The sequence below is a fragment of the Camelus dromedarius genome, chromosome 22 (assembly GCF_036321535.1).
Source record: "Camelus dromedarius isolate mCamDro1 chromosome 22, mCamDro1.pat, whole genome shotgun sequence".
Classification (NCBI taxonomy): domain Eukaryota; kingdom Metazoa; phylum Chordata; class Mammalia; order Artiodactyla; family Camelidae; genus Camelus; species Camelus dromedarius.
The window spans coordinates 1443590-1515678 of record NC_087457.1 but is presented as its reverse complement, the minus strand read 5'-3'; positions in this window follow the sequence as shown (position 1 = coordinate 1515678).

Below are 72089 nucleotides of genomic sequence, written 5' to 3'. Positions count from 1 at the left end.
AAAACTGTGCTAATGTCAATCCTAAGCAGACTACATAATGCAGAGGGACTCGTGAATGAATGTGAGGACAGGGGAACAGAAATCCCTCGATCAGAAGAAGACACAGAAAAGCAAGTGCAAACCAACGCTAACATCACTGTTGAATCCTGTGGTAAGACAAGGCAGGTAAGAATAGGACTCATAGGATTCCCAAATGGAAAAGCAAGTGATAAAATAATAAATTCTGAAAAGGAATTTGTAGAAAAATCACAATGAAACTTGCTGAAAGCCAAGAAAGTAACATCTATACGAATTCAGGAAGTACACAGCGTCCAAAAGAGGTGGAATACCAATAGACCAACAAGCAGCTGTAGAATTCAAATAAACAAATTTCATGATCATCCCAGTGATGCAAAATGCACCTCGAGGAAAGCAACTTAGTCACAACAGAACCTCCAGAGGGGTTTCAGCTGATATCTCGGCAGAAATTTTGCAGCACGGGGAGGAGTGCCAGGACATAGACCATACCCTGAATGAGAAAAAGCTGCAATCTAGGGTAGCCTATGCCAAATGACCGCCGTTTATAACAACGGCAGGGCTAGGGAATTTCACTGACAGGCAAACCTTAAAAGAATTCAGCAGTTTGAGACTGATCCTAAAACAAAAATTGAGAATCCTACCCTGAGTAGGAAAGTAGCAAGATGAAATGGAATTAACAAAACCATTATTGCAAATGCAAGAAGAGCCTGAGTTGCAAGGAAGTAAGAAGAAGAAGGCAAGGAGGACATCAAAATCCTAAAGATGGGAGAGGGTAGCAGGAAATCATAGGTGATTTTAAGCACTATCTTAAGAGATTCAGCTTACATGACTGTCTGTCTGAAGCAAAACGAGAGATGCATGGCCTAATATGTTTGCAAAACAAACAATCAGACAAACAAACAAACAACAAAAGGTTACAGTTGGCTGAAATATACCAAACAAACATGATTATTCAACACAAAATACTCAAAGTGATGTCAAGGATCATTCAGCACACATCGTCATATTATCGCTGTTAGCATGTATTCAATACCCTTGTATTCAGCAAACAGACACGTGCATTACTATTCATAGATACTGATCCAGAAGTGCATATCGTGAGCCAACCCAAATGACGGTTTTGAATAAGAGTGGATCATAGAACTGGATATAGACTTACAAGTCTTCCGACAGGAGGAACGAATGCCTAATTCTACCCTACGTAGAGAAGAAATGGCATAAGCCTATAACAAAGACAAGTAGCTCTGCAAAACTGTACTAAGGGCAAAAGAGACAGACAGGAAAGTGCACATTGGGATTGGTTTCATTTCTAGGAATTTCAGCCCCCATGAAACAAATGGATCCATGTTCTGAGAGTGTGGGTGTTTCAGCAGAAAGCAACAGACGGATATGTAATCTGGGTGAATGGATATTACACAAACATGAGTTTCCTTGAGTGGGTCTCTGTGTACTGTGAACTGTTAGAAAGTTTAAGTAGGTGTGAATCCAAAAACTGATCATGGTCACTCTTCCCTCCGTTTGTACTGTGTATACACATATGAACAAAAGGAAAGAGGGAAGAGAAAAGGACCATGGGACCCTTCTGGATAGAATCATATTTCCCTTAGGAAACTCTCGTCTAATGCAGCATCACCCCCAACACTGACTTGATGCATCAACCACTGGGGATGAGAGTTACCGGTTGGATTCCAGGTGGAATGTTGCTGTGTACCACGAGGCTTGTTGCGGCTGGTGGATCCAAGGTAACTGGGCAGAATTCTGTGGGTGGATCAGTTTGATGGTGGGTCTGCTGCCCTATGTGGAGATTGGCTTAGGTCTTTTGTTCGGGAAGCTGAGTAAGTTCGAGATACTGCTGCTGCCCAAAGACCTGAGTTCACGGGTCATTTTCCAGAATCTGAAAGGGCAGACAGTGGAAGATCTGCCTGTCATCAGCTTACTGGTTAGGCTCCGAGGTATTTTCAGACATGCCCAGTCCTGTTTACATCGACTTTATGGGAGACACGAAGAGAAGCTGGCAGAAAAACTGGCTGCATGGATTGAGGAGATGTGCGAACACATTGATGAAAGTTGTTCAGCTACAGTGGAGATTATCGGCATGGAGACATCTCTAGAGCATACCAGGCTTGAAAGACATTCATGAGACCTACTGAACCTCGGTGATACTGGAAGAAACATACGGAGAGTCAATGTGCCCTTGAGAAAGTTACTCGATTCTCTGCTCCAAGAACGGGTCCAAGATTCCTGACGTCTAAAAGAGAAGAGATGGCAGAGATGATAAAAGCGCTCATGTTCTTGGAAGAGGTCGTGAGAATCCACACATCCCAAGGGGCATTTACGAATCATTCAGACCGAAATGCACCAAGCGCAGGTAAGCCTATTCCCACGTTTGTGCCTAGCTATCAATCACATGCTCTTCCCTCCACTCCACTCAGGCATCCATTTCAAAGGATCAGAACCTGAGCTGCAATGAATCCAGTAGGAGGAGAGCAAGCCCCTACTAGAATCAGAGTTCCTCCTCCTTCACACTCGGTGAACAACAGTGAACTCCTTAAAGGTCAAATACTCTCGACTGAAATAGATAGGAATTGAATACTTAGCTCACACCAAGAAATGATGACCTTCCCTTAGATTAAGGAAATGCTGCGGTTATGTAATCTTTGGGCTGAAAGGAGTGTGGGAAGTGAGGGGAATCTTTGAATGAACTTGAATATGATTTAGGCCTCAGTTTTTCAAGACAGTACAGGAAAATATTAGAAGTCAGATAGTGAACTGAACTGTAAAAGTCGCCAAACACATTAAAGACACAGGTTATGTGGACAGTCATTCACTTCCGTCAAGCCCCGGGTGCACTATATCTTGGAGGTGCAGACTTGGTTGTGTTAAATTCTTTTACCCAACATGATCGGATGATTAAGCCTTCTCAGCACTGATAGAAGAGCACCTGGTTCTCAATAGCCTAGCATAGCTGCAGCAGGTTTCTCATAGTTAAATGCCTCTAGGTGCTTTTGGAATCAAGCCTAAATGTATATATTCTGTTTAGATATTCTTGTATATTCCTAGAGAGGAATGTTACCCCATGAAATGCCAACATTGCCTAGTATGTGTCATTGGGAGTAAAGGGCACCAGGTGCACAAGGGAAACCCAGAATGGGGTTTATTTCATGGTTCCAATAGGTATTTCATTCTTCCTTTTGTTGTTGGAGGCTTCAAGAGAAAAGAGTTGGCATGTCCCCTTCAAACTTTTAGGACTGCTATTTTACATTGAGACTGTCTGTTTTTCCTTAGAGCTGACAAAATCTTACAGAAATTGTCAAGTCTGTCTTCCAGGTTGTTTTGGTAAATTTCAAAAACTAAATTCACTTTCATATAAATCCCAAAACATGTAAATTGATACTGTTATCTTTCTTAAAGACTGCAACTGCCTTGTCAACAAAAGATCTTAGCTGGAGTCTTCGGAAAAACACTCCGACGATGGCTGTGAAAAAACGGAGCGAAACAAATATCCAATTTCTGTGAATTATTTGTGAAAATTGTTGATTTTTCGATGCCCAGTACGAAGAGAACCAGTGCAAACTGCTCTCACTAGCTACCATACACAAAACATTTTAAAAACACACTCACGCCGTCCTTGGAATGGACACTTTCCGAAGAGTGGTCTGTTACTTCCAAAGACAGGATGAGGCCTCAGAAAAACCGGAAGCAGGAAAAGGCAAAGTAGAGAATGGAAACCAGTGCAGGTTCTGACCTCTGGTAATGGAGCATCAAAGGTGAAACTCTGTTTTCCTTGGAAGCACACTCTCAAGTTGGCAGCAGGCACAGAATTGAAGGTGATGCGCTGAGTGTAAGAAGAGTGCACAGCAGATGCTTGGCTGACAGAACTCAAAGAAATCAGCTCAAAATATCCCCACATTTGAATCTGAGGCCAAGATCCGAGCTGCCAAATCTGAGCTGGCAGAGGCAGCGGAAAAAGAGGGATAGGGCTAGTTATGATGGCTCTCGTTCAACTCAGGGATCTAGAGTGCGTTGTGGGATTTGGTGGGTACTTTCAATAGAGCAAAGAGAACTGTGACATCAGTGACACAGCAACCGCACTGGCGCGTGAGGTTGAGTTTATCGATATGTTCTATGGCCACATCCACTGCATCTGCAGGACCAGGGTCCAATTTGACATTTTGCAAATAGATCACGTGTGGGGCCCTAATCAGAGGTATCATGCATCTCGACTGAGTGTTCCTGGGGGCGTTGGGTTTGAAATCAGTATTAAAAGATTTAGGATCTGCTACATTAATAACCTGGATTGGGATTACACTCTGGTTTGAGGCAGAGGATGCGGAACAGCTCTGTGGTTGCCTTCGTGAACCCATTACTCAAGAATGAGAGAACTAGGAAGAGTGGTCAAAGTCCACAGCATGAGAATATGAAGCATTACTTACAGCATTATCACCCAAATGCAGATGCTACATTTTGGACGGCACTGACAGGGTACTGCACCGAGGACACATAGGTCTGTCTGTGGGATCATCCCAGCAGGCCCTGAAATATGACATCCATACATATGCTTCCACTGGTGTTTCTGTAAACAGAGAAGCTCTGGGAAGTACTGGTAACATTGGGACATTACCGTGGCAGGAGAAAGAACAATCTCACTCAACGTTGGCTGTTTTGGAGATACTTAAAAATGACATACAGAAGAATGCAGAGCAGAAAACCTATCGAAGCTTCATTTCCACTAGAGGAAGTGCCCGGTGCACTTTCAGAATTGTGAGATTATTGTAAAATAAATGACGTTCTAATAACTGAAAGAGTATGGTGTGTTCATCACAACAAAGGCAACACCAGGATTTAGAGATATAGTAGACAACACACACAGGAACAAGGCATGGCATCAAGGTCTAGGGAAAATTGTCCTCACATAAATACCATGGAATTGAGTACACAAAAGAGTCTAAAGTTTGCACTTAACCAAGCCCTATAAGTCTATATTAGATACATGATAGTACCTGACCTGTAGAGTAAAAGAAGTATAGTAAAAGAAACAGGAAGTACCATTTTCAGTTCCAAAGAGATTGAAGGCCCAAAAAATAAGCTTTCAAACAACTAGACGGCAAAACGATACCAGAGCAAGCTCTGAAAATGGAGGTGAGGGAAACACTGATGAACCACTGTGCCTCAGAATCACAAAAGGCAGAATACCAGAAAAGGGGAAGAGAAACTCTAAACAAGAACACAATAGTATCAGAAAACTCAATGGATGAGATAAAAACTGTGCTAATGTCAATCCTAAGCAGACTACATAATGCAGAGGGACTCGTGAATGAATGTGAGGACAGGGGAACAGAAATCCCTCGATCAGAAGAAGACACAGAAAAGCAAGTGCAAACCAACGCTAACATCACTGTTGAATCCTGGGTTAAGACAAGGCAGGTAAGAATAAGACTCATAGGATTCCCAAATGGAAAAGCAAGTGATAAAATAATAAATTCTGAAAAGGAATTTGTAGAAAAATCACAATGAAACTTGCTGAAAGCCAAGAAAGTAACATCTATACGAATTCAGGAAGTACACAGCGTCCAAAAGAGGTGGAATACCAATAGACCAACAAGCAGCTGTAGAATTCAAATAAACAAATTTCATGATCATCCCAGTGATGCAAAATGCACCTCGAGGAAAGCAACTTAGTCACAACAGAACCTCCAGAGGGGTTTCAGCTGATATCTCGGCAGAAATTTTGCAGCACGGGGAGGAGTGCCAGGACATAGACCATACCCTGAATGAGAAAAAGCTGCAATCTAGGGTAGCCTATGCCAAATGACCGCCGTTTATAACAACGGCAGGGCTAGGGAATTTCACTGACAGGCAAACCTTAAAGGAATTCAGCAGTTTGAGACTGATCCTAAAACAAAAATTGAGAATCCTACCCTGAGTAGGAAAGTAGCAAGATGAAATGGAATTAACAAAACCATTATTGCAAATGCAAGAAGAGCCTGAGTTGCACGGAAGTAAGAAGAAAAAGGCAAGGAGGACATCAAAATCCTAAAGATGGGAGAGGGTAGCAGGAAATCATAGGTGATTTTAAGCACTATCTTAAGAGATTCAGCTTACATGACTGTCTGTCTGAAGCAAAACGAGAGATGCATGGCCTAATATGTTTGCAAAACAAACAATCAGACAAACAAACAAACAACAAAAGGTTACAGTTGGCTGAAATATACCAAACAAACATGATTATTCAACACAAAATACTCAAAGTGATGTCAAGGATCATTCAGCACACATCGTCATATTATCGCTGTTAGCATGTATTCAATACCACTGTATTCAGCAAACAGACACGTGCATTACTATTCATAGATACTGATCCAGAAGTGCATATCGTGAGCCAACCCAAATGACGGTTTTGAATAAGAGTGGATCATAGAACTGTACATAGACTTACAAGTCTTCCGACAGGAGGAACAAATGCCTAATTCTACCCTACGTAGAGAAGAAATGGCATAAGCCTATAACAAAGACAAGTAGCTCTGCAAAACTGTACTAAGGGCAAAAGAGACAGACAGGAAAGTGCACATTGGGATTGGTTTCATTTCTAGGAATTTCAGCCCCCATGAAACAAATGGATCCATGTTCTGAGAGTGTGGGTGTTTCAGCAGAAAGCAACAGACGGATATGTAATCTGGGTGAATGGATATTACACAAACATGAGTTTCCTTGAGTGGGTCTCTGTGTACTGTGAACTGTTAGAAAGTTTAAATAGGTGTGAATCCATAAACTGATCATGGTCACTCTTCCCTCCGTTTGTACTGTGTATACACATATGAACAAAAGGAAAGAGGGAAGAGAAAAGGACCATGGGACCCTTCTGGATAGAATCATATTTCCCTTAGGAGACTCTCGTCTAATGCAGCATCACCCCCAACACTGACTTGATGCATCAACCACTGGGGATGACAGTTACCAGTTGGAATCCAGGTGGAATGTTGCTGTGTACCACGAGGCTTGTTGCGGCTGGTGGATCCAAGGTAACTGGGCAGAATTCTGTGGGTGGATCAGTTTGATGGTGGGTCTGCGGCCCTATGTGGAGATTGGCTTAAGTCTTTTGTTCGGGAAGCTGAGTAAGTTCGAGATACTGCTGCTGCCCAAAGACCTGAGTTCACGGGTCATTTTCCAGAATCTGAAAGGGCAGACAGTGGAAGATCTGCCTGTCATCAGCTTACTGGTTAGGCTCCGAGGTATTTTCAGACATGCCCAGTCCTGTTTACATCGACTTTATGGGAGACACGAAGAGAAGCTGGCAGAAAAACTGGCTGCATGGATTGAGGAGATGTGCGAACACATTGATGAAAGTTGTTCAGCTACAGTGGAGATTATCGGCATGGAGACATCTCTAGAGCATACCAGGCTTGAAAGACATTCATGAGACCTACTGAACCTCGGTGATACTGGAAGAAACATACGGAGAGTCAATGTGCCCTTGAGAAATTTACTCGATTCTCTGCTCCAAGAACGGGTCCAAGATTCCTGACGTCTAATAGAGAAGAGATGGCAGAGATGATAAAAGCGCTCATGTTCTTGGAAGAGGTCGTGAGAATCCACACATCCCAAGGGGCATTTATGAATCATTCAGACCGAAATGCACCAAGCCCAGGTAAGCCTATTCCCACGTTTGTGCCTAGCTATCAATCACATGCTCTTCCCTCCACTCCACTCAGGCATCCATTTCAAAGGATCAGAACCTGAGCTGCAATGAATCCAGTAGGAGGAGAGCAAGCCCCTACTAGAATCAGAGTTCCCCCTCTTTCACACTCGGTGAACAACAGTGAACTCCTTAAAGGTCAAATACTCTCGACTGAAATAGATAGGAATTGAATACTTAGCTCACACCAAGAAATGATGACCTTCCCTTAGATTAAGGAAATGCTGGGGTTATGTAATCTTTGGGCTGAAAGGAGTGTGGGAAGTGAGGGGAATCTTTGAATGAACTTGAATATGATTTAGGCCTCAGTTTTTCAAGACAGTACAGGAAAATATTAGAAGTCAGATAGTGAACTGAACTGTAAAAGTCGCCAAACACATTAAAGACACTGGTTATGTGGACAGTCATTCACTTCCGTCAAGCCCCGGGTGCACTATATCTTGGAGGTGCAGACTTGGTTGTGTTAAATTCTTTTACCCAACATGATCGGATGATTAAGCCTTCTCAGCACTGATAGAAGAGCACCTGGTTCTCAATAGCCTAGCATAACTGCAGCAGGTTTCTCATAGTTAAATGCCTCTAGGTGCTTTTGGAATCAAGCCTAAATGTATATATTCTGATTAGATATTCTTGTATATTCCTAGAGAGGAATGTTACCCCATGAAATGCCAACATTGCCTAGTATGTGTCATTGGGAGTAAAGGGCACCAGGTGCACAAGGGAAACCCAGAATGGGGTTTATTTCATGGTTCCAATAGGTATTTCATTCTTCCTTTTGTTCTTGGAGGCTTCAAGAGAAAAGAGTTGACATGTCCCCTTCAAACTTTTAGGACTGCTATTTTACATTGAGACTGTCTGATTTTCCTTAGAGCTGACAAAATCTTACAGAAATTGTCAAGTCTGTCTTCCAGGTTGTTTTGGTAAATTTCAAAAACTAAATTCACTTTCATATAAATCCCAAAACATGTAAATTGATACTGTTAACTTTCTTAAAGACTGCAACTGCCTTGTCAACAAAAGGTCATAGCTGGAGTCTTCGGAAAAACCCTCCGACGATGGCTGTGAAAAAACGGAGCGAAACAAATATCCAATTTCTGTGAATTATTTGTGAAAAGTGTTGAATTTTCGATGCCCAGTACGAAGAGAACCAGTGCAAACTGCTCTCACTAGCTACCATACACAAAACATTGTAAAAACTCACTCACCCAGCCCTTGGAATGGACACTTTCCGAAGAGTGGTCTGTTACTTCCAAAGACAGGATGAGGCCTCAGAAAAACTGGAAGCAGGAAAAGGCAAAGTAGAGAATGGAAACCAGTGCAGGATCTGACCTCTGGTAATGGAGCATCAAAGGTGAAACTCTGTTATCCTTGGAAGCACACTCTCAAGTTGGCAGCAGGCACAGAATTGAAGGTGATGCGCTGAGTGTAAGAAGAGTGCACAGCAGATGCTTGGCTGACAGAACTCAAAGAAATCAGCTCAAAATATCCCCACATTTGAATCTGAGGCCAAGATCCGAGCTGCCAAATCTGAGCTAGCAGAGGCAGCGGAAAAAGAGGGATAGGGCTACGTATGATGGCTCTCGTTCAACTCAGGGATCTAGAGTGCGTTGTGGGTTTTGGTGGGTACTTTCAATAGAGCAAAGAGAACTGTGACATCAGTGAGACAGCAACCGCACTGGCGCGTGAGGTTGAGTTTATCGATATGTTCTATGGCCACATCCACTGCATCTGCAGGACCAGGGTCCAATTTGATCTTTTGCAAATAGAGCACGTGTGGGGCTCAATCAGAGGTATCATGCATCTGGACTGAGTGTTCCTGGGGGCGTTGGGTTTGAAATCAGTATTAAAAGATTTAGGATCTGCTACATTCATAACCCGGATTGGGATTACACTCTGGTTTGAGGCAGAGGATGCGGAACAGCTCTGTGGTTGCCTTCGTGAACCCATTACTCAAGAATGAGAGAACTAGGAAGAGTGGTCAAAGTCCACAGCATGAGAATATGAAGCATTACTTACAGCATTATCACCCAAATGCAGATGCTACATTTTGGACGGCACTGACAGAGTACTGCACCGAGGACAAATAGGTCTGTCTGTGGGATCATCCCAGCAGGCCCTGAAATATGACATCCATACATATGCTTCCACTGGTGTTTCTGTAAACAGAGAAGCTCTGGGAAGTACTGGTAACATTGGGACATTCCCGTGGCAGGAGAAAGAACAATCTAACTCAACGTTGGCTGTTTTGGAGACACTTAAAAATGACATACAGAAGAATGCAGAGCAGAAAACCTATCGAAGCTTCATTTCCACTAGAGAAAGTGCCCGGTGCACTTTCAGAATTGTGAGATTATTGTAAAATAAATGACGTTCTAATAACTGAAAGTGTATGGTGTGTTCATCACAACAAAGGCAACACCAGGATTTAGAGATATAGTAGACAACACACACAGGAACAAGGCATGGCATCTAGGTCTAGGGAAAATTGTCCTCACAGAAATACCATGGAATTGAGTACACAAAAGAGTCTAAGGTTTGCACTTAACCAAGCCCTATAAGTCTATATTAGATACATGATAGTACCTGACCTGTAGAGTAAATGAAGTATAGTAAAAGAAACAGGAAGTACCATTTTCAGTTCCAAAGAGATTGAAGGCCCAAAAAATAAGCTTTCAAACCACTAGACGGCAAAACGATACCAGAGCAAGCTCTGAAAATGGAGGTGAGGGAAACACTGATGAACCACTGTGCCTCAGAATCACAAAAGGCAGAATACCAGAAAAGGGGAAGAGAAACTCTAAACAAGAACACAATAGTATCAGAAAACTCAATGGATGAGATAAAAACTGTGCTAATGTCAATCCTAAGCAGACTACATAATGCAGAGGGACTCGTGAATGAATGTGAGGACAGGGGAACAGAAATCCCTCGATCAGAAGATGACACAGAAAAGCAAGTGCAAACCAACGCTAACATCACTGTTGAATCCTGGGTTAAGACAAGGCAGGTAAGAATAGGACTCATAGGATTCCCAAATGGAAAAGCAAGTGATAAAATAATAAATTCTGAAAAGGAATTTGTAGAAAAATCACAATGAAACTTGCTGAAAGCCAAGAAAGTAACATCTATACGAATTCAGGAAGTACACAGCGTCCAAAAGAGGTGGAATACCAATAGACCAACAAGCAACTGTAGAATTCAAATAAACAAATTTCATGATCATCCCAGTGATGCAAAATGCACCTCGAGGAAAGCAACTTAGTCACAACAGAACCTCCAGAGGGGTTTCAGCTGATATCTCGGCAGAAATTTTGCAGCACGGGGAGGAGTGCCAGGACATAGACCATACCCTGAATGAGAAAAAGCTGCAATCTAGGGTAGCCTATGCCAAATGACCGCCGTTTATAACAACGGCAGGGCTAGGGAATTTCACTGACAGGCAAACCTTAAAAGAATTCAGCAGTTTGAGACTGATCCTAAAACAAAAATTGAGAATCCTACCCTGAGTAGGAAAGTAGCAAGATGAAATGGAATTAACAAAACCATTATTGCAAATGCAAGAAGAGCCTGAGTTGCAAAGAAGTAAGAAGAAGAAGGCAAGGAGGACATCAAAATCCTAAAGATGGGAGAGGGTAGCAGGAAATCATAGGTGATTTTAAGCACTATCTTAAGAGATTCAGCTTACATGACTGTCTGTCTGAAGCAAAACGAGAGATGCATGGCCTAATATGTTTGCAAAACAAACAATCAGACAAACAAACAAACAACAAAAGGTTACAGTTGGCTGAAATATACCAAACAAACATGATTATTCAACACAAAATACTCAAAGTGATGTCAAGGATCATTCAGCACACATCGTCATATTATCGCTGTTAGCATGTATTCAATACCCTTGTATTCAGCAAACAGACACGTGCATTACTATTCATAGATACTGATCCAGAAGTGCATATCGTGAGCCAACCCTAATGACGGTTATGAATAAGAGTGGATCATAGAACTGGATATAGACTTACAAGTCTTCCGACAGGAGGAACGAATGCCTAATTCTACCCTACGTAGAGAAGAAATGGCATAAGCCTATAACAAAGACAAGTAGCTCTGCAAAACTGTACTAAGGGCAAAAGAGACAGACAGGAAAGTGCACATTGGGATTGGTTTCATTTCTAGGAATTTCAGCCCCCATGAAACAAATGGATCCATGTTCTGAGAGTGTGGGTGTTTCAGCAGAAAGCAACAGACGGATATGTAATCTGGGTGAATGGATATTACACAAACATGAGTTTCCTTGAGTGGGTCTCTGTGTACTGTGAACTGTTAGAAAGTTTAAATAGGTGTGAATTCATAAACTGATCATGGTCACTCTTCCCTCCGTTTGTACTGTGTATACACATATGAACAAAAGGAAAGAGGGAAGAGAAAAGGACCATGGGACCCTTCTGGATAGAATCATATTTCCCTTAAGAGACTCTCGTCTAATGTAGCATCACCCCCAAAACTGACTTGATGCATCAACCACTGGGGATGACAGTTACCGGTTGGATTCCAGGTGGAATGTTGCTGTGTATCACGAGGCTTGTTGCGGCTGGTGGATCCAAGGTAACTGGGCAGAATTCTGTGGGTGGATCAATTTGATGGTGGGTCTGCTGCCCTATGTGGAGATTGGCTTAGGTCTTTTGTTCGGGAAGCTGAGTAAGTTCGAGATACTGCTGCTGCATAAAGACCTGAGTTCACGGGTCATTTTCCAGAATCTGAAAGTGCAGATAGTGGAAGATCTGCCTGTCATCAGCTTACTGGTTAGGCTCCGAGGTATTTTCAGACATGCCCAGTCCTGTTTACATCGACTTTATGGGAGACACGAAGAGAAGCTGGCAGAAAAACTGGCTGCATGGATTGAGGAGATGTGCGAACACATTGATGAAAGTTGTTCAGCTACAGTGGAGATTATCGGCATGGAGACATCTCTAGAGCATACCAGGCTTGAAAGACATTCATGAGACCTACTGAACCTCGGTGATACTGGAAGACACATACGGAGAGTCAATGTGCCCTTGAGAATGTTACTCGATTCTCTGCTCCAAGAACGGGTCCAAGATTCCTGACGTCTAAAAGAGAAGAGATGGCAGAGATGATAAAAGCGCTCATGTTCTTGGAAGAGGTCGTGAGAATCCACACATCCCAAGGGGCATTTACGAATCATTCAGACCGAAATGCACCAAGCGCAGGTAAGCCTATTCCCAAGTTTGTGCCTAGCTATCAATCACATGCTCTTCCCTCCACTCCACTCAGGCATCCATTTCAAAGGATCAGAACCTGAGCTGCAATGAATCCAGTAGGAGGAGAGCAAGCCCCTACTAGAATCAGAGTTCCCCCTCCTTCACACTCGGTGAACAACAGTGAACTCCTTAAAGGTCAAATACTCTCGACTGAAATAGATAGGAATTGAATACTTAGCTCACACAAAGAAATGATGACCTTCCCTTAGATTAAGGAAATGCTGGGGTTATATATTCTTTGGGCTGAAAGGAGTGTGGGAAGTGAGGGGAATCTTTGAATGAACTTGAATATGTATTAGGCCTCAGTTTTTCAAGACAGTACAGGAAAATATTAGAAGTCAGATAGTGAACTGAACTGTAAAAGTCGCCAAACACATTAAAGACACAGGTTATGTGGACAGTCATTCACTTCCGTCAAGCCCCGGGTGCACTATATCCTGGAGGTGCAGACTTGGTTGTGTTAAATTCTTTTACCCAACATGATCGGATGATTAAGCCTTCTCAGCACTGATAGAAAAGCACCTGGTTCTCAATAGCCTAGCATAGCTGCAGCAGGTTTCTCATAGTTAAATGCCTCTAGGTGCTTTTGGAATCAAGCCTAAATGTATATATTCTGTTTAGATTTTCTTGTATATTCCTAGAGAGGAATGTTACCCCATGAAATGCCAACATTGCCTAGTATGTGTCATTGGGAGTAAAGGGCACCAGGTGCACAAGGGAAACCCAGAATGGGGTTTATTTCATGGTTCCAATAGGTATTTCATTCTTCCTTTTGTTGTTGGAGGCTTCAAGAGTAAAGAGTTGGCATGTCCCCTTCAAACTTTTGGACTGCTATTTTACATTGAGACTGTCTGTATATCCTTAGAGCTGACAAAATCTTACGGAAACTGTCAAGTCTGTCTTCTAGGTTGATTTGGTAAATTTCAAAAACTAAATTCACTTTCATATAAATCCCAAAACATGTAAATTGATACTGTTATCTTTCTTAAAGACTGCAACTGCCTTGTCAACAAAAGGTCATAGCTGGAGTCTTCGGAAAAACCCTCCGATGATGGCTGTGAAAAAACGGAGCGAAACAAATATCCAATTTCTGTGAATTATTTGTGAAAAGTGTTGATTTTTCGATGCCCAGTACGAAGAGAACCAGTGCAAACTGCTCTCACTAGCTACCATACACAAAACATTGTAAAAACTCACTCACCCAGCCCTTGGAATGGACACTTTCCGAAGAGTGGTCTGTTACATCCAAAGACAGGATGAGGCCTCAGAAAAACCGGAAGCAGGAAAAGGCAAAGTAGAGAATGGAAACCAGTGCAGGATCTGACCTCTGGTAATGGAGCATCAAAGGTGAAACTCTGTTATCCTTGGAAGCACACTCTCAAGTTGGCAGCAGGCACAGAATTGAAGGTGATGCGCTGAGTGTAAGAAGAGTGCACAGCAGATGCTTGGCTGACAGAACTCAAAGAAATCAGCTCAAAATATCCCCACATTTGAATCTGAGGCCAAGATCCGAGCTGCCAAATCTGAGCTAGCAGAGGCAGCGGAAAAAGAGGGATAGGGCTACGTATGATGGCTCTCGTTCAACTCAGGGATCTAGAGTGCGTTGTGGGTTTTGGTGGGTACTTTCAATAGAGCAAAGAGAACTGTGACATCAGTGAGACAGCAACCGCACTGGCGCGTGAGGTTGAGTTTATCGATATGTTCTATGGCCACATCCACTGCATCTGCAGGACCAGGGTCCAATTTGATCTTTTGCAAATAGAGCACGTGTGGGGCTCAATCAGAGGTATCATGCATCTGGACTGAGTGTTCCTGGGGGCGTTGGGTTTGAAATCAGTATTAAAAGATTTAGGATCTGCTACATTCATAACCCGGATTGGGATTACACTCTGGTTTGAGGCAGAGGATGCGGAACAGCTCTGTGGTTGCCTTCGTGAACCCATTACTCAAGAATGAGAGAACTAGGAAGAGTGGTCAAAGTCCACAGCATGAGAATATGAAGCATTACTTACAGCATTATCACCCAAATGCAGATGCTACATTTTGGACGGCACTGACAGAGTACTGCACCGAGGACAAATAGGTCTGTCTGTGGGATCATCCCAGCAGGCCCTGAAATATGACATCCATACATATGCTTCCACTGGTGTTTCTGTAAACAGAGAAGCTCTGGGAAGTACTGGTAACATTGGGACATTCCCGTGGCAGGAGAAAGAACAATCTAACTCAACGTTGGCTGTTTTGGAGACACTTAAAAATGACATACAGAAGAATGCAGAGCAGAAAACCTATCGAAGCTTCATTTCCACTAGAGAAAGTGCCCGGTGCACTTTCAGAATTGTGAGATTATTGTAAAATAAATGACGTTCTAATAACTGAAAGTGTATGGTGTGTTCATCACAACAAAGGCAACACCAGGATTTAGAGATATAGTAGACAACACACACAGGAACAAGGCATGGCATCTAGGTCTAGGGAAAATTGTCCTCACAGAAATACCATGGAATTGAGTACACAAAAGAGTCTAAGGTTTGCACTTAAACAAGCCCTATAAGTCTATATTAGATACATGATAGTACCTGACCTGTAGAGTAAATGAAGTATAGTAAAAGAAACAGGAAGTACCATTTTCAGTTCCAAAGAGATTGAAGGCCCAAAAAATAAGCTTTCAAACCACTAGACGGCAAAACGATACCAGAGCAAGCTCTGAAAATGGAGGTGAGGGAAACACTGATGAACCACTGTGCCTCAGAATCACAAAAGGCAGAATACCAGAAAAGGGGAAGAGAAACTCTAAACAAGAACACAATAGTATCAGAAAACTCAATGGATGAGATAAAAACTGTGCTAATGTCAATCCTAAGCAGACTACATAATGCAGAGGGACTCGTGAATGAATGTGAGGACAGGGGAACAGAAATCCCTCGATCAGAAGATGACACAGAAAAGCAAGTGCAAACCAACGCTAACATCACTGTTGAATCCTGGGTTAAGACAAGGCAGGTAAGAATAGGACTCATAGGATTCCCAAATGGAAAAGCAAGTGATAAAATAATAAATTCTGAAAAGGAATTTGTAGAAAAATCACAATGAAACTTGCTGAAAGCCAAGAAAGTAACATCTATACGAATTCAGGAAGTACACAGCGTCCAAAAGAGGTGGAATACCAATAGACCAACAAGCAACTGTAGAATTCAAATAAACAAATTTCATGATCATCCCAGTGATGCAAAATGCACCTCGAGGAAAGCAACTTAGTCACAACAGAACCTCCAGAGGGGTTTCAGCTGATATCTCGGCAGAAATTTTGCAGCACGGGGAGGAGTGCCAGGACATAGACCATACCCTGAATGAGAAAAAGCTGCAATCTAGGGTAGCCTATGCCAAATGACCGCCGTTTATAACAACGGCAGGGCTAGGGAATTTCACTGACAGGCAAACCTTAAAAGAATTCAGCAGTTTGAGACTGATCCTAAAACAAAAATTGAGAATCCTACCCTGAGTAGGAAAGTAGCAAGATGAAATGGAATTAACAAAACCATTATTGCAAATGCAAGAAGAGCCTGAGTTGCAAAGAAGTAAGAAGAAGAAGGCAAGGAGGACATCAAAATCCTAAAGATGGGAGAGGGTAGCAGGAAATCATAGGTGATTTTAAGCACTATCTTAAGAGATTCAGCTTACATGACTGTCTGTCTGAAGCAAAACGAGAGATGCATGGCCTAATATGTTTGCAAAACAAACAATCAGACAAACAAACAAACAACAAAAGGTTACAGTTGGCTGAAATATACCAAACAAACATGATTATTCAACACAAAATACTCAAAGTGATGTCAAGGATCATTCAGCACACATCGTCATATTATCGCTGTTAGCATGTATTCAATACACTTGTATTCAGCAAACAGACACGTGCATTACTATTCATAGATACTGATCCAGAAGTGCATATCGTGAGCCAACCCTAATGACGGTTATGAATAAGAGTGGATCATAGAACTGGATATAGACTTACAAGTCTTCCGACAGGAGGAACGAATGCCTAATTCTACCCTACGTAGAGAAGAAATGGCATAAGCCTATAACAAAGACAAGTAGCTCTGCAAAACTGTACTAAGGGCAAAAGAGACAGACAGGAAAGTGCACATTGGGATTGGTTTCATTTCTAGGAATTTCAGCCCCCATGAAACAAATGGATCCATGTTCTGAGAGTGTGGGTGTTTCAGCAGAAAGCAACAGACGGATATGTAATCTGGGTGAATGGATATTACACAAACATGAGTTTCCTTGAGTGGGTCTCTGTGTACTGTGAACTGTTAGAAAGTTTAAATAGGTGTGAATTCATAAACTTATCATGGTCACTCTTCCCTCCGTTTGTACTGTGTATACACATATGAACAAAAGGAAAGAGGGAAGAGAAAAGGACCATGGGACCCTTCTGGATAGAATCATATTTCCCTTAAGAGACTCTCGTCTAATGTAGCATCACCCCCAAAACTGACTTGATGCATCAACCACTGGGGATGACAGTTACCGGTTGGATTCCAGGTGGAATGTTGCTGTGTATCACGAGGCTTGTTGCGGCTGGTGGATCCAAGGTAACTGGGCAGAATTCTGTGGGTGGATCAATTTGATGGTGGGTCTGCTGCCCTATGTGGAGATTGGCTTAGGTCTTTTGTTCGGGAAGCTGAGTAAGTTCGAGATACTGCTGCTGCATAAAGACCTGAGTTCACGGGTCATTTTCCAGAATCTGAAAGGGCAGACAGTGGAAGATCTGCCTGTCATCAGCTTACTGGTTAGGCTCCGAGGTATTTTCAGACATGCCCAGTCCTGTTTACATCGACTTTATGGGAGACACGAAGAGAAGCTGGCAGAAAAACTGGCTGCATGGATTGAGGAGATGTGCGAACACATTGATGAAAGTTGTTCAGCTACAGTGGAGATTATCGGCATGGAGACATCTCTAGAGCATACCAGGCTTGAAAGACATTCATGAGACCTACTGAACCTCGGTGATACTGGAAGACACATACGGAGAGTCAATGTGCCCTTGAGAATGTTACTCGATTCTCTGCTCCAAGAACGGGTCCAAGATTCCTGACGTCTAAAAGAGAAGAGATGGCAGAGATGATAAAAGCGCTCATGTTCTTGGAAGAGGTCGTGAGAATCCACACATCCCAAGGGGCATTTACGAATCATTCAGACCGAAATGCACCAAGCGCAGGTAAGCCTATTCCCAAGTTTGTGCCTAGCTATCAATCACATGCTCTTCCCTCCACTCCACTCAGGCATCCATTTCAAAGGATCAGAACCTGAGCTGCAATGAATCCAGTAGGAGGAGAGCAAGCCCCTACTAGAATCAGAGTTCCCCCTCCTTCACACTCGGTGAACAACAGTGAACTCCTTAAAGGTCAAATACTCTCGACTGAAATAGATAGGAATTGAATACTTAGCTCACACAAAGAAATGATGACCTTCCCTTAGATTAAGGAAATGCTGGGGTTATATATTCTTTGGGCTGAAAGGAGTGTGGGAAGTGAGTGGAATCTTTGAATGAACTTGAATATGTATTAGGCCTCAGTTTTTCAAGACAGTACAGGAAAATATTAGAAGTCAGATAGTGAACTGAACTGTAAAAGTCGCCAAACACATTAAAGACACAGGTTATGTGGACAGTCATTCACTTCCGTCAAGCCCCGGGTGCACTATATCCTGGAGGTGCAGACTTGGTTGTGTTAAATTCTTTTACCCAACATGATCGGATGATTAAGCCTTCTCAGCACTGATAGAAAAGCACCTGGTTCTCAATAGCCTAGCATAGCTGCAGCAGGTTTCTCATAGTTAAATGCCTCTAGGTGCTTTTGGAATCAAGCCTAAATGTATATATTCTGTTTAGATTTTCTTGTATATTCCTAGAGAGGAATGTTACCCCATGAAATGCCAACATTGCCTAGTATGTGTCATTGGGAGTAAAGGGCACCAGGTGCACAAGGGAAACCCAGAATGGGGTTTATTTCATGGTTCCAATAGGTATTTCATTCTTCCTTTTGTTGTTGGAGGCTTCAAGAGTAAAGAGTTGGCATGTCCCCTTCAAACTTTTGGACTGCTATTTTACATTGAGACTGTCTGTATATCCTTAGAGCTGACAAAATCTTACGGAAACTGTCAAGTCTGTCTTCTAGGTTGATTTGGTAAATTTCAAAAACTAAATTCACTTTCATATAAATCCCAAAACATGTAAATTGATACTGTTATCTTTCTTAAAGACTGCAACTGCCTTGTCAACAAAAGGTCATAGCTGGAGTCTTCGGAAAAACCCTCCGATGATGGCTGTGAAAAAACGGAGCGAAACAAATATCCAATTTCTGTGAATTATTTGTGAAAAGTGTTGATTTTTCGATGCCCAGTACGAAGAGACCAGTGCAAACTTCTCTCACTAGCTACCATACACAAAACATTGTAAACACACACTCACCCAGACCTTGGAATGGACACTTTCCGAAGAGTGGTCTGTTATTTCCAAATACAGGATGAGGCCTCAGAAAAACCGGAAGCAGGAAAAGGCAAAGTAGAGAATGGAAACCAGTGCAGGATCTGACCTCTGGTAATGGAGCATCAAAGGTGAAACTCTGTCATCCTTGAAATCACACTCTCAAGTTGGCAGCAGGCACAGAATTGAAGGTGATGCGCTGAGTGTAAGAAGAGTGCACAGCAGATGCTTGGCTGACAGAACTCAAAGAAATCAGCTCAAAATATCCCCACATTTGAATCTGAGGCCAAGATCCGAGCTGCCAAATCTGAGCTAGCAGAGGCAGCGGAAAAAGAGGGATAGGGCTACGTAAGATGGCTCTCGTTCAACTCAGGGATCTAGAGTGCGTTGTGGGTTTTGGTGGGTACTTTCAATAGAGCAAAGAGAATTGTGACATCAGTGAGACAGCAACCGCACTGGCGCGTGAGGTTGAGTTTATCGATATGTTCTATGGCCACATCCACTGCATCTGCAGGACCAGGGTCCAATTTGACTTTTTGCAAATAGATCACGTGTGGGGCTCAATCAGAGGTATCATGCATCTGGACTGAGTGTTCCTGGGGGCGTTGGGTTTGAAATCAGTATTAAAAGATTTAGGATCTGCTACATTCATAACCTGGATTGGGATTACACTCTGGTTTGAGGCAGAGGATGCGGAACAGCTCTGTGGTTGCCTTCGTGAACCCATTACTCAAGAATGAGAGAACTAGGAAGAGTGGTCAAAGTCCACAGCATGAGAATATGAAGCATTACTTACAGCATTATCACCCAAATGCAGATGCTACATTTTGGACGGCACTGACAGGGTACTGCACCGAGGAAACATAGGTCTGTCTGTCGGATCATCCCAGCAGGCCCTGAACTATGACATCCATACATATGCTTCCACTGGTGTTTCTGTAAACAGAGAAGCTCTGGGAAGTACTGGTAACATTGGGACATTCCCATGGCAGTAGAAAGAACAATCTCACTCAACGTTGGCTGTTTTGGAGACACTTCAAAATGACATACAGAAGAATGCAGAGCAGAAAACCTATAGAAGCTTCATTTCCACTAGAGAAAGTGCCCGGTGCACTTTCAGAATTGTGAGATTATTGTAAAATAAATGACGTTCTAATAACTGAAATAGTATGGTGTGTTCATCACAACAAAGGCAACACCAGGATTTAGAGATATAGTAGACAACACACACAGGAACAAGGCATGGCATCAAGGTCTAGGGAAAATTGTCCTCACAGAAATACCATGGAATTGAGTACACAAAAGAGTCTAAAGTTTGCACTTAACCAAGCCCTATAAGTCTATATTAGATACAAGATAGTACCTGACCTGTAGAGTAAAAGAAGTATAGTAAAAGAAACAGGAAGTACTATTTTCAGTTCCAAAGAGACTGAAGGCCCAAAAATAAGCTTTCAAACAACTAGACGGCAAAACGATACCAGAGCAAGCTCTGAAAATGGAGGTGAGGGAAACACTGATGAACCACTGTGCCTCAGAATCACAAAAGGCAGAATACCAGAAAAGGGGAAGAGAAACTCTAAACAAGAACACAATAGTATCAGAAAACTCAATGGATGAGATAAAAACTGTGCTAATGTCAATCCTAAGCAGACTACATAATGCAGAGGGACTCGTGAATGAATGTGAGGACAGGGGAACAGAAATCCCTCGATCAGAAGAAGACACAGAAAAGTAAGTGCAAACCAACACTAACATCACTGTTGAATCCTGGGTTAAGACAAGGCAGGTAAGAATAGGACTCATAGGATTCCCAAATGGAAAAGCAAGTGATAAAATAATAAATTCTGAAAAGGAATTTGTAGAAAAATCACAATGAAACTTGCTGAAAGCCAAGAAAGTAACATCTATACGAATTCAGGAAGTACACAGCGTCCAAAAGAGGTGGAATACCAATAGACCAACAAGCAGCTGTAGAATTCAAATAAACAAATTTCATGATCATCCCAGTGATGCAAAATGCACCTCGAGGAAAGCAACTTAGTCACAACAGAACCTCCAGAGGGGTTTCAGCTGATATCTCGGCAGAAATTTTGCAGCACGGGGAGGAGTGCCAGGACATAGACCATACCCTGAATGAGAAAAAGCTGCAATCTAGGGTAGCCTATGCCAAATGACCGCCGTTTATAACAACGGCAGGGCTAGGGAATTTCACTGACAGGCAAACCTTAAAAGAATTCAGCAGTTTGAGACTGATCCTAAAACAAAAATTGAGAATCCTACCCTGAGTAGGAAAGTAGCAAGATGAAATGGAATTAACAAAACCATTATTGCAAATGCAAGAAGAGCCTGAGTTGCAAAGAAGTAAGAAGAAGAAGGCAAGGAGGACATCAAAATCCTAAAGATGGGAGAGGGTAGCAGGAAATCATAGGTGATTTTATGCACTATCTTAAGAGATTCAGCTTACATGACTGTCTGTCTGAAGCAAAACGAGAGATGCATGGCCTAATATGTTTGCAAAACAAACAATCAGACAAACAAACAAACAACAAAAGGTTACAGTTGGCTGAAATATACCAAACAAACATGATTATTCAACACAAAATACTCAAAATGATGTCAAGGATCATTCAGCACACATCGTCATATTATCGCTGTTAGCATGTATTCAATACCCTTGTATTCAGCAAACAGACACGTGCATTACTATTCATAGATACTGATCCAGAAGTGCATATCGTGAGCCAACCCTAATGACGGTTATGAATAAGAGTGGATCATAGAACTGGATATAGACTTACAAGTCTTCCGACAGGAGGAACGAATGCCTAATTCTACCCTACGTAGAGAAGAAATGGCATAAGCCTATAACAAAGACAAGTAGCTCTGCAAAACTGTACTAAGGGCAAAAGAGACAGACAGGAAAGTGCACATTGGGATTGGTTTCATTTCTAGGAATTTCAGCCCCCATGAAACAAATGGATCCATGTTCTGAGAGTGTGGGTGTTTCAGCAGAAAGCAACAGACGGATATGTAATCTGGGTGAATGGATATTACACAAACATGAGTTTCCTTGAGTGGGTCTCTGTGTACTGTGAACTGTTAGAAAGTTTAAATAGGTGTGAATTCATAAACTTATCATGGTCACTCTTCCCTCCGTTTGTACTGTGTATACACATATGAACAAAAGGAAAGAGGGAAGAGAAAAGGACCATGGGACCCTTCTGGATAGAATCATATTTCCCTTAAGAGACTCTCGTCTAATGTAGCATCACCTCCAACACTTACTTGATGCATCAACCACTGGGGATGACAGTTACCGGTTGGATTCCAGGTGGAATGTTGCTGTGTATCACGAGGCTTGTTGCGGCTGGTGGATCCAAGGTAACTGGGCAGAATTCTGTGGGTGGATCAATTTGATGGTGGGTCTGCTGCCCTATGTGGAGATTGGCTTAGGTCTTTTGTTCGGGAAGCTGAGTAAGTTCGAGATACTGTTGCTGCCCTAAGACCTGAGTTCACGGGTCATTTTCCAGAATCTGAAAGGGCAGACAGTGGAAGATCTGCCTGTCATCAGCTTACTGGTTAGGCTCCGAGGTATTTTCAGACATGCCCAGTCCTGTTTACATCGACTTTATGGGAGACACGAAGAGAAGCTGGCAGAAAAACTGGCTGCATGGATTGAGGAGATGTGCGAACACATTGATGAAAGTTGTTCAGCTACAGTGGAGATTATCGGCATGGAGACATCTCTAGAGCATACCAGGCTTGAAAGACATTCATGAGACCTACTGAACCTCGGTGATACTGGAAGACACATACGGAGAGTCAATGTGCCCTTGAGAATGTTATTCGATTCTCTGCTCCAAGAACGGGTCCAAGATTCCTGACGTCTAAAAGAGAAGAGATGGCAGAGATGATAAAAGCGCTCATGTTCTTGGAAGAGGTCGTGAGAATCCACACATCCCAAGGGGCATTTACGAATCATTCAGACCGAAATGCACCAAGCCCAGGTAAGCCTATTCCCACGTTTGTGCCTAGCTATCAATCACATGCTCTTCCCTCCACTCCACTCAGGCATCCATTTCAAAGGATCAGAACCTGAGCTGCAATGAATCCAGTAGGAGGAGAGCAAGCCCCTACTAGAATCAGAGTTCCCCCTCCTTCACACTCGGTGAACAACAGTGAACTCCTTAAAGGTCAAATACTCTCGACTGAAATAGATAGGAATTGAATACTTAGCTCACACCAAGAAATGATGACCTTCCCTTAGATTAAGGAAATGCTGGGGTTATATATTCTTTGGGCTGAAAGGAGTGTGGGAAGTGAGGGGAATCTTTGAATGAACTTGAATATGTATTAGGCCTCAGTTTTTCAAGACAGTACAGGAAAATATTAGAAGTCAGATAGTGAACTGAACTGTAAATGTCGCCAAACACATTAAAGACACAGGTTATGTGGACAGTCATTCACTTCCGTCAAGCCCCGGGTGCACTATATCTTGGAGGTGCAGACTTGGTTGTGTTAAATTCTTTTACCCAACATGATCGTCATTAAGCCTTCTCAGCACTGATAGAAGAGAACCTGGTTCTCAATAGCCTAGCATAGCTGCAGCAGGTTTCTCATAGTTAAATGCCTCTAGGTGCTTTTGGAATCAAGCCTAAATGTATATATTCTGTTTAGATTTTCTTGTATATTCCTAGAGAGGAATGTTACCCCATAAATGCCAACATTGCCTAGTATGTGTCATTGGGAGTAAAGGGCACCAGGTGCACAAGGGAAACCCAGAATGGGGTTTATTTCATGGTTCCAATAGGTATTTCATTCTTCCTTTTGTTGTTGGAGGCTTCAAGAGAAAAGAGTTGGCATGTCCCCTTCAAAATTTTGGACTGCTATTTTACATTGAGACTGTCTGTTTTTCCTTAGAGCTGACAAAATCTTACGGAAATTGTCAAGTCTGTCTTCTAGGTTGATTTGGTAAATTTCAAAAACTAAATTCACTTTCATATAAATCCCAAAACATGTAAATTGATACTGTTAACTTTCTTAAAGACTGCAACTGCCTTGTCAACAAAAGGTCATAGCTGGAGTCTTCGGAAAAACCCTCCGACGATGGCTGTGAATAAACGGAGCGAAACAAATATCCAATTTCTGTGAATTATTTGTGAAAAGTGTTGATTTTTCGATGCCCATTAGGAAGAGAACCAGTGCAAACTACTCTAACTAGCTACCATACACAAAACATTGTAAACACACACTCACCCAGCCCTTGGAATGGACACTTTCCGAAGAGTGGTCTGTTACTTCCAAAGACTGGATGAGGCCTCAGAAAAACCGGAAGCAGGAAAAGGCAAAGTAGAGAATGGAAACCAGTGCAGGATCTGACCTCTGGTAATGGAGCATGAAAGGTGAAACTCTCTTATCCTTGGAAGCACACTCTCAAGTTGGCAGCAGGCACAGAATTGAAGGTGATGCGCTGAGTGTAAGAAGAGTGCACAGCAGATGCTTGGCTGACAGAACTCAAAGAAATCAGCTCAAAATATCCCCACATTTGAATCTGAGGCCAAGATCCGAGCTGCCAAATCTGAGCTAGCAGAGGCAGCGGAAAAAGAGGGATAGGGCTACGTATGATGGCTCTCGTTCAACTCAGGGATCTAGAGTGCGTTGTGGGTTTTGGTGGGTACTTTCAATAGAGCAAAGAGAACTGTGACATCAGTGAGACAGCAACCGCACTGGCGCGTGAGGTTGAGTTTATCGATATGTTCAATGGCCACATCCAATGCATCTGCAGGACCAGGGTCCAATTTGACCTTTTGCAAATAAAGCACGTGTGGGGCTCAATCAGAGGTATCATACATCTGGACTGAGTGTTCCTGGGGGCGTTGGGTTTGAAATCAGTATTAAAAGATTTAGGATCTGCTACATTCATAACCTGGATTGGGATTACACTCTGGTTTGAGGCAGAGGATGCGGAAAAGCTCTGTGGTTGCCTTCGTGAACCCATTACTCAAGAATGAGAGAACTAGGAAGAGTGGTCAAAGTCCACAGCATGAGAATATGAAGCATTACTTACAGCATTATCACCCAAATGCAGGTGCTACATTTTGGACGGCACTGACAGGGTACTGCACCGAGGACACATAGGTCTGTCTGCGGGATCATCCCAGCAGGCCCTGAACTATGACATCCATACATATGCTTCCACTGGTGTTTCTGTAAACAGAGAAGCTCTGGGAAGTACTGGTAACATTGGGACATTCCCGTGGCAGTAGAAAGAACAATCTCACTCAACGTTGGCTGTTTTGGAGACACTTCAAAATGACATACAGAAGAATGCAGAGCAGAAAACCTATAGAAGCTTCATTTCCACTAGAGGAAGTGCCCGGTGCACTTTCAGAATTGTGAGATTATTGTAAAATAAATGACGTTCCAATAACTGAAAGAGTATGGTGTGTTCATCACAACAAAGGCAACACCAGGATTTAGAGATATAGTAGACAACACACACAGGAACAAGGCATGGCATCAAGGTCTAGGGAAAATTGTCCTCACAGAAATACCATGGAATTGAGTACACAAAAGAGTCTAAAGTTTGCACTTAACCAAGCCCTATAAGTCTATATTAGATACATGATAGTACCTGAACTGTAGAGTAAAAGAAGTATAGTAAAAGAAACAGGAAGTACCATTTTCAGTTCCAAAGAGATTGAAGGCCCAAAAAATAAGCTTTCAAACAACTAGACGGCAAAACGATACCAGAGCAAGCTCTGAAAATGGAGGTGAGGGAAACACTGATGAACCACAGTGCCTCAGAATCACAAAAGGCAGAATACCAGAAAAGGGGAAGAGAAACTCTAAACAAGAACACAATAGTATTAGAAAACTCAATGGATGAGATAAAAACTGTGCTAATGTCAATCCTAAGCAGACTACATAATGCAGAGGGACTCGTGAATGAATGTGAGGACAGGGGAACAGAAATCCCTCGATCAGAAGAAGACACAGAAAAGTAAGTGCAAACCAACGCTAACATCACTGTTGAATCCTGGGTTAAGACAAGGCAGGTAAGAATAGGACTCATAGGATTCCCAAATGGAAAAGCAAGTGATAAAATAATAAATTCTGAAAAGGAATTTGTAGAAAAATCACAATGAAACTTGCTGAAAGCCAAGAAAGTAACATCTATACGAATTCAGGAAGTACACAGCCTCCAAAAGAGGTGGAATACCAATAGACCAACAAGCAGCTGTAGAATTCAAATAAACAAATTTCATGATCATCCCAGTGATGCAAAATGCACCTCGAGGAAAGCAACTTATTCACAACGGAACCTCCAGAGGGGTTTCAGCTGATATCTCGGCAGAAATTTTGCAGCACGGGGAGGAGTGCCAGGACATAGACCATACCCTGAATGAGAAAAAGCTGCAATCTAGGGTAGCCTATGCCAAATGACCGCCGTTTATAACAACGGCAGGGCTAGGGAATTTCACTGACAGGCAAACCTTAAAAGAATTCAGCAGTTTGAGACTGATCCTAAAACAAAAATTGAGAATCCTTCCCTGAGTAGGAAAGTAGCAAGATGAAATGGAATTAACAAAACCATTATTGCAAATGCAAGAAGAGCCTGAGTTGCAAGGAAGTAAGAAGAAGAAGGCAAGGAGGACATCAAAATCCTAAAGATGGGAGAGGGTAGCAGGAAATCATAGGTGATTTTAAGCACTATCTTAAGAGATTCAGCTTACATGACTGTCTGTCTGAAGCAAAACGAGAGATGCATGGCCTAATATGTTTGCAAAACAAACAATCAGACAAACAAACAAACAACAAATGGTTACAGTTGGCTGAAATATACCAAACAAACATGATTATTCAACACAAAATACTCAAAGTGATGTCAAGGATCATTCAGCACACATCGTCATATTATCTCTGTTAGCATGTATTCAATACACTTGTATTCAGCAAACAGACACGTGCATTACTATTCATAGATACTGATCCAGAAGTGCATATCGTGAGCCAACCCAAATGACGGTTATGAATAAGAGTGGATCATAGAACTGGATATAGACTTACAAGTATTCCGACAGGAGGAACGAATGCCTAATTCTACCCTACGTAGAGAAGAAATGGCATAAGCCTATAACAAAGACAAGTAGCTCTGCAAAACTGTACTAAGGGCAAAAGAGACAGACAGGAAAGTGTACATTGGGATTGGTTTCATTTCTAGGAATTTCAGCCCCCATGAAACAAATGGATCCATGTTCTGAGAGTGTGGGTGTTTCAGCAGAAAGCAACAGACGGATATGTAATCTGGGTGAATGGATATTACACAAACATGAGTTTCCTTGAGTGGGTCTCTGTGTACTGTGAACTGTTAGAAAGTTTAAATAGGTGTGAATTCATAAACTGATCATGGTCACTCTTCCCTCCGTTTGTACTGTGTATACACATATGAACAAAAGGAAAGAGGGAAGAGAAAAGAACCATGGGACCCTTCTTGATAGAATCATATTTCCCTTAGGAGACTCTCGTCTAATGCAGCATCACCCCCAACACTGACTTGATGCATCAACCACTGGGGATGACAGTTACCGGTTGGATTCCAGGTGGAATGTTGCTGTGTATCACGAGGCTTGTTGCGGCTGGTGGATCCAAGGTAACTGGGCAGAATTCTGTGGGTGGATCAATTTGATGGTGGGTCTGCTGCCCTATGTGGAGATTGGCTTAGGTCTTTTGTTCGGGAAGCTGAGTAAGTTCGAGATACTGCTGCTGCCCAAAGACCTGAGTTCACGGGTCATTTTCCAGAATCTGAAAGGGCAGAGAGTGGAAGATCTGCCTGTCATCAGCTTACTGGTTAGGCTCCGAGGTATTTTCAGACATGCCCAGTCCTGTTTACATCGACTTTATGGGAGACACGAAGAGAAGCTGGCAGAAAAACTGGCTGCATGGATTGAGGAGATGTGCGAACACATTGATGAAAGTTGTTCAGCTACAGTGGAGATTATCGGCATGGAGACATCTCTAGAGCATACCAGGCTTGAAAGACATTCATGAGACCTACTGAACCTCGGTGATACTGGAAGACACATACGGAGAGTCAATGTGCCCTTGAGAATGTTATTCGATTCTCTGCTCCAAGAACGGGTCCAAGATTCCTGACGTCTAAAAGAGAAGAGATGGCAGAGATGATAAAAGCGCTCATGTTCTTGGAAGAGGTCGTGAGAATCCACACATCCCAAGGGGCATTTACGAATCATTCAGACCGAAATGCACCAAGCCCAGGTAAGCCTATTCCCACGTTTGTGCCTAGCTATCAATCACATGCTCTTCCCTCCACTCCACTCAGGCATCCATTTCAAAGGATCAGAACCTGAGCTGCAATGAATCCAGTAGGAGGAGAGCAAGCCCCTACTAGAATCAGAGTTCCCCCTCCTTCACACTCGGTGAACAACAGTGAACTCCTTAAAGGTCAAATACTCTCGACTGAAATAGATAGGAATTGAATACTTAGCTCACACCAAGAAATGATGACCTTCCCTTAGATTAAGGAAATGCTGGGGTTATATATTCTTTGGGCTGAAAGGAGTGTGGGAAGTGAGGGGAATCTTTGAATGAACTTGAATATGTATTAGGCCTCAGTTTTTCAAGACAGTACAGGAAAATATTAGAAGTCAGATAGTGAACTGAACTGTAAAAGTCGCCAAACACATTAAAGACACAGGTTATGTGGACAGTCATTCACTTCCGTCAAGCCCCGGCTGCACTATATCTTGGAGGTGCAGACTTGGTTGTGTTAAATTCTTTTACCCAACATGATCGTGATTAAGCCTTCTCAGCACTGATAGAAGAGAACCTGGTTCTCAATAGCCTAGCATAGCTGCAGCAGGTTTCTCATAGTTAAATGCCTCTAGGTGCTTTTGGAATCAAGCCTAAATGTATATATTCTGTTTAGATTTTCTTGTATATTCCTAGAGAGGAATGTTACCCCATAAATGCCAACATTGCCTAGTATGTGTCATTGGGAGTAAAGGGCACCAGGTGCACAAGGGAAACCCAGAATTGGGTTTATTTCATGGTTCCAATAGGTATTTCATTCTTCCTTTTGTTGTTGGAGGCTTCAAGAGAAAAGAGTTGGCATGTCCCCTTCAAAATTTTGGACTGCTATTTTACATTGAGACTGTCTGTTTTTCCTTAGAGCTGACAAAATCTTACGGAAATTGTCAAGTCTGTCTTCTAGGTTGATTTGGTAAATTTCAAAAACTAAATTCACTTTCATATAAATCCCAAAACATGTAAATTGATACTGTTAACTTTCTTAAAGACTGCAACTGCCTTGTCAACAAAAGGTCATAGCTGGAGTCTTCGGAAAAACCCTCCGACGATGGCTGTGAATAAACGGAGCGAAACAAATATCCAATTTCTGTGAATTATTTGTGAAAAGTGTTGATTTTTCGATGCCCATTAGGAAGAGAACCAGTGCAAACTACTCTAACTAGCTACCATACACAAAACATTGTAAACACACACTCACCCAGCCCTTGGAATGGACACTTTCCGAAGAGTGGTCTGTTACTTCCAAAGACTGGATGAGGCCTCAGAAAAACCGGAAGCAGGAAAAGGCAAAGTAGAGAATGGAAACCAGTGCAGGATCTGACCTCTGGTAATGGAGCATGAAAGGTGAAACTCTCTTATCCTTGGAAGCACACTCTCAAGTTGGCAGCAGGCACAGAATTGAAGGTGATGCGCTGAGTGTAAGAAGAGTGCACAGCAGATGCTTGGCTGACAGAACTCAAAGAAATCAGCTCAAAATATCCCCACATTTGAATCTGAGGCCAAGATCCGAGCTGCCAAATCTGAGCTAGCAGAGGCAGCGGAAAAAGAGGGATAGGGCTACGTATGATGGCTCTCGTTCAACTCAGGGATCTAGAGTGCGTTGTGGGTTTTGGTGGGTACTTTCAATAGAGCAAAGAGAACTGTGACATCAGTGAGACAGCAACCGCACTGGCGCGTGAGGTTGAGTTTATCGATATGTTCAATGGCCACATCCAATGCATCTGCAGGACCAGGGTCCAATTTGACCTTTTGCAAATAAAGCACGTGTGGGGCTCAATCAGAGGTATCATACATCTGGACTGAGTGTTCCTGGGGGCGTTGGGTTTGAAATCAGTATTAAAAGATTTAGGATCTGCTACATTCATAACCTGGATTGGGATTACACTCTGGTTTGAGGCAGAGGATGCGGAAAAGCTCTGTGGTTGCCTTCGTGAACCCATTACTCAAGAATGAGAGAACTAGGAAGAGTGGTCAAAGTCCACAGCATGAGAATATGAAGCATTACTTACAGCATTATCACCCAAATGCAGGTGCTACATTTTGGACGGCACTGACAGGGTACTGCACCGAGGACACATAGGTCTGTCTGCGGGATCATCCCAGCAGGCCCTGAACTATGACATCCATACATATGCTTCCACTGGTGTTTCTGTAAACAGAGAAGCTCTGGGAAGTACTGGTAACATTGGGACATTCCCGTGGCAGTAGAAAGAACAATCTCACTCAACGTTGGCTGTTTTGGAGACACTTCAAAATGACATACAGAAGAATGCAGAGCAGAAAACCTATAGAAGCTTCATTTCCACTAGAGGAAGTGCCCGGTGCACTTTCAGAATTGTGAGATTATTGTAAAATAAATGACGTTCCAATAACTGAAAGAGTATGGTGTGTTCATCACAACAAAGGCAACACCAGGATTTAGAGATATAGTAGACAACACACACAGGAACAAGGCATGGCATCAAGGTCTAGGGAAAATTGTCCTCACAGAAATACCATGGAATTGAGTACACAAAAGAGTCTAAAGTTTGCACTTAACCAAGCCCTATAAGTCTATATTAGATACATGATAGTACCTGAACTGTAGAGTAAAAGAAGTATAGTAAAAGAAACAGGAAGTACCATTTTCAGTTCCAAAGAGATTGAAGGCCCAAAAAATAAGCTTTCAAACAACTAGACGGCAAAACGATACCAGAGCAAGCTCTGAAAATGGAGGTGAGGGAAACACTGATGAACCACAGTGCCTCAGAATCACAAAAGGCAGAATACCAGAAAAGGGGAAGAGAAACTCTAAACAAGAACACAATAGTATTAGAAAACTCAATGGATGAGATAAAAACTGTGCTAATGTCAATCCTAAGCAGACTACATAATGCAGAGGGACTCGTGAATGAATGTGAGGACAGGGGAACAGAAATCCCTCGATCAGAAGAAGACACAGAAAAGTAAGTGCAAACCAACGCTAACATCACTGTTGAATCCTGGGTTAAGATAAGGCAGGTAAGAATAGGACTCATAGGATTCCCAAATGGAAAAGCAAGTGATAAAATAATAAATTCTGAAAAGGAATTTGTAGAAAAATCACAATGAAACTTGCTGAAAGCCAAGAAAGTAACATCTATACGAATTCAGGAAGTACACAGCCTCCAAAAGAGGTGGAATACCAATAGACCAACAAGCAGCTCTAGAATTCAAATAAACAAATTTCATGATCATCCCAGTGATGCAAAATGCACCTCGAGGAAAGCAACTTATTCACAACGGAACCTCCAGAGGGGTTTCAGCTGATATCTCGGCAGAAATTTTGCAGCACGGGGAGGAGTGCCAGGACATAGACCATACCCTGAATGAGAAAAAGCTGCAATCTAGGGTAGCCTATGCCAAATGACCGCCATTTATAACAACGGCAGGGCTAGGGAATTTCACTGACAGGCAAACCTTAAAAGAATTCAGCAGTTTCAGACTGATCCTAAAACAAAAATTGAGAATCCTTCCCTGAGTAGGAAAGTAGCAAGATGAAATGGAATTAACAAAACCATTATTGCAAATGCAAGAAGAGCCTGAGTTGCAAGGAAGTAAGAAGAAGAAGGCAAGGAGGACATCAAAATCCTAAAGATGGGAGAGGGTAGCAGGAAATCATAGGTGATTTTAAGCACTATCTTAAGAGATTCAGCTTACATGACTGTCTGTCTGAAGCAAAACGAGAGATGCATGGCCTAATATGTTTGCAAAACAAACAATCAGACAAACAAACAAACAACAAATGGTTACAGTTGGCTGAAATATACCAAACAAACATGATTATTCAACACAAAATACTCAAAGTGATGTCAAGGATCATTCAGCACACATCGTCATATTATCGCTGTTAGCATGTATTCAATACACTTGTATTCAGCAAACAGACACGTGCATTACTATTCATAGATACTGATCCAGAAGTGCATATCGTGAGCCAACCCAAATGACGGTTATGAATAAGAGTGGATCATAGAACTGGATATAGACTTACAAGTCTTCCGACAGGAGGAACGAATGCCTAATTCTACCCTACGTAGAGAAGAAATGGCATAAGCCTATAACAAAGACAAGTAGCTCTGCAAAACTGTACTAAGGGCAAAAGAGACAGACAGGAAAGTGCACATTGGGATTGGTTTCATTTCTAGGAATTTCAGCCCCCATGAAACAAATGGATCCATGTTCTGAGAGTGTGGGTGTTACAGCAGAAAGCAACAGACGGATATGTAATCTGGGTGAATGGATATTACACAAACATGAGTTTCCTTGAGTGGGTCTCTGTGTACTGTGAACTGTTAGAAAGTTTAAATAGGTGTGAATCCATAAACTGATCATGGTCACTCTTCCCTCCGTTTGTACTGTGTATACACATATGAACAAAAGGAAAGAGGGAAGAGAAAAGGACCATGGGACCCTTCTTGATAGAATCATATTTCCCTTAGGAGACTCTCGTCTAATGCAGCATCACCCCCAACACTGACTTGATGCATCAACCACTGGGGATGACAGTTACCGGTTGGATTCCAGGTGGAATGTTGCTGTGTATCACGAGGCTTGTTGCGGCTGGTGGATCCAAGGTAACTGGGCAGAATTCTGTGGGTGGATCAATTTGATGGTGGGTCTGCTGCCCTATGTGGAGATTGGCTTAGGTCTTTTGTTCGGGAAGCTGAGTAAGTTCGAGATACTGCTGCTGCCCAAAGACCTGAGTTCACGGGTCATTTTCCAGAATCTGAAAGGGCAGAGAGTGGAAGATCTGCCTGTCATCAGCTTACTGGTTAGGCTCCGAGGTATTTTCAGACATGCCCAGTCCTGTTTACATCGACTTTATGGGAGACACGAAGAGAAGCTGGCAGAAAAACTGGCTGCATGGATTGAGGAGATGTGCGAACACATTGATGAAAGTTGTTCAGCTACAGTGGAGATTATCGGCATGGAGACATCTCTAGAGCATACCAGGCTTGAAAGACATTCATGAGACCTACTGAACCTCGGTGATACTGGAAGAAACATACGGAGAGTCAATGTGCCCTTGAGAAAGTTACTCGATTCTCTGCTCCAAGAACGGGTCCAAGATTCCTGACGTCTAAAAGAGAAGAGATGGCAGAGATGATAAAAGCGCTCATGTTCTTGGAAGAGGTCGTGAGAATCCACACATCCCAAGGGGCATTTACGAATCATTCAGACCGAAATGCACCAAGCCCAGGTAAGCATATTCCCAAGTTTGTGCCTAGCTATCTATCACATGCTCTTCCCTCCACTCCACTCAGGCATCCATTTCAAAGGATCAGAAACTGAGCTGCAATGAATCCAGTAGGAGGAGAGCAAGCCCCTACTAGAATCAGAGTTCCCCCTCCTTCACACTCGGTGAACAACAGTGAACTCCTTAAAGGTCAAATACTCTCGACTGAAATAGATAGGAATTGAATACTTAGCTCACACCAAGAAATGATGACCTTCCCTTAGATTAAGGAAATGCTGGGGTTATATTTATATATTCTTTGGGCTGAAAGGAATGTGGGAAGTGAGGGGAATCTTTGAATGAACTTGAATATGTATTAGGCCTCAGTTTTTCAAGACAGTACAGGAAAATATTAGAAGTCAGATAGTGAACTGAACTGTAAAATTCGCCAAACACATTAAAGACACAGGTTATGTGGACAGTCATTCACTTCCGTCAAGCCCCGGGTGCACTATATCTTGGAGGTGCAGACTTGGTTGTGTTAAATTCTTTTACCCAACATGATCGGATGTTTAAGCCTTCTCAGCACTGATAGAAGAGCACCTGGTTCTCAATAGCCTAGCATAGCTGCAGCAGGTTTCTCATACTTAAATGCCTCTAGGTGCTTTTGGAATCAAGCCTAAATGTATATATTCTGTTTAGATTTTCTTGTATATTCCTAGAGAGGAATGTTACCCCATGAAATGCCAACATTGCCTAGTATGTGTCATTGGGAGTAAAGGGCACCAGGTGCACAAGGGAAACCCAGAATGGGGTTTATTTCATGGTTCCAATAGGTATTTCATTCTTCCTTTTGTTGTTGGAGGCTTCAAGAGAAAAGAGTTGGCATGTCCCCTTCAAACTTTTGGACTGCTATTTTACATTGAGACTGTCTGTTTATCCTTAGAGCTGACAAAATCTTACAGAAATTGTCAAGTCTGTCTTCTAGGTTGATTTGGTAAATTTCAAAAACTAAATTCACTTTCATATAAATCCCAAAACTTGTAAATTGATACTGTTATCTTTCTTAAAGACTGCAACTGCCTTGTCAACAAAAGGTCATAGCTGGAGTCTTCGGAAAAACCCTCCGACGATGGCTGTGAAAATACGGAGCGAAACAAATATCCAATTTCTGTGAATTATTTGTGAAAAGTGTTGATTTTTCGATGCCCATTAGGAAGAGAACCAGTGCAAACTGCTCTCACTAGCTACCATACACAAAACATTGTAAAAACTCACTCACCCAGCCCTTGGAATGGACACTTTCCGAAGAGTGGTCTGTTAAATCCAAAGACTGGATGAGGCCTCAGAAAAACCGGAAGCAGGAAAAGGCAAAGTAGAGAATGGAAACCAGTGCAGGATCTGACCTCTGGTAATGGAGCATCAAAGGTGAAACTCTGTTATCCTTGGAAGCACACTCTCAAGTTGGCAGCAGGCACAGAATTGAAGGTGATGCGCTGAGTGTAAGAAGAGTGCACAGCAGATGCTTGGCTGACAGAACTCAAAGAAATCAGCTCAAAATATCCCCACATTTGAATCTGAGGCCAAGATCCGAGCTGCCAAATCTGAGCTAGCAGAGGCAGCGGAAAAAGAGGGATAGGGCTACGTATGATGGCTCTCGTTCAACTCAGGGATCTAGAGTGCGTTGTGGGTTTTGGTGGGTACTTTCAATAGAGCAAAGAGAACTGTGACATCAGTGAGACAGCAACCGAACTGGCGCGTGAGGTTGAGTTTATCGATATGTTCTATGGCCACATCCACTGCATCTGCAGGACCAGGGTCCAATTTGACCTTTTGCAAATAAAGCACGTGTGGGGCTCAATCAGAGGTATCATACATCTGCACTGAGTGTTCCTGGGGGCGTTGGGTTTGAAATCAGTATTAAAAGATTTAGGATCTCCTACATTCATAACCTGGATTGGGATTACACTCTGGTTTGAGGCAGAGGATGCGGAACAGCTCTGTGGTTGCATTCGGGAACCCATTACTCAAGAATGAGAGAACTAGGAAGAGTGGTCAAAGTCCACAGCATGAGAATATGAAGCATTACTTACAGCATTATCACCCAAATGCAGGTGCTACATTTTGGACGGCACTGACAGGGTACTGCACCGAGGACACATAGGTCTGTCTGCGGGATCATCCCAGCAGGCCCTGAACTATGACATCCATACATATGCTTCCACTGGTGTTTCTGTAAACAGAGAAGCTCTGGGAAGTACTGGTACCATTTGGACATTCCCGTGGCAGTAGAAAGAACAATCTCACTCAACGTTGGCTGTTTTGGAGACACTTCAAAATGACATACAGAAGAATGCAGAGCAGAAAACCTATAGAAGCTTCATTTCCACTAGAGGAAGTGCCCGGTGCACTTTCAGAATTGTGAGATTATTGTAAAATAAATGACGTTCCAATAACTGAAAGAGTATGGTGTGTTCATCACAACAAAGGCAACACCAGGATTTAGAGATATAGTAGACAACACACACAGGAACAAGGCATGGCATCAAGGTCTAGGGAAAATTGTCCTCACAGAAATACCATGGAATTGAGTACACAAAAGAGTCTAAAGTTTGCACTTAACCAAGCCCTATAAGTCTATATTAGATACATGATAGTTCCTGACCTGTAGAGTAAAAGAAGTATAGTAAAAGAAACAGGAAGTACCATTTTCAGTTCCAAAGAGATTGAAGGCCCAAAAAATAAGCTTTCAAACAACTAGACGGCAAAACGATACCAGAGCAAGCTCTGAAAATTGAGGTGAGGGAAACACTGATGAACCACAGTGCCTCAGAATCACAAAAGGCAGAATACCAGAAAAGGGGAAGAGAAACTCTAAACAAAAATACAATAGTATTAGAAAACTCAATGGATGAGATAAAAACTGTGCTAATGTCAATCCTAAGCAGACTACATAATGCAGAGGGACTCGTGAATGAATGTGAGGACAGGGGAACAGAAATCCCTCGATCAGAAGAAGACACAGAAAAGTAAGTGCAAACCAACGCTAACATCACTGTTGAATCCTGGGTTAAGACAAGGCAGGTAAGAATAGGACTCATAGGATTCCCAAATGGAAAAGCAAGTGATAAAATAATAAATTCTGAAAAGGAATTTGTAGAAAAATCACAATGAAACTTGCTGAAAGCCAAGAAAGTAACATCTATACGAATTCAGGAAGTACACAGCCTCCAAAAAAGGTGGAATACCAATAGACCAACAAGCAGCTGTAGAATTCAAATAAACAAATTTCATGATCATCCCAGTGATGCAAAATGCACCTCGAAGAAAGCACCTTAGTCACAACAGAACCACCAGAGGGGTTTCAGCTGATATCTCGGCAGAAATTTTGCAGCACGGGGAGGAGGGCCAGGACATAGACCATACCCTGAATGAGAAAAAGCTGCAATCTAGGGTAGCCTATGCCAAATGACCGCCGTTTATAACAACGGCAGGGCTAGGGAATTTCACTGACAGGCAAACCTTAAAAGAATTCTGCAGTTTGAGACTGATCCTAAAACAAAATTTGAGAATCCTACCCTGAGTAGGAAAGTAGCAAGATGAAATGGAATTAACAAAACCATTATTGCAAATGCAAGAAGAGCCTGAGTTGCAAGGAAGTAAGAAGAAGAAGGCAAGGAGGACATCAAAATCCTAAAGATGGGAGAGGGTAGCAGGAAATCATAGGTGATTTTAAGCACTATCTTAAGAGATTCAGCTTACATGACTGTCTGTCTGAAGCAAAACGAGAGATGCATGGCCTAATATGTTTGCAAAACAAACAATCAGACAAACAAACAAACAACAAAAGGTTACAGTTGGCTGAAATATACCAAACAAACATGATTATTCAAAACAAAATACTCAAAGTGATGTCAAGGATCATTCAGCACACATCGTCATATTATCGCTGTTAGCATGTATTCAATACCCTTGTATTCAGCAAACAGACACGTGCATTACTATTCATAGATACTGATCCAGAAGTGCATATCGTGAGCCAACCCAAATGACGGTTTTGAATAAGAGTGGATCATAGAACTGGATATAGACTTACAAGTCTTCCGACAGGAGGAACGAATGCCTAATTCTACCCTACGTAGACAAGAAATGGCATAAGCCTATAACAAAGACAAGTAGCTCTGCAAAACTGTACTAAGGGCAAAAGAGACAGACAGGAAAGTGCACATTGGGATTGGTTTCATTTCTAGGAATTTCAGCCCCCATGAAACAAATGGATCCATGTTCTGAGAGTGTGGGTGTTTCAGCAGAAAGCAACAGACGGATATGTAATCTGGGTGAATGGATATTACACAAACATGAGTTTCCTTGAGTGGGTCTCTGTGTACTGTGAACTGTTAGAAAGTTTAAATAGGTGTGAATCCATAAACTGATCATGGTCACTCTTCCCTCCGTTTGTACTGTGTATACAGATATGAACAAAAGGAAAGAGGGAAGAGAAAAGGACCATGGGACCCTTCTGGATAGAATCATATTTCCCTTAGGAAACTCTCGTCTAATGCAGCATCACCCCCAACACTGACTTGATGCATCAACCACTGGGGATGAGAGTTACCGGTTGGATTCCAGGTGGAATGTTGCTGTGTACCACGAGGCTTGTTGCGGCTGGTGGATCCAAGGTAACTGGGCAGAATTCTGTGGGTGGATCAGTTTGATGGTGGGTCTGCTGCCCTATGTGGAGATTGGCTTAGGTCTTTTGTTCGGGAAGCTGAGTAAGTTCGAGATACTGCTGCTGCCCAAAGACCTGAGTTCACGGGTCATTTTCCAGAATCTGAAAGGGCAGACAGTGGAAGATCTGCCTGTCATCAGCTTACTGGTTAGGCTCCGAGGTATTTTCAGACATGCCCAGTCCTGTTTACATCGACTTTATGGGAGACACGAAGAGAAGCTGGCAGAAAAACTGGCTGCATGGATTGAGGAGATGTGCGAACACATTGATGAAAGTTGTTCAGCTACAGTGGAGATTATCGGCATGGAGACATCTCTAGAGCATACCAGGCTTGAAAGACATTCATGAGACCTACTGAACCTCGGTGATACTGGAAGAAACATACGGAGAGTCAATGTGCCCTTGAGAATGTTACTCGATTCTCTGCTCCAAGAACGGGTCCAAGATTCCTGACGTCTAAAAGAGAAGAGATGGCAGAGATGATAAAAGCGCTCATGTTCTTGGAAGAGGTCGTGAGAATCCACACATCCCAAGGGGCATTTACGAATCATTCAGACCGAAATGCACCAAGCCCAGGTAAGCCTATTCCCACGTTTGTGCCTAGCTATCAATCACATGCTCTTCCCTCCACTCCACTCAGGCATCCATTTCAAAGGATCAGAACCTGAGCTGCAATGAATCCAGTAGGAGGAGAGCAAGCCCCTACTAGAATCAGAGTTCCTCCTCCTTCACACTCGGTGAACAACAGTGAACTCCTTAAAGGTCAAATACTCTCGGCTGAAATAGATAGGAATTGAATACTTAGCTCACACCAAGAAATGATGACCTTCCCTTAGATTAAGGAAATGCTGGGGTTATGTATTCTTTGGGCTGAAAGGAGTGTGGGAAGTGAGGGGAATCTTTGAATGAACTTGAATATGATTTAGGCCTCAGTTTTTCAAGACAGTACAGGAAAATATTAGAAGTCAGATAGTGAACTGAACTGTAAAATTCGCCAAACACATTAAAGACACAGGTTATGTGGACAGTCATTCACTTCCGTCAAGCCCCGGGTGCACTATATCTTGGAGGTGCAGACTTGGTTGTGTTAAATTCTTTTACCCAACATGATCGGATGATTAAGCCTTCTCAGCACTGATAGAAGAGCACCTGGTTCTCAATAGCCTAGCATAGCTGCAGCAGGTTTCTCATAGTTAAATGCCTCTAGGTGCTTTTGGAATCAAGCCTAAATGTATATATTCTGTTTAGATTTTCTTGTATATTCCTAGAGAGGAATGTTACCCCATGAAATGCCAACATTGCCTAGTATGTGTCATTGGGAGTAAAGGGCACCAGGTGCACAAGGGAAACCCAGAATGGGGTTTATTTCATGGTTCCAATAGGTATTTCATTCTTCCTTTTGTTGTTGGAGGCTTCAAGAGAAAAGAGTTGGCATGTCCCCTTCAAACTTTTGGACTGCTATTTTACATTGAGACTGTCTGTTTACCCTTAGATCTGACAAAATCTTACAGAAATTGTCAAGTCTGTCTTCTAGGTTGATTTGGTAAATTTCAAAAACTAAATTCACTTTCATATAAATCCCAAAACATGTAAATTGATACTGTTCACTTTCTTAAAGACTGCAACTGCCTTGTCAACAAAAGGTCATAGCTGGAGTCTTCGGAAAAACCCTCCGACGATGGCTGTGAAAAAACGGAGCGAACAAATATCCAATTTCTGTGAATTATTTGTGAAAAGTGTTGATTTTTCGATGCCCATTAGGAAGAGAACCAGTGCAAACTGCTCTCACTAGCTACCATACACAAAACATTGTAAACACACACTCACCCAGCCCTTGGAATGGACACTTTCCGAAGATTGGTCTGTTACATCCAAAGACAGGATGAGGCTTCAGAAAAACCGGAAGCAGGAAAAGGCAAAGTAGAGAATGGAAACCAGTGCAGGATCTGACCTCTGGTAATGGAGCATCAAAGGTGAAACTCTGTCATCCTTGGAAGCACACTCTCAAGTTGGCAGCAGGCACAGAATTGAAGGTGATGCGCTGAGTGTAAGAAGAGTGCACAGCAGATGCTTGGCTGACAGAACTCAAAGAAATCAGCTCAAAATATCCCCACATTTGAATCTGAGGCCAAGATCCGAGCTGCCAAATCTGAGCTAGCAGAGGCAGCGGAAAAAGAGGGATAGGGCTAAGTATGATGGCTCTCGTTCAACTCAGGGATCTAGAGTGCGTTGTGGGTTTTGGTGGGTACTTTCAATAGAGCAAAGAGAACTGTGACATCAGTGAGACAGCAACCGCACTGGCGCGTGAGGTTGAGTTTATCGATATGTTCTATGGCCACATCCACTGCATCTGCAGGACCAGGGTCCAATTTGACCTTTTGCAAATAAAGCACGTGTGGGGCTCAATCAGAGGTATCATACATCTGGACTGAGTGTTCCTGGGGGCGTTGGGTTTGAAATCAGTATTAAAAGATTTAGGATCTCCTACATTCATAACCTGGATTGGGATTACACTCTGGTTTGAGGCAGAGGATGCGGAACAGCTCTGTGGTTGCATTCGGGAACCCATTACTCAAGAATGAGAGAACTAGGAAGAGTGGTCAAAGTCCACAGCATGAGAATATGAAGCATTACTTACAGCATTATCACCCAAATGCAGGTGCTACATTTTGGACGGCACTGACAGGGTACTGCACCGAGGACACATAGGTCTGTCTGCGGGATCATCCCAGCAGGCCCTGAACTATGACATCCATACATATGCTTCCACTGGTGTTTCTGTAAACAGAGAAGCTCTGGGAAGTACTGGTACCATTGGGACATTCCCGTGGCAGTAGAAAGAACAATCTCACTCAACGTTGGCTGTTTTGGAGACACTTCAAAATGACATACAGAAGAATGCAGAGCAGAAAACCTATAGAATCTTCATTTCCACTAGAGGAAGTGCCCGGTGCACTTTCAGAATTGTGAGATTATTGTAAAATAAATGACGTTCCAATAACTGAAAGAGTATGGTGTGTTCATCACAACAAAGGCAACACCAGGATTTAGAGATATAGTAGACAACACACACAGGAACAAGGCATGGCATCAAGGTCTAGGGAAAATTGTCCTCACAGAAATACCATGGAATTGAGTACACAAAAGAGTCTAAAGTTTGCACTTAACGAAGCCCTATAAGTCTATATAAGATACATGATAGTACCTGACCTGTAGAGTAAAAGAAGTATAGTAAAAGAAACAGGAAGTACCATTTTCAGTTCCAAAGAGATTGAAGGCCCAAAAAATAAGCTTTCAAACAACTAGACGGCAAAACGATACCAGAGCAAGCTCTGAAAATTGAGGTGAGGGAAACACTGATGAACCACAGTGCCTCAGAATCACAAAAGGCAGAATACCAGAAAAGGGGAAGAGAAACTCTAAACAAAAGTACAATAGTATCAGAAAACTCAATGGATGAGATAAAAACTGTGCTAATGTCAATCCTAAGCAGACTACATAATGCAGAGGGACTCGTGAATGAATGTGAGGACAGGGGAACAGAAATCCCTCGATCAGAAGAAGACACAGAAAAGTAAGTGCAAACCAACGCTAACATCACTGTTGAATCCTGGGTTAAGACAAGGCAGGTAAGAATAGGACTCATAGGATTCCCAAATGGAAAAGCAAGTGATAAAATAATAAATTCTGAAAAGGAATTTGTAGAAAAATCACAATGAAACTTGCTGAAAGCCAAGAAAGTAACATCTATACGAATTCAGGAAGTACACAGCCTCCAAAAAAGGTGGAATACCAATAGACCAACAAGCAGCTGTAGAATTCAAATAAACAAATTTCATGATCATCCCAGTGATGCAAAATGCACCTCGAAGAAAGCACCTTAGTCACAACAGAACCACCAGAGGGGTTTCAGCTGATATCTCGGCAGAAATTTTGCAGCACGGGGAGGAGGGCCAGGACATAGACCATACCCTGAATGAGAAAAACCTGCAATCTAGGGTAGCCTATGCCAAATGACCGCCGTTTATAACAACGGCAGGGCTAGGGAATTTCACTGACAGGCAAACCTTAAAAGAATTCAGCAGTTTGAGACTGATCCTAAAACAAAAATTGAGAATCCTACCCTGAGTAGGAAAGTAGCAAGATGAAATGGAATTAACAAAACCATTATTGCAAATGCAAGAAGAGCCTGAGTTGCAAAGAAGTAAGAAGAAGAAGGCAAGGAGGACATCAAAATCCTAAAGATGGGAGAGGGAAGCAGGAAATCATAGGTGATTTTAAGCACTATCTTAAGAGATTCAGCTTACATGACTGTCTGTCTGAAGCAAAACGAGAGATGCATGGCCTAATATGTTTGCAAAACAAACAATCAGACAATCAAACAAACAACAAAAGGTTACAGTTGGCTGAAATATACCAAACAAACATGATTATTCAACACAAAATACTCAAAGTGATGTCAAGGATCATTCAGCACACATCGTCATATTATCGCTGTTAGCATGTATTCAATACACTTGTATTCAGCAAACAGACACGTGCATTACTATTCATAGATACTGATCCAGAAGTGCATATCGTGAGCCAACCCAAATGACGGTTATGAATAAGAGTGGATCATAGAACTGGATATAGACTTACAAGTCTTCCGACAGGAGGAACGAATGCCTAATTCTACCCTACGTAGAGAAGAAATGGCATAAGCCTATAACAAAGACAAGTAGCTCTGCAAAACTGTACTAAGGGCAAAAGAGACAGACAGGAAAGTGCACATTGGGATTGGTTTCATTTCTAGGAATTTCAGCCCCCATGAAAAAAATGGATCCATGTTCTGAGAGTGTGGTTGTTTCAGCAGAAAGCAACAGACGGATATGTAATCTGGGTGAATGGATATTACACAAACATGAGTTTCCTTGAGTGGGTCTCTGTGTACTGTGAACTGTTAGAAAGTTTAAATAGGTGTGAATTCATAAACTGATCATGGTCACTCTTCCCTCCGTTTGTACTGTGTATACACATATGAACAAAAGGAAAGAGGGAACAGAAAAGGAACATGGGACCCTTCTGGATAGAATCATATTTCCCTTAGGAGACTCTCGTCTAATGCAGCATCACCCCCAACACTGACTTGATGCATCAACCACTGGGGATGACAGTTACCGGTTGGATTCCAGGTGGAATGTTGCTGTGTATCACGAGGCTTGTTGCGGCTGGTGGATCCAAGGTAACTGGGCAGAATTCTGTGGGTGGATCAATTTGATGGTGGGTCTGCTGCCCTATGTGGAGATTGGCTTAGGTCTTTTGTTCGGGAAGCTGAGTAAGTTCGAGATACTGCTGCTGCCCAAAGACCTGAGTTCACGGGTCATTTTCCAGAATCTGAAAGGGCAGACAGTGGAAGATCTGCCTGTCATCAGCTTACTGGTTAGGCTCCGAGGTATTTTCAGACATGCCCAGTCCTGTTTACATCGACTTTATGGGAGACACGAAGAGAAGCTGGCAGAAAAACTGGCTGCATGGATTGAGGAGATGTGCGAACACATTGATGAAAGTTGTTCAGCTACAGTGGAGATTATCGGCATGGAGACATCTCTAGAGCATACCAGGCTTGAAAGACATTCATGAGACCTACTGAACCTCGGTGATACTGGAAGAAACATACGGAGAGTCAATGTGCCCTTGAGAAAGTTACTCGATTCTCTGCTCCAAGAACGGGTCCAAGATTCCTGACGTCTAAAAGAGAAGACATGGCAGAGATGATAAAAGCGCTCATGTTCTTGGAAGAGGTCGTGAGAATCCACACATCCCAAGGGGCATTTACGAATCATTCAGACCGAAATGCACCAAGCCCAGGTAAGCCTATTCCCACGTTTGTGCCTAGCTATCAATCACATGCTCTTCCCTCCACTCCACTCAGGCATCCATTTCAAAGGATCAGAACCTGAGCTGCAATGAATCCAGTAGGAGGAGAGCAAGCCCCTACTAGAATCAGAGTTCCTCCTCCTTCACACTCGGTGAACAACAGTGAACTCCTTAAAGGTCAAATACTCTCGGCTGAAATAGATAGGAATTGAATACTTAGCTCACACCAAGAAATGATGACCTTCCCTTAGATTAAGGAAATGGTGGGGTTATGTATCCTTTGGGCTGAAAGGAGTGTGGGAAGTGAGGGGAATCTTTGAATGAACTTGAATATGATTTAGGCCTCAGTTTTTCAAGACAGTACAGGAAAATATTAGAAGTCAGATAGTGAACTGAACTGTAAAAGTCGCCAAACACATTAAAGACACTGGTTATGTGGACAGTCATTCACTTCCGTCAAGCCCCGGGTGCACTATATCTTGGAGGTGCAGACTTGGTTGTGTTAAATTCTTTTACCCAACATGATCGGATGATTAAGCCTTCTCAGCACTGATAGAAGAGCACCTGGTTCTCAATAGCCTAGCATAGCTGCAGCAGGTTTCTCATAGTTAAATGCCTCTAGGTGCTTTTGGAATCAAGCCTAAATGTATATATTCTGTTTAGATTTTCTTGTATATTCCTAGAGAGGAATGTTACCCCATGAAATGCCAACATTGCCTAGTATGTGTCATTGGGAGTAAAGGGCACCAGGTGCACAAGGGAAACCCAGAATGGGGTTTATTTCATGGTTCCAATAGGTATTTCATTCTTCCTTTTGTTGTTGGAGGCTTCAAGAGAAAAGAGTTGGCATGTCCCCTTCAAACTTTTGGACTGCTATTTTACATTGAGACTGTCTGTTTTTCCTTAGAGCTGACAAAATCTTACAGAAATTGTCAAGTCTGTCTTCTAGGTTGATTTGGTAAATTTCAAAAACTAAATTCACTTTCATATAAATCCCAAAACATGTAAATTGATACTGTTAACTTTCTTAAAGACTGCAACTGCCTTGTCAACTAAAGGTCATAGCTGTAGTCTTCGGAAAAACCCTCCGACGATGGCTGTGAAAAAACGGAGCGAAACAAATATCCAATTTCTGTGAATTATTTGTGAAAAGTGTTGATTTTTCGATGCCCAGTAGGAAGAGAACCAGTGCAAACTGCACTCACTAGCTACCATACACAAAACATTTTAAAAACACACTCACCTAGCCCTTGGAATGGACACTTTCCGAAGAGTGGTCTGTTACATCCAAAGACAGGATGAGGCCTCAGAAAAACCGGAAGCAGGAAAAGGCAAAGTAGAGAATGGAAACCAGTGCAGGATCTGACCTCTGGTAATGGAGCATCAAAGGTGAAACTCTGTCATCATTGGAACCACAATCTCAAGTTGGCAGCAGGCACAAAATTGAAGGTGATGCGCTGAGTGTAAGAAGAGTGCACAGCAGATGCTTGGCTGACAGAACTCAAAGAAATCAGCTCAAAATATCCCCACATTTGAATCTGAGGCCAAGATCCGAGCTGCCAAATCTGAGCTAGCAGAGGCAGCGGAAAAAGAGGGATAGGGCTACGTATGATGGCTCTCGTTCAACTCAGGGATCTAGAGTGCGTTGTGGGTTTTGGTGGGTACTTTCAATAGAGCAAAGAGAACTGTGACATCAGTGAGAAAGCAACCGCACTGGCGCGTGAGGTTGAGTTTATCGATATGTTCAATGGCCACATCCACTGCATCTGCAGGACCAGGGTCCAATTTGACATTTTGCAAATAAAGCACGTGTGGGGCTCAATCAGAGGTATCATGCATCTGGACTGAGTGTTCCTGGGGGCGTTGGGTTTGAAATCAGTATTAAAAGATTTAGGATCTACTACATTCATAACCTGGATTGGGATTACACTCTGGTTTGAGGCAGAGGATGCGGAACAGCTCTGTGGTTGCCTTCGTGAACCCATTACTCAAGAATGAGTGAACTAGGAAGAGTGGTCAAAGTCCACAGCATGAGAATATGAAGCATTACTTACAGCATTATCACCCAAATACAGATGCTACATTTTGGACGGCACTGACAGGGTACTGCACCGAGGAAACATAGGTCTGTCTGTGGGATCATCCCAGCAGGCCCTGAACTATGACATCCATACATATGCTTCCACTGGTGTTTCTGTAAACAGAGAAGCTCTGGGAAGTACTGGTAACATTGGGACATTCCCGTGGCAGTAGAAAGAACAATCTCACTCAACGTTGGCTGTGTTGGAGACACTTCAAAATGACATACAGAAGAATGCAGAGCATAAAACCTATAGAAGCTTCATTTCCACTAGAGGAAGTGCCCGGTGCACTATCAGAATTGTGAGATTATTGAAAAATAAATGACGTTCTAATAACTGAAAGAGTATGGTGTGTTCATCACAAAAAAGGCAACACCAGGATTTAGAGATATAGTAGACAACACACACAGGAACAAGGCATGGCATCAAGGTCTAGGGAAAATTGTCCTCACAGAAATACCATGGAATTGAGTACACAAAAGAGTCTAAAGTTTGCACTTAACCAAGCCCTATAAGTCTATATTAGATACATGATAGTACCTGACCTGTAGAGTAAAAGAAGTATAGTAAAAGAAACAGGAAGTACAATTTTCAGTTCCAAAGAGATTGAAGGCCCAAAAAATAAGCTTTCAAACAACTAGACGGCAAAACGATACCAGAGCAAGCTCTGAAAATGGAGGTGAGGGAAACACTGATGAACCATAGTGCCTCAGAATCAGAAAAGGCAGAATACCAGAAAAGGGGAAGAGAAACTCTAAACAAGAACACAATAGTATCAGAAAACTCAATGGATGAGATAAAAACTGTGCTAATATCAATCCTAAGCAGACTACATAATGCAGAGGGACTCGTGAATGAATGTGAGGACAGGGGAACAGAAATCCCTCGATCAGAAGAAGACACAGAAAAGCAAGTGCAAACCAACGCTAACATCACTGTTGAATCCTGGGTTAAGACAAGGCAGGTAAGAATAGGACTCATAGGATTCCCAAATGGAAAAGCAAGTGATAAAATAATAAATTCTGAAAAGGAATTTGTAGAAAAATCACAATGAAACTTGCTGAAAGCCAAGAAAGTAACATCTATACGAATTCAGGAAGTACACAGCGTCTAAAAGAGGTGGAATACCAATAGACCAACAAGCAGCTGTAGAATTCAAATAAACAAATTTCATGATCATCCCAGTGATGCAAAATGCACCTCGAGGAAAGCAACTTAGTCACAACAGAACCTCCAGAGGGGTTTCAGCTGATACCTCGGCAGAAATTTTGCAGCACGGGGAGGAGTGCCAGGACATAGACCATACCCTGAATGAGAAAAAGCTGCAATCTAGGGTAGCCTATGCCAAATGACCACCGTTTATAACAACGGCAGGTCTAGGGAATTTCACTGACAGGCAAACCTTAAAAGAATTCAGCAGTTTGAGACTGATCCTAAAACAAAAATTGAGAATCCTACCCTGAGTAGGAAAGTAGCAAGATGAAATGGAATTAACAAAACCATTATTGCAAATGCAAGAGCCTGAGTTGCAAAGAAGTAAGAAAAAGAAGGCAAGGAGGACATCAAAATCCTAAAGATGGGAGAGGGTAGCAGGAAATCATAGGTGATTTTAAGCACTATCTTAAGAGATTCAGCTTAAATGACTGTCTGTCTGAAGCAAAACGAGAGATGCATGGCCTAATATGTTTGCAAAACAATCAATCAGACAAACAAACAAAAAACAAAAGGTTACAGTTGGCTGAAATATACCAAACAAACATGATTATTCAACACAAAATACTCAAAGTGTTGTCAAGGATCATTCAGCACACATCGTCATATTATCGCAGTTAGCATGTATTCAATACACTTGTATTCAGCAAACAGACACGTGCATTACTATTCATAGATACTGATCCAGAAGTGCATATCGTGAGCCAACCCAAATGACGGTTTTGAATAAGAGTGGATCATAGAACTGGATATAGACTTACAAGTCTTCCGACAGGAGTAACGAATGCCTAATTCTACCCTATGTAGAGAAGAAATGGCATAAGCCTATAACAAAGACAAGTAGCTCTGCAAAACTGTACTAAGGGCAAAAGAGACAGACAGGAAAGTGCACATTGGGATTGGTTTCATTTTTAGGAATTTCAGCCCCCATGAAACAAATGGATCCATGTTCTGAGAGTGTGGGTGTTTCAGCAGAAAGCAACAGACGGATATGTAATCTGGGTGAATGGATATTACACAAACATGAGTTTCCTTGAGTGGGTCTCTGTGTACTGTGAACTGTTAGAAAGTTTAAATAGGTGTGAATCCATAAACTGAACATGGTCACCCTTCCCTCTGTTTGTACTGTGTATACAGATATGAACAAAAGGAAAGAGGAAACAGAAAAGGACCAAGGGACCCTTCTGGATAGAATCATATTTCCCTTAGGAAACTCTCGTCTAATGCAGCATCACCCCCAACACTGACTTGATGCATCAACCACTGGGGATGACAGTTACCGGTTGGATTCCAGGTGGAATGTTGCTGTGTACCACGAGGCTTGTTGCGGCTGGTGGATCCAAGGTAACTGGGCAGAATTCTGTGGGTGGATCAGTTTGATGGTGGGTCTGCTGCCCTATGTGGAGATTGGCTTAGGTCTTTTGTTCGGGAAGCTGAGTAAGTTCGAGATACTGCTGCTGCCCAAAGACCTGAGTTCACGGGTCATTTTCCAGAATCTGAAAGGGCAGACAGTGGAAGATCTGCCTGTCATCAGCTTACTGGTTAGGCTCCGAGGTATTTTCAGACATGCCCAGTCCTGTTTACATCGACTTTATGGGAGACACGAAGAGAAGCTGGCAGAAAAACTGGCTGCATGGATTGAGGAGATGTGCGAACACATTGATGAAAGTTGTTCAGCTACAGTGGAGATTATCGGCATGGAGACATCTCTAGAGCATACCAGGCTTGAAAGACATTCATGAGACCTACTGAACCTCGGTGATACTGGAAGAAACATACGGAGAGTCAATGTGCCCTTGAGAAATTTACTCGATTCTCTGCTCCAAGAACGGGTCCAAGATTCCTGACGTCTAAAAGAGAAGAGATGGCAGAGATGATAAAAGCGCTCATGTTCTTGGAAGAGGTCGTGAGAATCCACACATCCCAAGGGGCATTTACGAATCATTCAGACCGAAATGCACCAAGCCCAGGTAAGCCTATTCCCACGTTTGTGCCTAGCTATCAATCACATGCTCTTCCCTCCACTCCACTCAGGCATCCATTTCAAAGGATCAGAACCTGAGCTGCAATGAATCCAGTAGGAGGAGAGCAAGCCCCTACTAGAATCAGAGTTCCCCCTCCTTCACACACGGTGAACAACAGTGAACTCCTTAAAGGTCAAATACTCTCGACTGAAATAGATAGGAATTGAATACTTAGCTCACACAAAGAAATGATGACCTTCCCTTAGATTAAGGAAATGCTGGGGTTATGTATTCTTTGGGCTGAAAGGAGTGTGGGAAGTGAGGGGAATCTTTGAATGAACTTGAATATGATTTTGGCCTCAGTTTTTCAAGACAGTACAGGAAAATATTAGAAGTCAGATAGTGAACTGAACTGTAAAAGTCGCCAAACACATTAAAGACACTGGTTATGTGGACAGTCATTCACTTCCGTCAAGCCCCGGGTGCACTATATCTTGGAGGTGCAGACTTGGTTGTGTTAAATTCTTTTACCCAACATGATCGGATGATTAAGCCTTCTCAGCACTGATAGAAGAGCACCTGGTTCTCAAAAGCCTAGCATAGCTGCAGCAGGTTTCTCATAGTTAAATGCCTCTAGGTGCTTTTGGAATCAAGCCTAAATATATATATTCTGTTTAGATTTTCTTGTATATTCCTAGAGAGGAATGTTACCCCATGAAATGCCAACATTGCCTAGTATGTGTCATTGGGAGTAAAGGGCACCAGGTGCACAAGGGAAACCCAGAATGGGGTTTATTTCATGGTTCCAATAGGTATTTCATTCTTCCTTTTGTTGTTGGAGGCTTCAAGAGAAAAGAGTTGGCATGTCCCCTTCAAACTTTTGGACTGCTATTTTACATTGAGACTGTCTGTTTTTCCTTAGAGCTGACAAAATCTTACAGAAATTGTCAAGTCTGTCTTCTAGGTTGATTTGGTAAATTTCAAAAACTAAATTCACTTTCATATAAATCCCAAAACATGTAAATTGATACTGTTAACTTTCTTAAAGACTGCAACTGCCTTGTCAACAAAAGGTCATAGCTGGAGTCTTCGGAAAAACCCTCCGACGATGGCTGTGAAAAAACGGAGCGAAACAAATATCCAATTTCTGTGAATTATTTGTGAAAAGTGTTGATTTTTCGATGCCCAGTACGAAGAGAACCAATGCAAACTTCTCTCACTAGCTACCATACACAAAACATTGTAAACACACACTCACCCAACCCTTGGAAAGAAACTTTCCGAAGAGTGGTCTGTTACTTCCAAAGACAGGATGAGGACTCAGAAAAACCGGAAGCAGGAAAAGGCAATGTAGAGAATGGAAACCAGTGCAGGATCTGACCTCTGGTAATGGAGCATCAAAGGTGAAACTCTGTCATTATTGGAACCACAATCTCAAGTTGGCAGCAGGCACAAAATTGAAGGTGATGCGCTGAGTGTAAGAAGAGTGCACAGCAGATGCTTGGCTGACAGAACTCAAAGAAATCAGCTCAAAATATCCCCACATTTGAATCTGAGGCCAAGATCCGAGCTGCCAAATCTGAGCTAGCAGAGGCAGCGGAAAAAGAGGGATAGGGCTACGTATGATGGCTCTCGTTCAACTCAGGGATCTAGAGTGCGTTGTGGGTTTTGGTGGGTACTTTCAATAGAGCAAAGAGAACTGTGACATCAGTGAGACAGCAACCGCACTGGCACGTGAGGTTGAGTTTATCGATATGTTCAATGGCCACATCCACTGCATCTGCAGGACCAGGGTCCAATTTGACATTTTGCAAATAAAGCACGTGTGGGGCTCAATCAGAGGTATCATGTATCTGGACTGAGTGTTCCTGGGGGCGTTGGGTTTGAAATCAGTATTAAAAGATTTAGGATCTACTACATTCATAACCTGGATTGGGATTACACTCTGGTTTGAGGCAGAGGATGCGGAACAGCTCTGTGGTTGCCTTCGTGAACCCATTACTCAAGAATGAGTGAACTAGGAAGAGTGGTCAAAGTCCACAGCATGAGAATATGAAGCATTACTTACAGCATTATCACCCAAATGCAGATGCTACATTTTGGACGGCACTGACAGGGTACTGCACCTAGGAAACATAGGTCTGTCTGTGGGACCATCCCAGCAGGCCCTGAACTATGACATCCATACATATGCTTCCACTGGTGTTTCTGTAAACAGAGAAGCTCTGGGAAGTACTGGTAACATTGGGACATTCCCGTGGCAGTAGAAAGAACAATCTCACTCAACGTTGGCTGTTTTGGAGACACTTCAAAATGACATACAGAAGAATGCAGAGCAGAAAACCTATAGAAGCTTCATTTCCACTAGAGGAAGTGCCCGGTGCACTTTCAGAATTGTGAGATTATTGAAAAATAAATGACGTTCTAATAACTGAAAGAGTATGGTGTGTTCATCACAAAAAAGGCAACACCAGGATTTAGAGATATAGTAGACAACACACACAGGGACAAGGCATGGCATCAAGGTCTAGGGAAAATTGTCCTCACAGAAATACCATGGAATTGAGTACACAAAAGAGTCTAAAGTTTGCACTTAACCAAGCCCTATAAGTCTATATTAGATACATGATAGTACCTGACCTGTAGAGTAAAAGAAGTATAGTAAAAGAAACAGGAAGTACAATTTTCAGTTCCAAAGAGATTGAAGGCCCAAAAAATAAGCTTTCAAACAACTAGACGGCAAAACGATACCAGAGCAAGCTCTGAAAATGGAGGTGAGGGAAACACTGATGAACCATAGTGCCTCAGAATCACAAAAGGCAGAATACCAGAAAAGGGGAAGAGAAACTCTAAACAAGAACACAATAGTATCAGAAAACTCAATGGATGAGATAAAAACTGTGCTAATGTCAATCCTAAGCAGACTACATAATGCAGAGGGACTCGTGAATATATGTGAGGACAGGGGAACAGAAATCCCTCGATCAGAAGAAGACACAGAAAAGCAAGTGCAAACCAACGCTAACATCACTGTTGAATCCTGGGTTAAGACAAGGCAGGTAAGAATAGGACTCATAGGATTCCCAAATGGAAAAGCAAGTGATAAAATAATAAATTCTGAAAAGGAATTTGTAGAAAAATCACAATGAAACTTGCTGAAAGCCAAGAAAGTAACATCTATACGAATTCAGGAAGTACACAGCGTCCAAAAGAGGTGGAATACCAATAGACCAACAAGCAGCTGTAGAATTCAAATAAACAAATTTCATGATCATCCCAGTGATGCAAAATGCACCTCGAGGAAAGCAACTTAGTCACAACAGAACCTCCAGAGGGGTTTCAGCTGATACCTCGGCAGAAATTTTGCAGCACGGGGAGGAGTGCCAGGACACAGACCATACCCTGAATGAGAAAAAGCTGCAATCTAGGGTAGCCTATGCCAAATGACCGCCGTTTATAACAACGGCAGGGCTAGGGAATTTCACTGACAGGCAAACCTTAAAAGAATTCAGCAGTTTGAGACTGATCCTAAAACAAAAATTGAGAATCCTACCCTGAGTAGGAAAGTAGCAAGATGAAATGGAATTAACAAAACCATTATTGCAAATGCAAGAGCCTGAGTTGCAAAGAAGTAAGAAGAAGGCAAGGAGGACATCAAAATCCTAAAGATGGGAGAGGGTAGCAGGAAATCATAGGTGATTTTAAGCACTATCTTAAGAGATTCAGCTTACATGACTGTCTGTCTGAAGCAAAACGAGAGATGCATGGCCTAATATGTTTGCAAAACAAACAATCAGACAAACAAACAAACAACAAATGGTTACAGTTGGCTGAAATATACCAAACAAACATGATTATTCAACACAAAATACTCAAAGTGATGTCAAGGATCATTCAGCACACATCGTCATATTATCGCTGTTAGCATGTATTCAATACCCTTGTATTCAGCAAACAGACACGTGCATTACTATTCATAGATACTGATCCAGAAGTGCATATCGTGAGCCAACCCAAATGACGGTTTTGAATAAGAGTGGATCATAGAACTGGATATAGACTTACAAGTCTTCCGACAGGAGGAACGAATGCCTTATTCTACCCTACGTAGAGAAGAAATGGCATAAGCCTATAACAAAGACAAGTAGCTCTGCAAAACTGTACTAAGGGCAAAAGAGACAGACAGGAAAGTGCACATTGGGATTGGTTTCATTTCTAGGAATTTCAGCCCCCATGAAACAAATGGATCCATGTTCTGAGAGTGTGGGTGTTTCAGCAGAAAGCAACAGACGGATATGTAATCTGGGTGAATGGATATTACACAAACATGAGTTTCCTTGAGTGGGTCTCTGTGTACTGTGAACTGTTAGAAAGTTTAAATAGGTGTGAATCCATAAACTGATCATGGTCACTCTTCCATCCGTTTGTACTGTGTATACACATATGAACAAAAGGAAAGAGGAAAGAGAAAAGGACCAAGGGACCCTTCTGGATAGAATCATATTTCCCTTAGGAAACTCGCGTCTAATGCAGCATCACCCCCAACACTGACTTGATGCATCAACCACTGGGGATGACAGTTACCGGTTGGATTCCAGGTGGAATGTTGCTGTGTACCACGAGGCTTGTTGCGGCTGGTGGATCCAAGGTAACTGGGCAGAATTCTGTGGGTGGATCAGTTTGATGGTGGGTCTGCTGCCCTATGTGGAGATTGGCTTAGGTCTTTATTTCGGGAAGCTGAGTAAGTTCGAGATACTGCTGCTGCCCAAAGACCTGAGTTCACGGGTCATTTTCCAGAATCTGAAAGGGCAGACAGTGGAAGATCTGCCTGTCATCAGCTTACTGGTTAGGCTCCGAGGTATTTTCAGACATGCCCAGTCCTGTTTACATCGACTTTATGGGAGACACGAAGAGAAGCTGGCAGAAAAAATTGCTGCATGGATTGAGGAGATGTGCGAACACATTGATGAAAGTTGTTCAGCTACAGTGGAGATTATCGGCATGGAGACATCTCTAGAGCATACCAGGCTTGAAAGACATTCATGAGACCTACTGAACCTCGGTGATACTGGAAGAAACATACGGAGAGTCAATGTGCCCTTGAGAATGTTACTCGATTCTCTGCTCCAAGAACGGGTCCAAGATTCCTGACGTCTAAAAGAGAAGAGATGGCAGAGATGATAAAAGCGCTCATGTTCTTGGAAGTGGTCATGAGAATCCACACATCCCAAGGGGCATTTACGAATCATTCCGACCGAAATGCACCAAGCCCAGGTAAGCCTATTCCCACGTTTGTGCCTAGCTATCAATCACATGCTCTTCCCTCCACTCCACTCAGGCATCCATTTCAAAGGATCAGAACCTGAGCTGCAATGAATCCAGTAGGAGGAGAGCAAGCCCCTACTAGAATCAGAGTTCCTCCTCCTTCACACTCGGTGAACAACAGTGAACTCCTTAAAGGTCAAATACTCTCGGCTGAAATAGATAGGAATTGAATACTTAGCTCACACAAAGAAATGATGACCTTCCCTTAGATTAAGGAAATGCTGGGGTTATGTATTCTTTGGGCTGAAAGGAGTGTGGGAAGTGAGGGGAATCTTTGAATGAACTTGAATATGATTTTGGCCTCAGTTTTTCAAGACAGTACAGGAAAATATTAGAAGTCAGATAGTGAACTGAACTGTAAAAGTCGCCAAACACATTAAAGACACTGGTTATGTGGACAGTCATTCACTTCCGTCAAGCCCCGGGTGCACTATATCTTGGAGGTGCAGACTTGGTTGTGTTAAATTCTTTTACCCAACATGATCGGATGATTAAGCCTTCTCAGCACTGATAGAAGAGCACCTGGTTCTCAAAAGCCTAGCATAGCTGCAGCAGGTTTCTCATAGTTAAATGCCTCTAGGTGCTTTTGGAATCAAGCCTAAATATATATATTCTGTTTAGATTTTCTTGTATATTCCTAGAGAGGAATGATACCCCATGAAATGCCAACATTGCCTAGTATGTGTCATTGGGAGTAAAGGGCACCAGGTGCACAAGGGAAACCCAGAATGGGGTTTATTTCATGGTTCCAATAGGTATTTCATTCTTCCTTTTGTTGTTGGAGGCTTCAAGAGAAAAGAGTTGGCATGTCCCCTTCAAACTTTTGGACTGCTATTTTACATTGAGACTGTCTGTTTTTCCTTAGAGCTGACAAAATCTTACAGAAATTGTCAAGTCTGTCTTCTAGGTTGATTTGGTAAATTTCAAAAACTAAATTCACTTTCATATAAATCCCAAAACATGTAAATTGATACTGTTAACTTTCTTAAAGACTGCAACTGCCTTGTCAACAAAAGGTCATAGCTGGAGTCTTCGGAAAAACCCTCCGACGATGGCTGTGAAAAAACGGAGCGAAACAAATATCCAATTTCTGTGAATTATTTGTGAAAAGTGTTGATTTTTCGATGCCCAGTACGAAGAGAACCAATGCAAACTTCTCTCACTACCTACCATACACAAAACATTGTAAACACACACTCACACAACCCTTGGAAAGAAACTTTCCGAAGAGTGGTCTGTTACTTCCAAAGACAGGATGAGGACTCAGAAAAACCGGAAGCAGGAAAAGGCAATGTAGAGAATGGAAACCAGTGCAGGATCTGACCTCTGGTAATGGAGCATCAAAGGTGAAACTCTGTCATCATTGGAACCACAATCTCAAGTTGGCAGCAGGCACAAAATTGAAGGTGATGCGCTGAGTGTAAGAAGAGTGCACAGCAGATGCTTGGCTGACAGAACTCAAAGAAATCAGCTCAAAATATCCCCACATTTGAATCTGAGGCCAAGATCCGAGCTGCCAAATCTGAGCTAGCAGAGGCAGCGGATAAGGAGGGATAGGGCTACTTATGATGGCTCTCGTTCAACTCAGGGATCTAGAGTGTGTTGTGGGTTTTGGTGGGTACTTTCAATAGAGCAAAGAGAACTGTGACATCAGTGAGACAGCAACCGCACTGGCGCGTGAGGTTGAGTTTATCGATATGTTCTATGGCCACATCCACTGCATCTGCAGGACCAGGGTCCAATTTGACCTTTTGCAAATAGAGCACGTGTGGGGCTCAATCAGAGGTACCATGCATCTGGACTGAGTGTTCCTGGGGGCGTTGGGTTTGAAATCAGTATTAAAAGATTTAGGATCTGCTACATTCATAACCTGGATTGGGATTACACTCTGGTTTGAGGCAGAGGATGCGGAACAGCTCTGTGGTTGCCTTCGTGAACCCATTACTCAAGAATGAGAGAACTAGGAAGAGTGGTCAAAGTCCACAGCATGAGAATATGAAGCATTACTTACAGCATTATCACCCAAATGCAGATGCTACATTTTGGATGGCACTGACAGGGTACTGCACCGAGGACACATAGGTCTGTCTGCGGGATCATCCCAGCAGGCCCTGAACTATGACATCCATACATATGCTTCCACTGGTGTTTCTGTAAACAGAGAAGCTCTGGGAAGTACTGGTAACATTGGGACATTCCCGTGGCAGTAGAAAGAACAATCTCACTCAACGTTGGCTGTTTTGGAGACACTTCAAAATGACATACAGAAGAATGCAGAGCAGAAAACCTATAGAAGCTTCATTTCCACTAGAGGAAGTGCCCGGTGCACTTTCAGAATTGTGAGATTATTGTAAAATAAATGACGTTCTAATAACTGAAAGAGTATGGTGTGTTCATCACAACAAAGGCAACACCAGGATTTAGAGATATAGTAGACAACACACACAGGAACAAGGCATGGCATCAAGGTCTAGGGAAAATTGTCCTCACAGAAATACCATGGAATTGAGTACACAAAAGAGTCTAAAGTTTGCACTTAACCAAGCCCTATAAGTCTATATTAGATACATGATAGTACCTGACCTGTAGAGTAAAAGAAGTATAGTAAAAGAAACAGGAAGTTCCATTTTCAGTTCCAAAGAGATTGAAGGCCCAAAAAATAAGCTTTCAAACAACTAGACGGCAAAACGATACCAGAGCAAGCTCTGAAAATGGAGGTGAGGGAAACACTGATGAACCACAGTGCCTCAGAATCACAAAAGGCAGAATACCAGAAAAGGGGAAGAGAAACTCTAAACAAGAACACAATAGTATCAGAAAACTCAATGGATGAGATAAAAACTGTGCTAATGTCAATCCTAAGCAGACTACATAATGCAGAGGGACTCGTGAATGAATGTGAGGACAGGGGAACAGAAATCCCTCGATCAGAATAAGACACAGAAAAGCAAGTGCAAACCAACGCTAACATCACTGTTGAATCCTGGGTTAAGACAAGGCAGGTAAGAATAAGACTCATAGGATTCCCAAATGGAAAAGCAAGTGATAAAATAATAAATTCTGAAAAGGAATTTGTAGAAAAATCACAATGAAACTTGCTGAAAGCCAAGAAAGTAACATCTATACGAATTCAGGAAGTACACAGGGTCCAAAAGAGGTGGAATACCAATAGACCAACAAGCAGCTGTATAATTCAAATAAACAAATTTCATGATCATCCCAGTGATGCAAAATGCACCTCGAGGAAAGCAACTTATTCACAACAGAACCTCCAGAGGGGTTTCAGCTGATATCTCGGCAGAAATTTTGCAGCACGGGGAGGAGTGCCAGGACATAGACCATACCCTGAATGAGAAAAAGCTGCAATCTAGGGTAGCCTATGCCAAATGACCGCCATTTATAACAACGGCAGGGCTAGGGAATTTCACTGACAGGCAAACCTTAAAAGAATTCAGCAGTTTGAGACTGATCCTAAAACAAAAATTGAGAATCCTACCCTGAGTAGGAAAGTAGCAAGATGAAATGGAATTAACAAAACCATTATTGAAAATGCAAGAAGAGCCTGAGTTGCAAGGAAGTAAGAAGAAGAAGGCAAGGAGGACATCAAAATCCTAAAGATGGGAGAGGGTAGCAGGAAATCATAGGTGATTTTAAGCACTATCTTAAGAGATTCAGCTTACATGACTGTCTGTCTGAAGCAAAACGAGAGATGCATGGCCTAATATGTTTGCAAAACAAACAATCAGACAAACAAACAAACAACAAAAGTTTACAGTTGGCTGAAATATACCAAACAAACATGATTATTCAACACAAAATACTCAAATTGATGTCAAGGATCATTCAGCACACATCGTCATATTATCGCTGTTAGCATGTATTCAATACCCTTGTATTCAGCAAACAGACACGTGCATTACTATTCATAGATACTGATCCAGAAGTGCATATCGTGAGCCAACCCAAATGACGGTTTTGAATAAGAGTGGATCATAGAACTGGATATAGAATTACAAGTCTTCCGAAAGGAGGAACGAATGCCTAATTCTACCCTACGTAGAGAAGAAATGGCATAAGCCTATAACAAAGACAAGTAGCTCTGCAAAACTGTACTAAGGGCAAAAGAGACAGACAGGAAAGTGCACATTGGGATTGGTTTCATTTCTAGGAATTTCAGCCCCCATGAAACAAATGGATCCATGTTCTGAGAGTGTGGGTGTTTCAGCAGAAAGCAACAGACGGATATGTAATCTGGGTGAATGGATATTACACAAACATGAGTTTCCTTGAGTGGGTCTCTGTGTACTGTGAACTGTTAGAAAGTTTAAATAGGTGTGAATCCATAAACTGATCATGGACACTCTTCCCTCCGTTTGTACTGTGTATACACATATGAACAAAAGGAAAGAGGGAAGAGAAAAGGACCATGGGACCCTTCTGGATAGAATCATATTTCCCTTAGGAAACTCGCGTCTAATGCAGCATCACCCCCAACACTGACTTGATGCATCAACCACTGGGGATGACAGTTACCGGTTGGATTCCAGGTGGAATGTTGCTGTGTACCACGAGGCTTGTTGCGGCTGGTGGATCCAAGGTAACTGGGCAGAATTCTGTGGGTGGATCAGTTTGATGGTGGGTCTGCTGCCCTATGTGGAGATTGGCTTAGGTCTTTTGTTCGGGAAGCTGAGTAAGTTCGAGATACTGCTGCTGCCCAAAGACCTGAGTTCACGGGTCATTTTCCAGAATCTGAAAGGGCAGACAGTGGAAGATCTGCCTGTCATCAGCTTACTGGTTAGGCTCCGAGGTATTTTCAGACATGCCCAGTCCTGTTTACATCGACTTTATGGGAGACACGAAGAGAAGCTGGCAGAAAAACTGGCTGCATGGTTTGAGGAGATGTGCGAACACATTGATGAAAGTTGTTCAGCTACAGTGGAGATTATCGGCATGGAGACATCTCTAGAGCATACCAGGCTTGAAAGACATTCATGAGACCTACTGAACCTCGGTGATACTGGAAGAAACATACGGAGAGTCAATGTGCCCTTGAGAAAGTTACTCGATTCTCTGCTCCAAGAACGGGTCCAAGATTCCTGACGTCTAAAAGAGATTAGATGGCAGAGATGATAAAATCGCTCATGTTCTTGGAAGAGGTCGTGAGAATCCACACATCCCAAGGGGCATTTACGAATCATTCAGACCGAAATGCACCAAGCCCAGGTAAGCCTATTCCCACGTTTGTGCCTAGCTATCAATCACATGCTCTTCCCTCCACTCCACTCAGGCATCCATTTCAAAGAATCAGAACCTGAGCTGCAATGAATCCAGTAGGAGGAGAGCAAGCCCCTACTAGAATCAGAGTTCCTCCTCCTTCACACTCGGTGAACAACAGTGAACTCCTTAAAGGTCAAATACTCTCGACTGAAATAGATAAGAATTGAATACTCAGCTCACACAAAGAAATGATGACCTTCCCTTAGATTAAGGAAATGCTGGGGTTATGTATTCTTTGGGCTGAAAGGAATGTGGGAAGTGAGGGGAATCTTTGAATGAACTTGAATATGATTTAGGCCTCAGTTTTTCAAGACAGTACAGGAAAATATTAGAAGTCAGATAGTGAACTGAACTGTAAAAGTCGCCAAACACATTAAAGAAACAGGTTATGTGGACAGTCATTCACTTCCGTCAAGCCCCGGGTGCACTATATCTTGGAGGTGCAGACTTGGTTGTGTTAAATTCTTTTACCCAACATGATCGGATGATTAAGCCTTCTCAGCACTGATAGAAGAGCACCTGGTTCTCAATAGCCTAGCATAGCTGCAGCAGGTTTCTCATAGTTAAATGCCTCTAGGTGCTTTTGGAATCAAGCCTAAATGTATATATTCTGTTTAGATTTTCTTGTATATTCCTAGAGAGGAATGTTACCCCATGAAATGCCAACATTGCCTAGTATGTGTCATTGGGAGTAAAGGGCACCAGGTGCACAAGGGAAACCCAGAATGGGGTTTATTTCATGGTTCCAATAGGTATATGATTCTTCCTTTTGTTGTTGGAGGCTTCAAGAGAAAAGAGTTGGCATGTCCCCTTCAAACTTTTGGACTGCTATTTTACATTGTGACTGTCTGATTTTCCTTAGAGCTGACAAAATCTTACAGAAATTGTCAAGTCTGTATTCTATGTTGATTTGGTAAATTTCAAAAACTAAATTCACTTTCATATAAATCCCAAAACATGTACATTGATACTGTTAACTTTCTTAAAGACTGCAACTGCTTTGTCAACAAAAGGTCATAGCTGGAGTCTTCGGAATAACCCTCCGACGATGGCTGTGAAAAAACGGAGCGAAACAAATATCCAATTTCTGTGAATTATTTGTGAAAATTGTTGATTTGTCGATGCCCAGTAGGAAGAGAACCAGTGCAAACTGCTCTCACTAGCTACCATACACAAAACATTGTAAACACACACTCACCCAGCCCTTGGAAAGGAAACTTTCCGAAGAGTGGTTTGTTACTTCCAAAGACAGAATGAGGACTCAGAAAAACCGAAAGAAGGAAAAGGCAATGTAGAGAATGGAAACCAGTGCAGGATCTGACCTCTGGTAATGGAGTATCAAAGGTGAAACTCTGTTTTCCTTGGAAGCACACTCTCAAGTTGGCAGCAGGCACAGAATTGAAGGTGATGCACTGAGTGTAAGAAGAGTGCACAGCAGATGCTTGGCTGACAGAACTCAAAGAAATCAGCTCAAAATATCCCCACATTTGAATCTGAGACCAAGATCCGAGCTGCCAAATCTGAGCTAGCAGAGGCAGCGGAAAAAGAGTTATAGGGCTACGTATGATGGCTCTCGTTCAACTCAGGGATCTAGAGTGCGTTGTGGGTTTTGGTGGGTACTTTCAATAGAGCAAAGAGAACTGTGACATCAGTGAGACAGCAAACGCACTGGCGCGTGAGGTTGAGTTTATCGATATGTTCTATATCCACATCCACTGCATCTGCAGGACCAGGGTCCAATTTGACCTTTTGCAAATAGAGCACGTGTGGGGCTCAATCAGAGGTATCATGCATCTGGACTGAGTGTTCCTGGGGGCGTTGGGTTTGAAATCAGTATTAAAAGATTTAGGATCTGCTACATTCATAACCTGGATTGGGATTACACTCTGGTTTGAGGCAGAGGATGCGGAACAGCTCTGTGGTTGCCTTCGTGAACCCATTACTCAAGAATGAGAGAACTAGGAAGAGTGGTCAAAGTCCACAGCATGAGAATATGAAGCATTACTTACAGCATTATCACCCAAATGCAGATGCTACATTTTGGATGGCACTGACAGGGTACTGCACCGAGGACACATAGGTCTGTCTGCGGGATCATCCCAGCAGGCCCTGAACTATGACATCCATACATATGCTTCCACTGGTGTTTCTGTAAACAGAGAAGCTCTGGGAAGTACTGGTAACATTGGGACATTCCCGTGGCAGTAGAAAGAACAATCTCACTCAACGTTGGCTGTTTTGGAGACACTTCAAAATGACATACAGAAGAATGCAGAGCAGAAAACCTATAGAAGCTTCATTTCCACTAGAGGAAGTGCCCGGTGCACTTTCAGAATTGTGAGATTATTGTAAAATAAATGACGTTCTAATAACTGAAAGAGTATGGTGTGTTCATCACAACAAAGGCAACACCAGGATTTAGAGATATAGTAGACAACACACACAGGAACAAGGCATGGCATCAAGGTCTAGGGAAAATTGTCCTCACAGAAATACCATGGAATTGAGTACACAAAAGAGTCTAAAGTTTGCACTTAACCAAGCCCTATAAGTCTATATTAGATACATGATAGTACCTGACCTGTAGAATAAAAGAAGTATAGTAAAAGAAACAGGAAGTACCATTTTCAGTTCCAAAGAGATTGAAGGCCCAAAAAATAAGCTTTCAAACAACTAGACGGCAAAACGATACCAGAGCAAGCTCTGAATATGGAGGTGAGGAAAACACTGATGAACCACAGTGCCTCAGAATCACAAAAGGCAGAATACCAGAAAAGGGGAAGAGAAACTCTAAACAAGAACACAATAGTATCAGAAAACTCAATGGATGAGATAAAAACTGTGCTAATGTCAATCCTAAGCAGACTACATAATGCAGAGGGACTCGTGAATGAATGTGAGGACAGGGGAACAGAAATCCCTCGATCAGAAGAAGACACAGAAAAGCAAGTGCAAACCAACGCTAACATCACTGTTGAATCCTGGGTTAAGACAAGGCAGGTAAGAATAGGACTCATAGGATTCCCAAATGGAAAGGCAAGTGATAAAATAATAAATTCTGAAAAGGAATTTGTAGAAAAATCACAATGCAACTTGCTGAAAGCCAAGAAAGTAACATCTATACGAATTCAGGAAGTACACAGCGTCCAAAAGAGGTGGAATACCAATAGACCAACAAGCAGCTGTAGAATTCAAATAAACAAATTTCATGATCATCCCATTGATGCAAAATGCACCTCGAGGAAAGCAACTTAGTCACAACAGAACCTCCAGAGGGGTTTCAGCTGATATCTCGGCAGAAATTTTGCAGCACGGGGAGGAGTGCCAGGACATAGACCATACCCTGAATGAGAAAAAGCTGCAATCTAGGGTAGCCTATGCCAAATGACCGCCGTTTATAACAACGGCAGGGCTAGGGAATTTCACTGACAGGCAAACCTTAAAAGAATTCAGCAGTTTGAGACTGATCCTAAAACAAAAATTGAGAATCCTACCCTGAGTAGGAAAGTAGCAAGATGAAATGGAATTAACAAAACCATTATTGCAAATGCAAGAAGAGCCTGAGTTGAAAGGAAGTAAGAAGAAGAAGGCAAGGAGGACATCAAAATCCTAAAGATGGGAGAGGGTAGCAGGAAATCATAGGTGATTTTAAGCACTATCTTAAGAGATTCAGCTTACATGACTGTCTGTCTGAAGCAAAACGAGAGATGCATGGCCTAATATGTTTGCAAAACAAACAATCAGACAAACAAACAAACAACAAAAGGTTACAGTTGGCTGAAATATACCAAACAAACATGATTATTCAACACAAAATACTCAAAGTGATGTCAAGGATCATTCAGCACACATCGTCATATTATCGCTGTTAGCATGTATTCAATACACTTGTATTCAGCAAACAGACACGTGCATTACTATTCATAGATACTGATCCAGAAGTGCATATCGTGAGCCAACCCAAATGACGGTTTTGAATAAGAGTGGATCATAGAACTGGATATAGACTTACAAGTCTTCCGACAGGAGGAACGAATGCCTAATTCTACCCTACGTAGAGAAGAAATGGCATAAGCCTATAACAAAGACAAGTAGCTCTGCAAAACTGTACTAAGGGCAAAAGAGACAGACAGGAAAGTGCACATTGGGATTGGTTTCATTTCTAGGAATTTCAGCCCCCATGAAACAAATGGATCCATGTTCTGAGAGTGTGGGTGTTTCAGCAGAAAGCAACAGACGGATATGTAATCTGGGTGAATGGATATTACACAAACATGAGTTTCCTTGAGTGGGTCTCTGTGTACTGTGAACTGTTAGAAAGTTTAAATAGGTGTGAATCCATAAACTGATCATGGTCACTCTTCCCTCCGTTTGTACTGTGTATACACATATGAACAAAAGGAAAGAGGGAAGAGAAAAGGACCATGGGACCCTTCTGGATAGAATCATATTTCCCTTAGGAAACTCTCGTCTAATGCAGCATCACCCCCAACACTGACTTGATGCATCAACCACTGGGGATGTCAGTTACCGGTTGGATTCCAGGTGGAATGTTGCTGTGTACCACGAGGCTTGTTGCGGCTGGTGGATCCAAGGTAACTGGGCAGAATTCTGTGGGTGGATCAGTTTGATGGTGGGTCTGCTGCCCTATGTGGAGATTGGCTTAGGTCTTTTGTTCGGGAAGCTGAGTAAGTTCGAGATACTGCTGCTGCCCAAAGACCTGAGTTCACGGGTCATTTTCCAGAATCTGAAAGGGCAGACAGTGGAAGATCTGCCTGTCATCAGCTTACTGGTTAGGCTCCGAGGTATTTTCAGACATGCCCAGTCCTGTTTACATCGACTTTATGGGAGACACGAAGAGAAGCTGGCAGAAAAACTGGCTGCATGGATTGAGGGGATGTGCGAACACATTGATGAAAGTTGTTCAGCTACAGTGGAGATTATCGGCATGGAGACATCTCTAGAGCATACCAGGCTTGAAAGACATTCATGAGACCTACTGAACCTCGGTGATACTGGAAGAATCATACGGAGAGTCAATGTGCCCTTGAGAAAGTTACTCGATTCTCTGCTCCAAGAACGGGTCCAAGATTCCTGACGTCTAAAAGAGAAGAGATGGCAGAGATGATAAAAGCGCTCATGTTCTTGGAAGAGGTCGTGAGAATCCACACATCCCAAGGGGCATTTACGAATCATTCAGACCGAAATGCACCAAGCCCAGGTAAGCCTATTCCCACGTTTGTGCCTAGCTATCAATCACATGCTCTTCCCTCCACTCCACTCAGGCATCCATTTCAAAGGATCAGAACCTGAGCTGCAATTAATCCAGTAGGAGGAGAGCAAGCCCCTACTAGAATCAGAGTTCCTCCTCCTTCACACTCGGTGAACAACAGTGAACTCCTTAAAGGTCAAATACTCTCGACTGAAATAGATAGGAATTGAATACTTAGCTCACACCAAGAAATGATGACCTTCCCTTAGATTAAGGAAATGCTGGGGTTATGTATTCTTTGGGCTGAAAGGAGTGTGGGAAGTGAGGGGAATCTTTGAATGAACTTGAATATGTTTTAGGCCTCAGTTTTTCAAGACAGTACAGGAAAATATTAGAAGTCAGATAGTGAACTGAACTGTAAAAGTCGCCAAACACATTAAAGACACAGGTTATGTGGACTGTCATTCACTTCCGTCAAGCCCCGGGTGCACTATATCTTGGAGGTGCAGACTTGGTTGTGTTAAATTCTTTTACCCAACATGATCGGATGATTAAGCCTTCTCAGCACTGATAGAAGAGCACCTGGTTCTCAATAGCCTAGCATAGCTGCAGCAGGTTTCTCATAGTTAAATGCCTCTAGGTGCTTTTGGAATCAAGCCTAAATGTATATATTCTGTTTAGATTTTCTTGTATATTCCTAGAGAGGAATGTTACCCCATGAAATGCCAACATTGCCTAGTATGTGTCATTGGGAGTAAAGGGCACCAGGTGCACAAGGGAAACCCAGAATGGGGTTTATTTCATGGTTCCAATAGGTATTTCATTCTTCCTTTTGTTGATGTAGGCTTCAAGAGAAAAGAGTTGGCATGTCCCCTTCAAACTTTTGGACTGCTATTTTACATTGAGCCTGTCTGTTTATCCTTATAGCTGACAAAATCTTACAGAAATTGACAAGTCTGTATTCTAGGTTGATTTGGTAAATTTCAAAAACTAAATTCACTTTCATATAAATCCCAAAACATGTAAATTGATACTTTTAACTTTCTTAAAGACTGCAACTGCCTTGTCAACAAAAGGTCATAGCTGTAGTCTTCGGAAAAACACTCCGACGATGGCTGTGAAAAAACGGAGCGAAACAAATATCCAATTTCTGTGAATTATTTGTGAAAAGTGTTGATTTGTCGATGCCCAGTAGGAAGAGAACCAGTGCAAACTGCTCTCACTAGCTACCATACACAAAACATTGTAAACAAACACTCACCCAGCCCTTGGAAAGGAAACTTTCCGAAGAGTGGTTTGTTACTTCCAAAGACAGAATGAGGACTCAGAAAAACCGAAAGAAGGAAAAGGCAATGTAGAGAATGGAAACCAGTGCAGGATCTGACCTCTGGTAATGGAGTATCAAAGGTGAAACTCTGTTTTCCTTGGAAGCACACTCTCAAGTTGGCAGCAGGCACAGAATTGAAGGTGATGCACTGAGTGTAAGAAGAGTGCACAGCAGATGCTTGGCTGACAGAACTCAAAGAAATCAGCTCAAAATATCCCCACATTTGAATCTGAGACCAAGATCCGAGCTGCCAAATCTGAGCTAGCAGAGGCAGCGGAAAAAGAGGGATAGGGCTACGTATGATGGCTCTCGTTCAACTCAGGGATCTAGAGTGCGTTGTGGGTTTTGGTGGGTACTTTCAATAGAGCAAAGAGAACTGTGACATCAGTGAGACAGCAAACGCACTGGCGCGTGAGGTTGAGTTTATCGATATGTTCTATGGCCACATCCACTGCATCTGCAGGACCAGGGTCCAATTTGACCTTTTGCAAATAGAGCACGTGTGGGGCTCAATCAGAGGTATCATGCATCTGGACTGAGTGTTCCTGGGGGCGTTGGGTTTGAAATCAGTATTAAAAGATTTAGGATCTGCTACATTCATAACCTGGATTGGGATTACACTCTGGTTTGAGGCAGAGGATGCAGAACAGCTCTGTGGTTGCCTTCGTGAACCCATTACTCAAGAATGAGAGAACTAGGAAGAGTGGTCAAAGTCCACAACATGAGAATATGAAGCATTACTTACAGCATTATCACCCAAATGCAGATGCTACATTTTGGATGGCACTGACAGGGTACTGCACCGAGGACACATAGGTCTGTCTGCGGGATCATCCCAGCAGGCCCTGAACTATGACATCCATACATATGCTTCCACTGGTGTTTCTGTAAACAGAGAAGCTCTGGGAAGTACTGGTAACATTGGGACATTCCCGTGGCAGTAGAAAGAACAATCTCACTCAACGTTGGCTGTTTTGGAGACACTTCAAAATGACATACAGAAGAATGCAGAGCAGAAAACCTATAGAAGCTTCATTTCCACTAGAGGAAGTGCCCGGTGCACTTTCAGAATTGTGAGATTATTGTAAAATAAATGACGTTCTAATAACTGAAAGAGTATGGTGTGTTCATCACAACAAAGGCAACACCAGGATTTAGAGATATAGTAGACAACACACACAGGAACAAGGCATGGCATCAAGGTCTAGGGAAAATTGTCCTCACAGAAATACCATGGAATTGAGTACACAAAAGAGTCTAAAGTTTGCACTTAAACAAGCCCTATAAGTCTATATTAGATACATGATAGTACCTGACCTGTAGAATAAAAGAAGTATAGTAAAAGAAACAGGAAGTACCATTTTCAGTTCCAAAGAGATTGAAGGCCCAAAAAATAAGCTTTCAAACAACTAGACGGCAAAACGATACCAGAGCAAGCTCTGAAAATGGAGGTGAGGAAAACACTGATGAACCACAGTGCCTCAGAATCACAAAAGGCAGAATACCAGAAAAGGGGAAGAGAAACTCTAAACAAGAACACAATAGTATCAGAAAACTCAATGGATGAGATAAAAACTGTGCTAATGTCAATCCTAAGCAGACTACATAATGCAGAGGGACTCGTGAATGAATGTGAGGACAGGGGAACAGAAATCCCTCGATCAGAAGAAGACACAGAAAAGCAAGTGCAAACCAACGCTAACATCACTGTTGAATCCTGGGTTAAGACAAGGCAGGTAAGAATAGGACTCATAGGATTCCCAAATGGAAAGGCAAGTGATAAAATAATAAATTCTGAAAAGGAATTTGTAGAAAAATCACAATGCAACTTGCTGAAAGCCAAGAAAGTAACATCTATACGAATTCAGGAAGTACACAGCGTCCAAAAGAGGTGGAATACCAATAGACCAACAAGCAGCTGTAGAATTCAAATAAACAAATTTCATGATCATCCCATTGATGCAAAATGCACCTCGAGGAAAGCAACTTAGTCACAACAGAACCTCCAGAGGGGTTTCAGCTGATATCTCGGCAGAAATTTTGCAGCACGGGGAGGAGTGCCAGGACATAGACCATACCCTGAATGAGAAAAAGCTGCAATCTAGGGTAGCCTATGCCAAATGACCGCCGTTTATAACAACGGCAGGGCTAGGGAATTTCACTGACAGGCAAACCTTAAAAGAATTCAGCAGTTTGAGACTGATCCTAAAACAAAAATTGAGAATCCTACCCTGAGTAGGAAAGTAGCAAGATGAAATGGAATTAACAAAACCATTATTGCAAATGCAAGAAGAGCCTGAGTTGAAAGGAAGTAAGAAGAAGAAGGCAAGGAGGACATCAAAATCCTAAAGATGGGAGAGGGTAGCAGGAAATCATAGGTGATTTTAAGCACTATCTTAAGAGATTCAGCTTACATGACTGTCTGTCTGAAGCAAAACGAGAGATGCATGGCCTAATATGTTTGCAAAACAAACAATCAGACAAACAAACAAACAACAAAAGGTTACAGTTGGCTGAAATATACCAAACAAACATGATTATTCAACACAAAATACTCAAAGTGATGTCAAGGATCATTCAGCACACATCGTCATATTATCGCTGTTAGCATGTATTCAATACACTTGTATTCAGCAAACAGACACGTGCATTACTATTCATAGATACTGATCCAGAAGTGCATATCGTGAGCCAACCCAAATGACGGTTTTGAATAAGAGTGGATCATAGAACTGGATATAGACTTACAAGTCTTCCGACAGGAGGAACGAATGCCTAATTCTACCCTACGTAGAGAAGAAATGGCATAAGCCTATAACAAAGACAAGTAGCTCTGCAAAACTGTACTAAGGGCAAAAGAGACAGACAGGAAAGTGCACATTGGGATTGGTTTCATTTCTAGGAATTTCAGCCCCCATGAAACAAATGGATCCATGTTCTGAGAGTGTGGGTGTTTCAGCAGAAAGCAACAGACGGATATGTAATCTGGGTGAATGGATATTACACAAACATGAGTTTCCTTGAGTGGGTCTCTGTGTACTGTGAACTGTTAGAAAGTTTAAATAGGTGTGAATCCATAAACTGATCATGGTCACTCTTCCCTCCGTTTGTACTGTGTATACACATATGAACAAAAGGAAAGAGGGAAGAGAAAAGGACCATGGGACCCTTCTGGATAGAATCATATTTCCCTTAGGAAACTCTCGTCTAATGCAGCATCACCCCCAACACTGACTTGATGCATCAACCACTGGGGATGTCAGTTACCGGTTGGATTCCAGGTGGAATGTTGCTGTGTACCACGAGGCTTGTTGCGGCTGGTGGATCCAAGGTAACTGGGCAGAATTCTGTGGGTGGATCAGTTTGATGGTGGGTCTGCTGCCCTATGTGGAGATTGGCTTAGGTCTTTTGTTCGGGAAGCTGAGTAAGTTCGAGATACTGCTGCTGCCCAAAGACCTGAGTTCACGGGTCATTTTCCAGAATCTGAAAGGGCAGACAGTGGAAGATCTGCCTGTCATCAGCTTACTGGTTAGGCTCCGAGGTATTTTCAGACATGCCCAGTCCTGTTTACATCGACTTTATGGGAGACACGAAGAGAAGCTGGCAGAAAAACTGGCTGCATGGATTGAGGGGATGTGCGAACACATTGATGAAAGTTGTTCAGCTACAGTGGAGATTATCGGCATGGAGACATCTCTAGAGCATACCAGGCTTGAAAGACATTCATGAGACCTACTGAACCTCGGTGATACTGGAAGAATCATACGGAGAGTCAATGTGCCCTTGAGAAAGTTACTCGATTCTCTGCTCCAAGAACGGGTCCAAGATTCCTGACGTCTAAAAGAGAAGAGATGGCAGAGATGATAAAAGCGCTCATGTTCTTGGAAGAGGTCGTGAGAATCCACACATCCCAAGGGGCATTTACGAATCATTCAGACCGAAATGCACCAAGCCCAGGTAAGCCTATTCCCACGTTTGTGCCTAGCTATCAATCACATGCTCTTCCCTCCACTCCACTCAGGCATCCATTTCAAAGGATCAGAACCTGAGCTGCAATTAATCCAGTAGGAGGAGAGCAAGCCCCTACTAGAATCAGAGTTCCTCCTCCTTCACACTCGGTGAACAACAGTGAACTCCTTAAAGGTCAAATACTCTCGACTGAAATAGATAGGAATTGAATACTTAGCTCACACCAAGAAATGATGACCTTCCCTTAGATTAAGGAAATGCTGGGGTTATGTATTCTTTGGGCTGAAAGGAGTGTGGGAAGTGAGGGGAATCTTTGAATGAACTTGAATATGTTTTAGGCCTCAGTTTTTCAAGACAGTACAGGAAAATATTAGAAGTCAGATAGTGAACTGAACTGTAAAAGTCGCCAAACACATTAAAGACACAGGTTATGTGGACTGTCATTCACTTCCGTCAAGCCCCGGGTGCACTATATCTTGGAGGTGCAGACTTGGTTGTGTTAAATTCTTTTACCCAACATGATCGGATGATTAAGCCTTCTCAGCACTGATAGAAGAGCACCTGGTTCTCAATAGCCTAGCATAGCTGCAGCAGGTTTCTCATAGTTAAATGCCTCTAGGTGCTTTTGGAATCAAGCCTAAATGTATATATTCTGTTTAGATTTTCTTGTATATTCCTAGAGAGGAATGTTACCCCATGAAATGCCAACATTGCCTAGTATGTGTCATTGGGAGTAAAGGGCACCAGGTGCACAAGGGAAACCCAGAATGGGGTTTATTTCATGGTTCCAATAGGTATTTCATTCTTCCTTTTGTTGATGTAGGCTTCAAGAGAAAAGAGTTGGCATGTCCCCTTCAAACTTTTGGACTGCTATTTTACATTGAGCCTGTCTGTTTATCCTTATAGCTGACAAAATCTTACAGAAATTGACAAGTCTGTATTCTAGGTTGATTTGGTAAATTTCAAAAACTAAATTCACTTTCATATAAATCCCAAAACATGTAAATTGATACTTTTAACTTTCTTAAAGACTGCAACTGCCTTGTCAACAAAAGGTCATAGCTGTAGTCTTCGGAAAAACACTCCGACGATGGCTGTGAAAAAACGGAGCGAAACAAATATCCAAT